General features: G+C 47.0%; 4 protein-coding genes across 10 annotated transcripts; all 4 read left to right on the top strand.

The window, feature by feature from the left end:
- Window positions 1–15,286: 15,286 nt before the first annotated feature.
- clk2.L (CDC like kinase 2 L homeolog) lies at window positions 15,287–27,265 on the top strand. Of its 3 annotated transcripts, none has more exons than XM_018229220.2 (13): window positions 15,287–15,441; window positions 18,566–18,735; window positions 21,149–21,377; window positions 23,721–23,814; window positions 24,224–24,290; window positions 24,668–24,784; window positions 25,071–25,237; window positions 25,409–25,503; window positions 25,610–25,736; window positions 25,877–25,959; window positions 26,172–26,251; window positions 26,359–26,449; window positions 26,533–27,265. In XM_018229220.2, exons 1-13 carry the CDS (start codon window positions 15,334–15,336, stop codon window positions 26,713–26,715), a joined length of 1,611 nt encoding a protein of 536 aa, XP_018084709.1. In that variant the 5' UTR covers window positions 15,287–15,333; the 3' UTR covers window positions 26,716–27,265.
- Window positions 27,266–28,049: 784 nt separating this feature from the next.
- Window positions 28,050–35,054, top strand: LOC397693 (complexin-3). 3 transcript variants are annotated; one of them, XM_041573859.1, is made up of 4 exons: window positions 28,050–28,272; window positions 33,933–34,148; window positions 34,245–34,332; window positions 34,427–35,054. In XM_041573859.1, the coding sequence occupies exons 1-4, from the start codon at window positions 28,118–28,120 to the stop codon at window positions 34,634–34,636; spliced, it is 669 nt and encodes a 222-aa protein (XP_041429793.1). In that variant the 5' UTR covers window positions 28,050–28,117; the 3' UTR covers window positions 34,637–35,054. The 3 variants fall into 3 exon arrangements, with proteins under 3 accessions (XP_041429793.1, XP_041429794.1, XP_041429795.1); XM_041573860.1 differs by lacking the exon at window positions 28,050–28,272 and adding an exon at window positions 33,545–33,549; XM_041573861.1 differs by lacking the exon at window positions 28,050–28,272 and adding an exon at window positions 33,563–33,585.
- A 7,966-nt stretch (window positions 35,055–43,020) lies between these two features.
- Window positions 43,021–49,829, top strand: scamp3.L (secretory carrier membrane protein 3 L homeolog). The gene is given in 9 exon segments (NM_001093419.1): window positions 43,021–43,111; window positions 43,972–44,049; window positions 44,129–44,263; window positions 45,214–45,337; window positions 45,442–45,570; window positions 45,734–45,893; window positions 46,038–46,139; window positions 48,789–48,909; window positions 48,987–49,829. Coding segments are annotated over 9 exon segments (1,047 nt in total). The 5' UTR covers window positions 43,021–43,057; the 3' UTR covers window positions 49,131–49,829.
- A 3,408-nt stretch (window positions 49,830–53,237) lies between these two features.
- fam189b.L (family with sequence similarity 189 member B L homeolog) lies at window positions 53,238–65,278 on the top strand. Of its 3 annotated transcripts, none has more exons than XM_041573857.1 (12): window positions 53,238–55,564; window positions 56,268–56,324; window positions 56,899–57,009; window positions 57,463–57,591; window positions 57,982–58,089; window positions 58,204–58,364; window positions 58,459–58,558; window positions 58,642–58,726; window positions 59,621–60,166; window positions 60,444–60,509; window positions 62,287–62,540; window positions 62,847–65,278. In XM_041573857.1, exons 1-12 carry the CDS (start codon window positions 55,289–55,291, stop codon window positions 63,009–63,011), a joined length of 2,058 nt encoding a protein of 685 aa, XP_041429791.1. In that variant the 5' UTR covers window positions 53,238–55,288; the 3' UTR covers window positions 63,012–65,278. The 3 variants fall into 3 exon arrangements, with proteins under 3 accessions (XP_041429791.1, XP_018087071.1, XP_041429792.1); XM_018231582.2 differs by having other exon boundaries at window positions 53,247–55,564; window positions 59,618–60,166; window positions 62,847–64,884; XM_041573858.1 differs by lacking the exon at window positions 56,268–56,324 and having other exon boundaries at window positions 53,250–55,564; window positions 59,618–60,166; window positions 62,847–64,884.
- The last annotated feature ends 5,658 nt before the right edge of the window (window positions 65,279–70,936 follow it).

The raw sequence follows: 70,936 nt of genomic DNA, 5'->3' as shown, positions 1-70,936 counted from the left end.
GCCCAATGTCTAATTGAGAGGGACACAGAGCGCCCAATGTCTAATTGAGAGGGACACAGAGCGCCCAATGTCTAATTGAGAGGGACACAGAGCGCCCAATGTCTAATTGAGAGGGACACAGAGCGCCCAATGTCTAATTGAGAGGGACACAGAGCGCCCAATGTCTAATTGAGAGGCACACAGAGCGCCCAATGTCTAATTGAGAGGGACACAGAGCGCCCAATGTCTAATTGAGAGGCACACAGAGCGCCCAATGTCTAATTGAGAGGACACAGAGCGCCCAATGTCTAATTGAGAGGCACACAGAGCGCCCAATGTCTAATTGAGACGGCACACAGAGCGCCCAATGTCTAATTGAGAGGGACACAGAGCGCCCAATGTCTAATTGAGAGGCACACAGAGCGCCCAATGTCTAATTGAGAGGCACACAGAGCGCCCAATGTCTAATTGAGAGGGACACAGAGCGCCCAATGTCTAATTGAGAGGCACACAGAGCGCCCAATGTCTAATTGAGAGGGACACAGAGCGCCCAATGTCTAATTGAGAGGCACACAGAGCGCCCAATGTCTAATTGAGAGGGCACACAGAGCGCCCAATGTCTAATTGAGAGGGACACAGAGCGCCCAATGTCTAATTGAGAGGCACACAGAGCGCCCAATGTCTAATTGAGAGGGACACAGAGCGCCCAATGTCTAATTGAGAGGGACACAGAGCGCCCAATGTCTAATTGAGAGGGACACAGAGCGCCCAATGTCTAATTGAGAGGGACACAGAGCGCCCCAATGTCTAATTGAGAGGGCACACAGAGCGCCAATGTCTAATTGAGAGGGACACAGAGCGCCCAATGTCTAATTGAGAGGCACACAGAGCGCCCAATGTCTAATTGAGAGGCACACAGAGCGCCCAATGTCTAATTGAGAGGGACACAGAGCGCCCAATGTCTAATTGAGAGGACACAGAGCGCCCAATGTCTAATTGAGAGGGACACAGAGCGCCCAATGTCTAATTGAGAGGGACACAGAGCGCCCAATGTCTAATTGAGAGGGACACAGAGCGCCCAATGTCTAATTGAGAGGGACACAGAGCGCCCAATGTCTAATTGAGAGGCACACAGAGCGCCCAATGTCTAATTGAGAGGCACACAGAGCGCCCAATGTCTAATTGAGAGGGACACAGAGCGCCCAATGTCTAATTGAGAGGGACACAGAGCGCCCAATGTCTAATTGAGAGGGACACAGAGCGCCCAATGTCTAATTGAGAGGGACACAGAGTGCCCAATGTCTAATTGAGAGGGACACAGAGCGCCCAATGTCTAATTGAGAGGGACACAGAGCGCCCAATGTCTAATTGAGAGGCACACAGAGCGCCCAATGTCTAATTGAGAGGCACACAGAGCGCCCAATGTCTAATTGAGAGGGACACAGAGCGCCCAATGTCTAATTGAGAGGGACACAGAGCGCCCAATGTCTAATTGAGAGGCACACAGAGCGCCCAATGTCTAATTGAGAGGGACACAGAGCTGAAGATAAAGAAGCAGGGCTGACCGGCACTCAAACGGATCCACAAGACCAGAGATATTCAGTTAAAAAAATAAATTTATTGGTAGAAAAATTAAAATTATAGCTTCATCTCCATCCCCCCTACGCGTTTCACACCCTTCAGGGTGCTTAGTCATGGCTACGCAGAGCTGCCATTGGGGACAGAGAACCACTCTACTCCCCAGAGCGAGAGAAACTAGTGGTGCCCACGGGGACTATGTGGACCAGACACAGGAGCAGCGAGTATCGCAGAAGTCTCCCATAGACGTGCATTACAGCAAACCGCTAGGCAACGTGCGGAAAAAAAAATCACCGCTCTAAATTTGTCGCAAGTAGGCGTTGACGTTTTTTATTAGCAAAATAAAAAATTGGAAGTCCACGTGGCCTTGCAGGAGAGCAGAAGAACACCAGTAGAGTTATCCAACAGTAATGGTTGTACAAGTACCACTGTTATTATCCAGAATACGTACGGCTATTGCCTGCACAGCTGATCTTAATATGTTGCACCCAATCTGACCCTGCACCTACACTCTTTATCGGGGGGCCCCTGAAAGTCCCTCTGCAGGGGGGCCCCACAAACTCTAGTTACGCCACTGCTGGAGAGGTAAAATCCCATTACTTGATGATGAATAGCCAAAGATTAAGCAGGAGATGTCTATTCCATGAGTGATCCAACCATCCACAATTTCAACTTCACAAATCTTTATCCTCCAAATGACCATGTAGGTCTCCTCCACTGTAATTCTGCACTCAATGTATCAAGATGCTACTATATGTCATGTATAGCCGAATCTTCCTGTACTACAGTGTATACAGCTATATACTAACACTGGGATGTCACAATTACTGCCCATTCATTACATTTGTTTTCAATGTCAAGTTTTCTGATTTCTGGCCAATGAATTGATATAAGTGAGCTGATCCAGCTGATTTAGTAGCATATTGGATTGGATTCTTTTATGGTGACAAGTATTATCCCATGGGAGTGTTCCTTTCTTGCTTCTTCTCATTTGAAAGCTAATCAGGTAGATTTGATATGGGCTCCTTGTTCTACTGATCTTAGAGTATGACCATAGTTTATTGTCTAAAGCTCCCCGTAGACGTGACCATTCTTCTTGCCCAACGACCGAAGTCCAACCAATCCTTCGAAATTAGCGGTTAGTGGGATTGGAACGATCGTACATCTTACGGTTTTTCGGTCGACATCTGTGAGGAAATTGATGGTCAGGTTAATGTCTGTGGGTCCCAGTACAATGGATCAATGTCTGGAGGACAAGCAGCTCCCCTTTGTTTTACTGACAAATTGGTCTTTTTAGTTGATAGTAAATTCGTACGATCGTTCTGAGAAGATCGTGGTCTCACGATGAGGATCTGATCTTTTATTAATCTCAACATCTATGGGGCGACTTTACCCTGTGCTGTGTCAGCTGTGAAAGGCCCTTGTGGATCTCGGCTTTCCATATCTCACCCTAACGACACAAGTTTATGGGAATGCTGAACCCCAAGGCTCACCCACACATTTGTAATGTTCAGAGTTCCGTAGCGATCCGTTTCAACATCATGTTGACGTTTTTTTAAAAAAATGACAGTGGAAATAAAGTGGAAAGTCTGAACAATAGTCCCACATTAGTTCATATATAGAAAGAGGTGAAACAATGGGTTTTCTGTGAATGCAATAACATCATATTTCTTTCTTTATTGCATCCCATGTAGTCACATGGCTCAAAATATAATGGGGCTGATGCGTAAACTACATGGAAGATTTGCCATCATGGTTGCTAGGGTAATTTGGTGCATGGCAACCAGACTGCTGAAAATGCTGCCGCGTCTTTATCCGACAAGATGAAAAATCGGAATTAATTTGATCAAAATCTCCCATGTAGTTAAAGGGGTTGATCACCTTTAAATTAAGTTAGTATGATGTACAGAGGGATATTCTGAGATCATTTTTGTTATTTTTAGCTTTTTATTCAGCAGCTCTCCAGTTTGCAATTTCAGCAGTCTGGTTGCCATGTACCAAATTCCCCTAGCAACCACGCGTTGATTTGAGTAAGAGTCTGGAATATGAATAGGAGAGGACTAAATAGAAAGAGGAGTGATAATAGTTAACAATAACAAGACATTTGTAGCCTTACAGAGCATTTGTTTTTAGATGGGGTCAGTGACCCCCATTTGACGACAGAAGAAAATAATTTAAAAACTATAAAAAAAACCAAGACCAATAGAAAAGTTGACACTTGATAAAGAGCACAGCTCGAAACATGTGGTGTTAAATAAAAGCAGTGTTTTTGCAGCAACCCACTGCGTTTGACTGGAATTCATCACTCGTTTTCCCATGAGAAAAGTGGAGATATTCAGGTAGAAATATTTTTTGGACGGCGAACATAATTATTTCTACAGAGGGAGTCACCATAAAGAACATGTGACCCAGTTGGGCTTTTGGCCCATAGCTCAATAAAAGCCCTTTATGTATAGGAGTGGGATGAGACAGGGACTTGGTGGGACTCCTACTTTATACAGTAATCTGTACATGGGACCAGTTACACCTTATTGTAACATTGAGTAGCCACAGGGCATGCTGGGAAATGCAGTACAATATGTGCCACAGAAGACTGGAGTCAGACCATGTATTTCACTGCACAGTCTCACTATAACACTACACTTCTCCCATGTATATTCCACCACTAGTGATATAAAGCTGAACCAACTCACCTTCCTATAGATTTCTCTTTATTCCCTATTAATAACATTGGGATCACTGACCTTCCTATATATTTATCTTTATTCCCTATTAATAACATTGGGATCACTGACCTTCCTATATATTTATCTTTATTCCCTATTAATAACATTGGGATCACTGACCTTCCTATATATTTATCTTTATTCCCTATTAATAACATTGGGATCACTGACCTTCCTATATATTTATCTTTATTCCCTATTAATAACATTGGGATCACTGACCTTCCTATATATTTATCTTTATTCCCTATTAATAACATTGGGATCACTGACCTTCCTATATATTTATCTTTATTCCCTATTAATAACATTGGGATCACTGACCTTTCCTATATATTTATCTTTATTCCCTATTAATAACATTGGGATCACTGACCTTCCTATATATTTATCTTTATTCCCTATTAATAACATTGGGATCACTGACCTTCCTATATATTTATCTTTATTCCCTATTAATAACATTGGGATCACTGACCTTCCTATATATTTATCTTTATTCCCTATTAATAACATTGGGATCACTGACCTTCCTATATATTTATCTTTATTCCCTATTAATAACATTGGGATCACTGACCTTCCTATATATTTATCTTTATTCCCTATTAATAACATTGGGATCACTGACCTTCCTATATATTTATCTTTATTCCCTATTAATAACATTGGGATCACTGACCTTCCTATATATTTATCTTTATTCCCTATTAATAACATTGGGATCACTGACCTTCCTATATATTTATCTTTATTCCCTATTAATAACATTGGGATCACTGACCTTCCTATATATTTATCTTTATTCCCTATTAATAACATTGGGATCACTGACCTTCCTATATATTTATCTTTATTCCCTATTAATAACATTGGGATCACTGACCTTCCTATATATTTATCTTTATTCCCTATTAATAACATTGGGATCACTGACCTTCCTATATATTTATCTTTATTCCCTATTAATAACATTGGGATCATAGTGGGCCAATTCCTTCTCTGCCCTCATTGCACATTACCTAGAGCAGCTCTTATCCAGACAAACATTCTAAAGGATCCATGACCCGCGAGGCACATCCCTCGGTCCGTTCAACCCAAATAAGTAATAAGAAATAAGAAAGAGGAGCAGTCGGCTATCAGGGGTCTGGTGGAAGCCAGTCAATGTGGGGGGAGTGTGAGTCTCCAGGTCTATTGGAGTAGGAGTTGTTATGTAAAATCCACAGCGACCAGGTGTTAGTAAATTTAGTTGGGCATCCCCTGGCTGCATAAATTTGTTCCAGAATGGGCAGGGTTTGTTCCACCAGACTGATCCAAAAGGGTATTGTAGGCGGTTGCTCCTCTTTCCACTTAATAGCAATGGCCTTTTTAGCCTGAAAAAGCAAAAAAAGAAGGAGATTCCTTTCTGATCGTGAGATCACAGTGTCCGCGAGATAGTTGAGAAGGAGGACCGTTGGATGATGTTCTATAGGCAAGACCATGAGCTGTGTGAGATAAGTAACAATATCAGTCCAGAACCGATGTATCTGTGGGCAAGACCAAACCATATGGAAAAAGTCAGCTTGTGAACTCTTACATCTGTTGCATTGATCAGGTATAGCAGGGTTAATTTTGTGGAGCAGGGAGGGCGTATAATATGCCCTATGAAGATATTTGAACTGAATGAGTCTGTCACGAGACCTAATAAGGGGAGAGAGGGTATCCTGCAAGATTGAAGTCCATTGCTCAATGGTGAGGTCAGGGATATTAACAATCCATTTCTCGTAGAGACCTTGGGCGGATGAGGGCTTGGCTCGACCAATCAGGCCATATAAAGTCGAGAGAGGTTTGCAGAGATGCTGCTTGCGAAGTAGGTCTTCAATTGGGGAAGTTTTGATCTGTAGGGTTTTGGAGTGAAATTGTTGGGTGAGGGCATGCCTCAATTGCAAAAAACGGAAAAGCATTCTGTTGGGAAGGTGAAATTTGTCCTTGAGCTGATCAAAAGTGAGTAACACATTATCTGCATAAACATCATTGACATATTTAACATTGAACTGTGCCCAAATAGCGGGGTCAGGTATAGTGAGCAGTTGGTCAAGATACGGATTACACCATAGCGGAGTGAACGGTGAAAGAGCTACATCAGAGTTAGAACACCCCGGGTGCACCTGTTTCCAGGCCCTAGCCACATTTCTCATCATAGATGTGCATGAAGTCAGAGGGAGCTTATCCCTGTAAATAAAGTTCCTAAGCCCTTCCAGAGAGCCAACTATTTGGGCCTCAAGGAGAGTAACCGGGTCCTCTGGGGTAGACTCAAGCCACCTTTTTATAGGTAATAATTGGGAGGCAATAAAATAACCCAGCATGTCAGGGGCTGCTAGTCCACCTGCAGTGAGGGGGGGGAGCAGTGCCGAGTATTTGACCCTCACCGGCCCGGGGGACCAGTAAAGTTTGATGAGCAAGGAGCGCAGATGCTTAAAAAAAACAGGGGGCAGCCAAATGGGTGATTGTCGAAACAAATAAAGAAATTTAGGGAGAAACTTCATCTTAAAAAGGTTAATCCTGCCAATTATGGAAAGTGGGAGCCTAAGCCATCTATCAACTGCTTTATGTAGGGAGGCCATAAGCGGGTCTATATTGAGTTCCATGAATCTCCCTATTTGGGGGTGGATGTGGATACCTAAGTATTTCAGAACAGGAACCTGCTGCAACGGGAGGTCTGGGTCAAGGAGGGCCACCGCGTCCGGGTCAAGAAGGAGAATGGTGGATTTGGCCCAGTTGATTTTGAGGCCCGAGAAGGCGGTATGGGAATTAATTAGCTGAAGGGCTGTTCTTAGGGAGGGACCAGGATCATGGAGGTAGAGGAGGGTGTCATCAGCAAAGAGGGATATTTTCTCCCTGAGTTGGCCAAACTCAAATCCCCGAACCTCTGGGCAGGACCGGATCAAGCACGCCAGGGGCTCCATAGCCAGTGCAAAAAGACCAGGGGAGAGAGGACACCCCTGACGGGTCCCCCTAGCCAAGGATATAGGGGGGGAGATATCCAGATTCGACATGACTCTGGCCATGGGATTAGTATAGATAGCCCGAAGCCATATTAAGAAATTTTCTCTAAAGCCAAATTTTTTAAGGGTTTCCCAAAGGTAGACCCATTCAACAGAATCAAAAGCCTTCTCATTGTCGAGTGAGGCTATAATCCTGGAGCCCATATTGTCATGGGGAATAGTTAAATTGGTATAAAGGCGTCTGATGTTAAGTTCCGCAGCTTTATGGGGTATGAACCCAACCTGATCTGGGGCCACTATGGAAGTGATAACATGGTTAAGTCTTCTGGCGAGAACCTTGGTCAAAATCTTATAGTCAGAGTTGATAAGCGAGATAGGTCTATAGGAGGCACTTAAATGCGAGGGTTTCCCAGGCTTCAATATAAGCACTATGATGGCGTCCTTAAAGGAAGGTGGGAGTTGGGCCGTGGCGAGGGTGTGGTTGAACACAGCAGTGAGGTGCGGGGCTAACAGAGGGGCATAGGTGGTATACCAGAGATTGGGGATACCGTCTGGGCCCGGGGTTTTCCCTGTAGGTAAAGTTGATATGGCCTCTAATACTTCCTGTTCCTGAATAGGGGTATCTAACATAGCCCTGTATTCCAGAGGGAGAGTAGGGAGATCAAGGGTCTCTAAGTATTCCGCAATCTCGATGGGTGATTTTTGAAGTTTGGAGGAGTACAACTCCGTGTAGAAATCAGCTAGACACTTATTGATTGCAAACGGGCAGGTGATGAGCTCCTTATCAGTATTCTCTAGGGCATGAATGGCTGGCCTAGTGTATTCATCCCTAGCCAAGAGAGCTAGCATCCTACCATTTTTGTCGCCTTTCTCATACAGTGCAAATTTGTGATAGAGTTGTCCCTTGTGGGCCACCTTCCATTGCGCCTGGGCAAATTTCCGCTGCGCTACTACATGTTCAAGCTTAGTTTGTTCATTGGGGCATTGGATGTACCGCGCCTCCGCCTCTCTCTGACCATCCTCCAGCTCAGACATCGATCGTCTCGCCAGTTTCTTGGCATAAGCTATTTTGGCAATATAAGATCCTCTAAGCACAGCCTTCATGGCGTCCCAGACAAAGGGGAGAGGGGCACTGTCCAAATTAACCTGAAAATATGATTCAATTGTCTGGTGAATCTCTTTCTGAATGTCAGGATGAGTAATCCAGTAAGGATTAAGTCTCCACAATCTGTGGACGGAATTAGAGTGCATACGCCAAGATATTACTAAAGGGGCATGGTCAGATATGCCTCTGGAGAGAAACTCAGATTTGAGGATTTTGGGAGACAGATCGAGCGAGGCAAAGGCGAGGTCAATCCTAGACATAGAACCCCGTGCATAGCAAGAAAACATTCGTTTGTTAGGATTGCGAGCCCTCCACACATCAACAAACCCCGAAGTATCCGCCCACGATTTTAGTGCAGATGGACCCAATCTCGGTGTAGAAGACAGCGAGAGACGGTCCATCTCGGGGTCCATGACCGCATTAAAGTCGCCCATAATCAGTACTGGGTCGGGATTCAGAGCAGCAAGAAGCTGTAACAGGTGATAGAGAATATCATCTTGAAAGGGCGGAGGTATATATACATTTACTATAATATGAGGGGTTCCTGCAAGGGATGCATGTAGGATTGTAAACCTCCCATCAGGGTCATTCTGTATACTAAGAAGTTGGAATGGAAGCGCCTTGCTGATTAAAATGGAAGTGCCCCTGGCATAATTCGAGTAAACAGCGTGATAGGCATGCGCTATCCAGGACTTTTTGAGTAGTTGCGGGCTAGAGGTTTTGGAAAGGTGGGTCTCCTGGAGACAAATAACATGGGGGGAATATTTTCGCAAGAAGTTTAATACCAGGGACCTCTTCATGGAGGAGTTCAGCCCTCTAACATTCCACGTTATAGCTGTGATTTCTGACATAAAACAAAGTGAAATAATACCTGTCGATGTCCCCCCCCCCATAGCAAGGGTAGGTAGAGAAAAGAGTAAAGAGAGAGAACAGAGGGAGAAGAGAGAGAAAGAAAAGAAGGAGAGAAGCAATCCCAAAATTTCCCACCCTACTTGCTCCCATAGTGGAGAAGCTTGGAGCCCGAAACATAACAATTTCTCGAGGGGTGCGCCGAAACAATGAGCACACGCAACAATAAGTACAAAGTAAATAACAACTGAACAAACAAATAAAGGATATGTGTAGTGATCACTGGGAGCAAATGATCAATAGTGTTCCGCCAGGAAAGTGGAAACAGATGCCAAAGCGTAATTCCCTGAAACCGCTATGGCGGATTAAGCCCCCAGCAAAGTCACCGTGACTAAACTGATACAGAGGGAGCAAGGGTGGCTCAAAGGTAGGGTACGTGCCCAAGGAGACACTTGGGTGGCACATAAACCAATGGATCCTCAAGCCATTAGTAACAAAGGCAAAGTGGGCCATTCCTGCCCGGTGTAGAGTACCCTCCATAACTCTCTCAAGGACGTCGATCAAGCCATTGAGATGCCTCGGTAGGAGAACTGAAGAAGAGGGATTTGCCATCCAGGGAAACCCGCAGCTTCGCAGGGTACATCATAGCATACTGTATGCCAGCATCTCGAAAGCGCCGCTTCACACCCATGAACTGTTGGCGTTGTTTCCGAAGATCATTCGAAAAGTCCGGGTATAGGGAGATAACTGCATTTTCGTAGCGTAGCTCACCCTTTTTCCGTGCTGCGGCCAGAGCCGCATCCCTATCTCTAAAGTTCAGGAGACGGGCTATCAAAGGCCTAGGAGGTGCGCCCGGTGGCAGCGGCCGAGCAGGGATGCGATGCGCCCGCTCAATAACAAAGGCAGAGGAGAATGTATCGTCGCCAAATTCCGCCTTCAACCAATTTTCCAAGAACTTAGCAGGGTCAGGTCCCTCCGATCGCTCAGGAAACCCGACAAACCGGACATTATTTCGCCTGAGGCGATTTTCCAAATCGTCGGATTTGGCCTCCACCGACTCAAGCCTCCGGTGCAATAAATCAATGCGTTCAGGCAGAGGATTGCAGGTGTCCTCAAGGTCACTCACCCTACGCTCCACCTCAGTGGTCCGATCCCGGACCCGCTGGAGGTCCTGTCGCAGGATCGCAAAGTCCACACGGAGCTCGTCCACTTTAGCCATCGTCGCCACGTGACAGGATTGGATAGTGGAGCGGAGGGTCGCGACTACCTCCGCCAGGGTAAGGTCTTCCTCGCCAGTAAGGCCCGAGGGCTGTCCACAAGCGTGAGGTGAAGAAGCAGGGGCACTCACCGCTGAGGACGCATCGTTGGTCTCTAACGCCTCAGAGTGTGGAGTCGAGGCAGGAGGTGAGTGCACAGGCCGCACACGCTGTTCCTTAGGAGACTCAGGGCGCGGCTCGTCCGCCATTTTGGAAGGCCTCACAGAGTCTCGCAAATGTCTCCGAATATCAGGGGATTGTGCCACCGGGTGCTTCTTTTTCCCCATAAGCGTAGAGGAAACAAGGTAAAGTAACTGTTGAGTCACAGAGAGGCTGGGTAAGTCAGGATAAATACCGGAGATAGCGGTAAATCAGCGGAGCTCCGACGGCGTGCGACTGCTCACATCAGTAGTTGGCCACGCCCCCCGCAGCTCTTATCCAGTCCATGTGATTGTAGAGCAGCTGCTAGAGACAAGGATGGGGTCTGTGCAATGTATGAGTTGGAGTAGCCCCGATGCATGAGGCTCTAGCTGTGCTCTACATACACTCCTCATACAGTCTGGCTGTACTTCTTACACACAATGCCCCATACAATATGGCGTCCGCCCATTCAGCCATAGCACTTACCCAACCCCCATATCCACCCCTTCCCTGGGTACCAGGACAGTCCATGTGACAGGAGAACCAGATCTCACAAACAATTGCTTTTATTTGCCCCAATGAGAGTTCCATTAGCGAGTGCAGCACCTCCTTTACTGCTTCACAGCACCTCGTCATGTTGCCTGGCAACCACAGGATCTGCCCCAGAAGTGTCCCACATGGAGGCAGGTCAGTGGTACAAAACCATCCAGATTGTGCAAGTGTCAGTCCTTGACCTGCGCCGGCAGTTTCCTCCTGTGTTTGGCCAGGGCCTCAATGTTGCCCATCCACGAGCACTAGAGAGAGACACATATATATGAACATACACACTTACTCATGAACATATACACACTCATCAACACACACACTAACACACACAGACTAACACACACAGACTAACACACACAGACTAACACACACAGACTAACACACACACACTAACACACACACACTAACACACACACACTAACACACACACACTAACACACACACACTAACACATAGCCGCTGCAGTGGATCATCATTTAGCTCGTATCTCATATTGTCATTGCTCAAGCTGAGCTATAGGAAAGCCTGAGAGATAGACAACTCCACACTATGGCTCTATAATGTTCTACAACACCGGGCTGCTCATTATAATGGAGTCATATTGGGGACAGGATTGAGAGGCCACTTACCAGTACTTTGGTGACCTGGAGGACGGAGGACTGATATTCAGTGATTGCTTCTATGTTCTGAGTAAGTTTTACCAGCTCGGTGCCCAGCTCACTCACGGCTTCTTCTAGATCTGGAGAGACAGAGGGACCAGCCTGTGACTTTCCTGTTACTTCTGAACACAAATAATTCCTTGTTATATCCATTCTCCTTCTCCTAATGATACCAGGATCCGCATTGCCTACATGTTCCCAACTCCTCCAGAACATTCTCACTCCTCAACTCCTCCAGAACATTCTCACTCCTCAACTCCTCCAGAGCATTCTCACTCCTCAACTCCTCCAGAACATTCTCACTCCTCAGCTCTTCCAGAACATTCTCACTCCTCAGCTCCTCCAGAACATTCTCACTCCTCAACTCCTCCAGAACCTTCTCACTCCTCCACTCCTCCCGAACATTCTCACTCCTCAATTCTTCTAGAACACTTACTCCTTAACTACTCCAGAACATTCTCACTCCTCAACTCCTCCAGAACATTCTCACTCCTCCAGAACATTCTTAATCCTCAACTCCTCAAGAACACTCATTCCTCATATCCTCCAGAACATTCTCACTCCTCCAAAACATCCTAACCCCTCCAGAACACTCACTCCTCCAGAACATTCTCACTCCTCAACTCCTCCAGAACATTCTCACTCCTCAACTCCTCCAGAACATTCTCACTCCTCAACTCCTCCAGAACATTCTCACTCCTCAACTCCTCCAGAGCATTCTCACTCCTCAACTCCTCCAGAGCATTCCCCCTCCTCAACTCCTCCAGAGCATTCCCCCTCCTCAACTCCTCCAGAGCATTCTCACTCCTCAACTCCTCCAGAGCATTGTCCCTCCTCAACTCCTCCAGATCATTCTCACTCCTCAACTCCTCCAGATCATTCTCACTTGTCAACTCCTCCAGAAAATTCTCACTCCTCAACTCCTCCAGAACATTCTCACTCCTCCAGAGCATTCTCACTCCTCAAATCCTCCAGAACATTCTCACTCCTCAACTCCTCTAGAACATTCTCACTCTTTCAGAACATTCTCACTCCTCCAGAGCATTCTCACTCCTCCAGAGCATTCTCCCTCAACTCCTCCAGAGCATTCTCACTCCTCAACTCCTCCAGAACATTCTCACTCCTCCAGAACATTCTCACTCCTCAACTCCTCCAGAAAATTCTCACTCCTCCAGAACATTCTCACTCCTCCAGAACATTCTCACTCCTCTAGAACATTCTCACTCCTCTAGAACATTCTCACTCTTTCAGAACATTCTCACTCCTCCAGAGCATTCTCACTCCTCCAGAGCATTCTCACTCCTCAACTCCTCCAGAGCATTCTCCCTCAACTCCTCCAGAGCATTCTCACTCCTCAACTCCTCCAGAACATTCTCACTCCTCCAGAACATTCTCACTCCTCAACTCCTCCAGAAAATTCTCACTCCTCCAGAACATTCTCACTCCTCAACTCCTCCAGAACATTCTCACTCCTCAACTCCTCCAGAACATTCTCACTCCTCAACTCCTCCAAAACATTCTCACTCCTCCAGAGCATTCTCACTCCTCCAGAGCATTCTCACTCCTCAACTCCTCCAGAGCATTCTCCCTCAACTCCTCCAGAGCATTCTCACTCCTCAACTCCTCCAGAACATTCTCACTCCTCCAGAACATTCTCACTACTCCAGAACATTCTCACTCCTCCAGAACATTCTCACTCCTCCAGAACATTCTCACTCCTCCAGAACATTCTCACTCCTCAACTCCTCCAGAACATTCTCAATCCTCAACTCCTCCAAAACATCCTCAACTCCTCAAGAACACTCATTCCTCAAATCCTCCAGAACATTCACACTCCTCAAAATATCCTCACTCCTCCAAAACATCCTAACTCCTCCAGAACATTCTCAATCCTCAACTCCTCAAGAACATTCTCACTCCTGAACTCCTCCAGAAAATTGTCACTTCTCAACTCCCCCAAAACATCCTCATTGCTCCAGAACATTCTCACTCCTGAACTGCTCCAGAACATTCTCAAACGTACTCCTGCCTTAAAATGGCAGCATCGGTATCTGCTGCCGCCTGTCAGACACAAACACCTGATAGTCCAGAAAAGACTTTTCTCATGCTAAGGCCTGAGTGGAGGCTGACGGTGCAAATGAGAGCTAAAAGCTGGAGTGGAGGCATCTGTGAGTGTGAGTGTGTGGGGGAGGGGCGAGGCTAATGAAAGAGGCTGCAGAGACAGATGTGCCGGGAATGCTGGTAGTGAATGTCAGCTCTTTGGAGACAACCAATGACATTGACAGAGATTGCCCCTGTGTGCCCCTGTACAATTCCACCATAAAAAGCACCTGCTGAATCTCCTCCCCCGCTATTAACCATTACTGGCCCTCTCCTGTCACCTCTCCCATGTTCTGGGCACAGTGACTAGTGGCCACTAATAGAGCCACAGGCCCAACTGCTGCCACAGTCACTATTTCACTCTATACACCAGGGCCTATTTGGAATCTCAGTCCAGACACAGCCACGTCTCCAGCATTTCAGCAGCAATGGGGTTGCTAGGGTCCTATTTCTCCTAGCAACAGGCAGCGGGTTGAAAGAGGGACTGGAATAAGAGAGGAGGAGAATAGGAAGATAATAATATAAATTAAGAATAGGCTTTTTGGGATAACTGGGTCAGTGAGGCAAATGCCTATAATAAAAAGAACATAATCAATAAAATAATTAAAACCAAAAACATGTAACATGAAGCAGCCATTTCTATTCAGACTGGCCACGCCTCCTCTGCAGACACGCCCACTGCCTCTCTGAGACCCCGCCCAGTACTAGTATCTCACAGCCCCGCCCACTCTAGTGACACAATGTCTCTGTCTCACTGCAGCCTCCTCCTCCTCTCCTCACTCGGGACACTTTGCCTCACTCAGGACCCACTCGCCCCTTTCATTGTTCTTCAGCCAAAGGTTCCCACACACAGACCCGCCAAAGCTTCTGCTGCCGGACCCGCCTCCATCCTGCCGCTTGTCTCCTGCTTAACATTCCCGCCACAGTCAGACCAATCAGCACCCGAGCTCGATCCGCCCACAATAGAGCGGAACCGGATGAGCGAATTGTGTCAGTGAAGGCGTGTCTCAAACTGTGTGTAATTAGTGATAAACAGGAAGTGAGGCGCCTTCCCGGAATATCTCGGTGGCCATTTTTACTTTGGGCAGGAAGCGTCACAACTCTCTCTTTCTCAGTATTTCTTTCTCTGAGGTACTTGAGCTTAAGGGAACCTTGAACCGCCAACCCAATGTATTTCCACCCACAACCAACCACTTCTCTCCCCAATATCTGCCATGAACCCCCAAATATCATTATATCCCCAATATTCAATATTATCCCTGCGACCAGTCTGGTGGGATAGCCTGGCAATATGCCCTTCCGTACAATGGCTGCCGCCCGCATAATCACGTGACAAATGAGAAGCGGCGCTTCCTTGAGAGGGGCGGGGCCAAGGGGAGTATCAGCTGAGTGTTGGGAGGAGCCGTGTGGATGCGCGAGCACAGCGGTGAGAGAGAAAGAGACGGAAGGATCCCGGTTACACGCACCGCAATCACGGACTTTCTGTGGGACAAGAGAACCGGCCTGGCTGCGAGAGCGGTGAGAGGAAAGAGGCTCACGAGTGTCGGGAATGGGGGGAACCTTGAGGGGAGCGGGGAGTTGTGAGAGGAAAAGATCAACGTTAGCGGCGCAAGATGGCGGCTGCCCCGACTACTTTGTGACAAAATGGCGGCGGGAATGGACCTCGGGCCTGAGCATTTCATTGTGCGCCTTGTTATCCCTCTGTCTCTCTCTGAGGCACAATTGTCTCTTATTGGCCTGAGCTGTGTGTATTGTCACCCCTGTGTATTGTTACCCCTGTGTATTGTTACCCCTGTGTATTGTTACCCCTGTGTATTGTTACTCCTGTGTATTGTCACCCCTGTGTATTGTTACCCCTGTGTATTGTTACTCCTGTGTATTGTTACCCCTGTGTATTGTTACTCCTGTGTATTGTCACCCCTGTGTATTGTTACCCCTGTGTATTGTCACCCCTGTGTATTGTTACCCCTGTGTATTGTTACCCCTGTGTATTGTTACCCCTGTGTATTGTTACCCCTGTGTATTGTTACCCCTGTGTATTGTTACCCCTGTGTATTGTTACCCCTGTGTATTGTTACCCCTGTGTATTGTTACCCCTGTGTATTGTTACCCCTGTGTATTGTTACCCCTGTGTATTGTTACCCCTGTGTATTGTTACCCCTGTGTATTGTTACCCCTGTGTATTGTTACCCCTGTGTATTGTTACCCCTGTGTATTGTTACCCCTGTGTATTGTTACCCCTGTGTATTGTTACCCCTGTGTATTGTTACCCCTGTGTATTGTTACCCCTGTGTATTGTTACCCCTGTGTATTGTTACCCCTGTGTATTGTTACCCCTGTGTATTGTCACCCCTGTGTATTGTCACCCCTGTGTATTGTTACTCCTCTGTCTCTCACACAATTGGCTCTTATTGGCCCCAACTATTTCTACTCCTCACCCTGCCCCCAACTATGTCTATAGGCCCCCATGTTATGTTACCCCTCATTATTTCTTCTTATTGGCCCCCAATAGAACTCCACATGCCCCATGTGATCTGACAGCTACAGGAGGCTGTTTTTTTTGTGTGCCCAGAACATTCCTTCTCTGTATATTTGTATTTATACATATGGGAGGAGGAGGTGCCATATTGATTCCCTTAGACAGTACAGTATGAGGGTATAGCTTATTGTGTGCCCAGAACATTCCTTCTCTGTATATTTGTATTTATACATATGGGAGGAGGTGCCATATTGATTCCCTTAGACAGTACAGTATGAGGGTATAGCTTATTGTGTGCCCAGAACATTCCTTCTCTGTATATTTGTATTTATACATATGGGAGGAGGAGGTGCCCATATTGATTCCCTTAGACAGTACAGTATGAGGGTATAGCTTATTGTGTGCCCAGAACATTCCTTCTCTGTATATTTGTATTTATACATATGGGAGGAGGAGGTGCCATATTGATTCCCTTAGACAGTACAATATGAGGGTATAGCTTATTGTGTGCCCAGAACATTCCTTCTCTGTATATTTGTATTTATACATATGGGAGGAGGAGGTGCCATATTGCTTTCCTTAGACAGTACAGTATGAGGGTATAGCTTATTGTGTGGCCCAGAACATTCCTTCTCTGTATATTTGTATTTTATACATATGGGAGGAGGAGGTGCCATATTGATTCCCTTAGACAGTACAGTATGAGGGTATAGCTTATTGTGTGCCCAGAACATTCCTTCTCTGTATATTTGTATTTATACATATGGGAGGAGGAGGTGCCATATTGATTCCCTTAGACAGTACAGTACGAGGGTATAGCTTATTGTGTGCCCAGAACATTCCTTCTCTGTATATTTGTATTTATACATATGGGAGGAGGAGGTGCCATATTGATTCCCTTAGCAGTACAGTATGAGGGTATAGCTTATTGTGTGCCCAGAACATTCCTTCTCTGTATATTTGTATTTATACATATGGGAGGAGGAGGTGCCATATTGATTCCCTTAGACAGTACAGTATGAGGGTATAGCTTATTGTGTGCCCAGAACATTCCTTCTCTGTATATTTGTATTTATACATATGGGAGGAGGAGGTGCCATATTGATTCCCTTAGACAGTACAGTACGAGGGTATAGCTTATTGTGTGCCCAGAACATTCCTTCTCTGTATATTTGTATTTATACATATGGGAGGAGGAGGTGCCATACTTGATTCCCTTAGACAGTACAGTATGAGGGTATAGCTTATTGTGTGCCCAGAACATTCCTTCTCTATATATTTGTATTTATACATATGGGAGGAGGAGGTGCCATATTGATTCCCTTAGACAGTACAGTGTGAGGGTATAGCTTTATTGTGTGCCCCAGAACATTCCTTCTCTGTATATTTGTATTTATACATATGGGAGGAGGAGGTGCCATATTGATTCCCTTAGCAGTTACAGTATGAGGGTATAGCTTATTGTGTGCCCAGAACATTCCTTCTCTGTATATTTGTATTTATACATATGGGAGGAGGAGGTGCCATAATTGATTCCCTTAGACAGTACAGTATGAGGGTATAGCTTATTGTGTGCCCAGAACATTCCTTCTCTGTATATTTGTATTTATACATATGGGAGGAGGAGGTGCCATATTGATTCCTTAGACAGTACAGTATGAGGGTATAGCTTATTGTGTGCCCAGAACATTCCTTCTCTGTATATTTGTATTTATACATATGGGAGGAGGAGGTGCCATATTGATTCCCTTAGACAGTAAAGTATGAGGGTATAGCTTATTGTGTGCCCAGAACATTCCTTCTCTGTATATTGTATTTATAACATATGGGAGGAGGGAGGTGCCATATTGATTCCCTTAGACAGTACAGTAGGAGGGTATAGCTTATTGTGTGCCCAGAACATTCCTTCTCTGTATATTTATATTTATACATATGGGAGGAGGGAGGTACCATATTGATTCCCTTAGACAGTACAGTATGAGGGTATAGCTTATTGTGTGCCCAGAACATTCCTTCTCTGTATATTTGTATTTATACATATGGGAGGAGGAGGTGCCATATTGATTCCCTTAGACAGTACAGTATGAGGGTATAGCTTATTGTGTGCCCAGAACATTCCTTGTGTGTATATATGTTGGAATAACATTTGTGTGTTTGCTGTAGATGCCGCGCTCCAGACGGTACGGTTGTTCAGAGAGGGGCAGTTCCCATGAACGTTACAGAAGTCGCAAGCACAGGAGGAGAAGGAGCAGATCACGGAGCAGTAGTAGTAGTGACAGAGGCCGTGAGCGCAGACACAAGCAGGGTGACAGTTACCATGAGAGGTCTCGCAGGTAATGCTGCTGCCATGTCTATTTCTCTTACTCTCCCCACTCCTCTGCATGTGACTAATGGAGCTGAATGGGCCAAAAGGTTTTGTTGTGGCAGAACCAGATTTATTTCCCTGATACCCACGTCCCACCCACTGCTGGTTATATAAGGTGCTCACACAACTGTGTGTTCTGGGGGGATACAGGCCCACTAAATGTTCTGTTAGTATGACCCACATGCCGTGACACCCTTATATGCCAACCCTTTGAGCAACATTCTATTTTATAGCTAAATATGCGGATACTCTTCTTCTGTCGCTATAGCGATGATCATCATTTGGTGAGGCACAGAAGAACAGTGGTTTGATATTTACTTATGAAATACAAACAGAGAAACTACATTCTTTACATGTTGAATTGCAGACAAACAATGATCACACTGAATATTCACTTCTCCATAAAATCACGTATAAAAATGTCCTCCTGCATTGTATTAAGTATAAGAAGAATCCATCACTGCCCAGTTCTTAGAAATAATTCAAACTTAGAGCTGGCTGAGTAATAGTTACAGGGTATTTGGGCCCAAGTTTAGAGATCGGTTCTGGAACAGGCATTAGAAGTAGCAAGAGTAGTGTTATCCCCACAGGTTCAGATCAATAAACACCCTCATTTTGTTTATACTCTAATAAACAAGGGGCTTCTGATGTTCCACTGGACTATCATTTCAGCTGATATACGTTTCAATTGGCTGATTCCAGAGAACCCATCACTTTATACTCGTGCCTCTCTTAGGCAATGTTCACCTTCCAAACACTTTTTCAGTTCTTTTCAGATTGCTCTCCAGAAATAAAGACTTTTTCCAACTACTTGTGTTTGAGTCTGGCAGCTCAGTAATTTAGGTGCAGATTCTGTTACAATTTTACAACATTTCTCAGCAGCATCTGGAATATAAGTGCCACTATTGTATCCATTAACGGCTGCCTGTAATGAAACAAAGATAACAAATGAATCAACTAAATGGATCAATTTAGAACAGTTTACAGGGTCGAGCTGCTTTAGGAGGTGAAAAATGACACTTTACACTTCAATATTAGAAAAACAATTTGCAAATAGAAAGCAGAAAGTAATTGGAAAATGTCTTTATTTCTGGTGAACAATCTCAAACCAACTGAACTGAAAGAAGTGTTGGAAGGTGAACAACCCCTTTAAAGGAGAATTCAACCCTTTAAGAAATAAACCCGTACCTCCCACCCCATGTGGACTCTCCTCCCCCCAGCCTAAATGCCCCATACTTTATACTTACCCCTCAGCTCAGTTTCTGGCATCCGAGTTCCAAGCAGCCATCTTCCGGGTCTTCATCTCCTTCCGGCGATTCGGCGAAGGCTGGGGGTAGGAGGGAGGGGGTCAACATGAGGTGGGGTTACAGGTTATTAAAGGATTGAATTCCCCTTTAAGGGACCTCTTAGTGAAAAGTGATCCAGTTGGATATTAGCAGAAGTGACACATGGTTTTGGAATGTGTCCAAATTACACTTTATGCGGATTCATGAGTTTTTTTTACATCCACAAGATGTGAAGAGTTTTTTCACATCCACGAAATGGGAAATGTTTTTTGATTAGACATCACATTAAATGCACAACCACACATATATTTATATTATAATTTATTTATCTGATAAGCTGCCCCTGTGGGTTGTCGTATGTGGGTTAAACTAAGCAGAGGTTGTCTGTGTATGAACGCACATCGCTCTGCCATTAGCACTGCATTACAAGATGGATATACAAACAAACCAGTGGCTAATAGCCCATAGGCTACACACATTTTCATATATTGCTGTAGACCAAATCCTCTCACTTAGGAGACGGGGTGATCAAAAATATTGCTTCAAAGAGAAGTGTTCTGGATCATTAAGTTGAACCCTTTAGTGCCAGCAGGGTTAAATGAACACTGTTTTTTGAATCAATGTTATCCTAATAGAGAGTTATTTTGTCTAGTTACAGTGGATACATTTCTGTTATATCATAATTATAGATACATATTTATTTGTGTGCTTTGTTTTGTGTTGAGTGGTGCTGATCTATCTAATCTTTTAAAGAGGGGTAGATTTTCCGGTCACATGTTCTGCAGGGCAGCACATGATTGGGTGAGTGCTTTAGGGTTTTATCTATACGGGAAATGAATTAAAATCTTCATAGTCATATTTAGGGTTTTATCTATTTTTTTTTTTCTTGCATAACATTTTATTGGGTGTTTATGGTCTTGAGAAAGGACTTAGGTCAGCATTTCAGTCTGCTCCTGTTTTTTTTTTTTAATATGTGTGAAATAAAGAACATGGGATTTTCATTTAATGTTGTGCTGAACCTTTTTGGGACTGAGTATGTATGACCCACAGTCCACATGTAGTACTCAGGAGTTTGTGCCTTGTCTTTCACCCCAGTTATGACCAGCGCTCATCAGACAGAAGAGCTTACGATCGTCGTTACTGTGACAGCTACAGAAGGAATGACTACAGCAGGGACAGAGGGGACGTGTACTATGAGACAGACTACCGGCACTCCTATGACTACAAGCACTCTCGGGACGACAGCTACAGGAGCTGCAAGAGCACTCGCCGGAAACAGAAGCGGAGGAAGCGCAGAACCAGGTCTTATAGCCAGTCCTCATCGGTGAGTAGCCCACCCGTCCTTACTACAATACCCGCCCCCTCCTTTGTTTTTAGGGTGATCTAGAAGATCCGGTAAGTAGTCATTCCCCTGCTGTGCATTTTCTTGTGTTTTATAGATCCGTCTGGGTAGCTGGGCCATAGGTAGCAGGTTAATGCTGTCTGTCAGGGGGTGATGTGCTAATGACCCAGCCATTATGTCACTCTCCCTCCCTGGATGTGTGTGAGTCCCAGAGCATTTGAGGGGGAACACGTTTGATGAATGTGTGCTTATAGGGCCTGTATATTGTTACAAGTGGGACTAGCTGTCGGCCATGTGTCACACTTGTGTAAATAGACTTGTCTCTGTAGGGACACCAGCCAGCAGTCTAGTTGCTGCGTTTAACCCATACCATGCTGAGAGGGGGGGTTGTTCAGCCCTACACACTCCTTTTCCACAGAACCCTTATACCAGTGGTTTTATACTGGGTTTGGGAGCAATACCCACCTCATCTAAATACCTATGAGCAGCATTTCAACTCATAAATGTTATCTTTCTACTTCGGATCCTGAGGGCTGCGTTTGTTACAGGAAAACCTCCCAGAACTTGGTAATTGCTCCAATTCCTAACCCAAACCCAGCATTCTCTGGCCCATTTCAGCACAGAACAATCTGCAGTCGATCTGGTGGGGGCCACTGGGACCCCCAACCACATAGAGGGAAGCCATCTTTTCTCAGTCTCGTGACTTCTGCGCTGTGATGGGAACCTGGAGCCTTTGGGAGGTTGCTTTATTATAAAGTGATTAATTGAGCACCCACCCAGCTATGGGGTCACTGACTCCCTCGTACTGAAAGCAGCCACAATACAATTTGCTCCTGTGCTTCCAATTGGCTGCATGGAGGTCCCCACGGCACTGCTCCTGTGTTCTATTCCCATTTAGAGTTGCTGCTGATTATGCACCGCTGCATGTAATTGTGGGAGCTCAGCTGGCAGTTTACCTTTATATTATATTTATCCTTGTGGCAGCATCGGTTTCTTTTTACCTCGTCCTATTCCATGCTTGGTTGGGACAGCACAGGGGTAAAGCAGGCTGGAGAGCACACACTTTTCTGTGCAGCACTCCCCTTAGGACTCCAATTTAAATGGACTAATTTGTACAGTCTGGAGGGGCAGCCCAGCATGAGCGTTTCTTTCATTACATAGATCATTAGAAATCTATACTGTGCCTGTGACTTACTATGTCCTTTGTACTGGCAGGGTGTATATATAGCAGGGTTTGTACTCTGTACTGGGAAACACACACACACACTATTATTATTATTAGAGATAGAGAGAGATATAGATGCATAGATCGATATAGCGGTGGCACTTAAGATTTGTACACAAAAGGCAATGAGGATAAAAGGAAAACACACAGAAAACTTTATCAAGGAAACTGTTCCTGTGTGGGACCGAAACGTTGGATAAATAAACTTATTTTTTTTCTTTTTATCCTCAATGCCTTTTGTGTACAAATCCTGTGAGTGGCTTCATTATTTACTTTCTATTGACTATTCATGCGCCAGCACCCAGGTCTCGACTAAACTCATCAGCAGCCTTTGTCCTCTGTACTGGGAATATGTAATGGGTTTTGTACACTGTGCTGGGAATATAGGGTTGGGTTACCCTAATACACTGGGAATGTATACAGTGGGCTGTATGAGGAATGCTGGAGATGGGTATACAAAGCAGGCTATGAGCTCAGTGCTGAGTATATAAAGGAGAGCTATAGGGCCGTACCTATGGTAGGAATATGCAGCCGGGAGCTCAGTGCTGAGTATATGAAAGGAGGTGGGATGGGAACATACAGAAGGCTATGAACTTAGTGCTTGGATTGTAACTGGTGGGTTTGGGGTATCTGGGGATGTGGGGGGCAGTGCGGAGAGTGTGACTAGCTTTGGGTGTGTGCTGGGAATATATATATATTTGGGTCTTTCTCAATGACTGTATATAACCCCGATAGCATGAAGACTTGTATATTTTCTGGCATTTGGGGGGTACCCCACAGTGTTCTTTCTGTCCCTTTTTTTTCCCCTTCTTTTGCACCGATGAAACAAAGCAGAATGTTTTGTTTTTTTTTTTCTTTTTCCTTTATTTTTCTTTTTTGATTTCTGAGTTAGTGTATTTGTATCTTGACCTGTTCCCTTGCAATATCCCTATCGTTATATATTCCTATGTGCCGTATGAATTGGCTGGGAATCTACTGCTCACCCTTCTACCTCAAAACAACCATGTGAATTTCCAAACCAACCTACCAATGTGCCGCTGGTTTGAAAATCTGATTGGCTGGCGAATGGTGATGTGTGGCTGGGGATGACGGGCTAACAGAGGAGTCGCCAGAGCAGCAGGCGGGCAAAGAGTGTTGAAGACGACGTGGAGGGCCACCTGATCTATCACAGCGGCGACTGGCTACAAGAAAGATGTACAGCCAAATCGTAACATAATTTAGCTCTCTAGTTCTAAGACCCCCCCCTTCCCCAGAGACGCTGCAGACCTGTCTGTCTTTTGTGTTTATTTTTATTTGTTTTTTTACTTAATTTAAAGACAAACAAAAACGCCCCTTTCCTCCTCCTCCTCCTTAACTCTTTTTAATTAATCTGCCACATACATTGTACAATATGTTTATGGCTAGGAAGCTAGCATAGACTTCTCTATTTAGACTTAAGCAACATGTTGCTGGCTCACGCCTCAGCCTGACATTGTTACACTCAATACAGTGAATTGTTGTGAGCTTTCCCAGCACTGGCAAGTGCACCCGTAGGCACATTCACTGGCACTACTAGCGCTGCACCTTCCTCCATTAACCCACTCCCTTCTGCTTGCCCATGCAGATGAAATTGTGAGCACACTCGGGGAAGGAACGTTTGGCCGAGTCGTTCAGTGCGTAGATCACAGGAGGTAAGTGTCTGTGTCTTGTGCTTCCACAGCTCCCTTCATTTGATCGTAGCACCCTAAATTCTAGGCACATTTTGCCTGAATGTTTGATCATTTTGTGCAAACTGGGTCCCTCACACGGATAGAATGGGCCCAGACCGAGTATGTTGCAGCCAGTTCGTAACAGAGTTGGGGGGCCACAAACTGACTTTTGTGCTTAGGAGACTGCTCCTGTAACCCATACATGTGGTCCGGTTACACTGCAGGGACTGACCATGTTTGGCACCTTTAGGAAGGAAAGAGTGGCACGTGAGAGCGTTTTGTTCAATGACATAGGGCCTTCAGACAACCGTTTTGGCATTCCTTCAACGTCTCTATTTCTCCTGCTTGTTTGGCTTTAGGGGAAATTCCAGAGTGGCATTAAAAATCATTAAAAACGTGGAGAAATACAAAGAGGCAGCTCGTCTGGAGATCAACGTTTTGGAAAAAATCAACGAGAAGGATCCGGAGAACACACAGTAAGTCCTTGTTCTGAGATGAGGGGTAACCGAACCTAGTGTGAGACTTGTATCCACTGTGTGATAGGTAGTAATACAAGTAGTAGGTCATCTCATTGGTCAACAAAACCATCAGATTCAGCCAAAATAAAAACAAAAAAAAATAGCCATAACAATAGCACAGCAGTAACTCAGTGCTCCATGGTCCCTGAGCTTCTCTCTCTCCTAATGTTTCAGCTTAGGGTTAATGTGAATGAGGGAGATCTGATCCTTTTTGTGCGCTGACTTGCCCCCCATTTCTCCCCAGCCTATGCGTGCAGATGTTTGATTGGTTCGACTATCACGGACACATGTGCATCTCCTTTGAGCTGCTGGGCCTCAGCACGTTTGATTTCCTGAAAGAGAACAACTACTACCCGTACCACATCCACCAAGTCCGACACATGGCCTTCCAGGTGTGCCAAGCAGTAAAATGTAAGTCACTCCTGGGGCAGGAGAATGGGGGAAGCAATTGATGGAGAAGATGGTGCAGCACTGGCCCTGGTGGCTTGTGTTGATATATAGTAGTGGCAAGCACACACTGGGCCTGGGTGGGGGGCATTAGGTGCAAGCTGTATTATTTGTGACCCTGATCTTCCTTTCCAGTTCTTCATGACAACAAACTGACTCACACTGACCTCAAGCCAGAAAATATTTTATTTGTCAATTCCGACTATGAGCTGACGTACAACATGGAGAAGGTCAGTAACATACTCCCCCCTGTGTACCCGGGCATTGGTACCTGCTGCCCTTGTTTAACCAGCCTTCCCTATTACTCTTCCTCCCCAACCCAATTGCATCAAGAAGAGGGACGAGCGGTGCGTCAAGAGCACAGACATCAGAGTTGTGGACTTTGGCAGCGCCACGTTCGATAACGAGCATCACAGCACCATTGTTTCCACACGCCATTACCGGGCACCAGAGGTTCTACTGGGTAAGATTTGCCAGAGTACAAGGAATGTCTGCTGCAGCCATCGGGCTAGTACTACACGTGCAGAGTGGGGACAGATACTACTACTCATTTGCTGCACTGTAATGACACCATGATCAACACAACCTGCCTTTCTCTTGCAGAGCTGGGCTGGAACCAACCGTGTGATGTGTGGAGCATCGGCTGCATTATCTTTGAGTACTACGTGGGGTTCACCCTCTTCCAGGTAAAGTCACAGCCCAGCTGTTGCATTATTGCATGGCATGATTTTCTTGGGGTACCACAGCCTGCTAGCATGTATATTTTGAAGGGGTGTGTGCATTACTAGGCACAATGGGGGATGAGCAGGGTGCTGTGGAGTTACTGGGAGCCATGGCATTGCAGACCTGGTGTCTAATGATGACTGCTTGCTCTCACCCCTCGTTCTTTCCCCTGCAGACCCACGATAACCGAGAGCATTTAGCCATGATGGAGAGAATTCTGGGCCCCGTCCCCTCACGGATGGTTAGAAAAACCAGGTGAGCAAAATCTCCTTCCTCCCAACTCCTCGGGTCAGAGCTTGGGGATTGTACCCCAGGGAGGGCGTTTCTCTGCTTAAGCTTTTCTCAATTCTCTGCCCCAACAGGAAGCAGAAGTATTTCTACCATGGACGCCTAGACTGGGATGATAACACTTCAGCAGGTCGATATGTCAGAGAGAATTGCAAGCCCCTAAGGGTGAGGCATCCCCCCCCGTGTTGTGTTGTGTGATGCCTGTGGTTTATGTGGGCATAGGTGTGTAACGCTTCCCTGTATTGCAGAGGTACATGATGATGGAGACTGAGGAGCACCACCAGCTCTTCAATATGATTGAGGGCATGCTGGCTTATGAACCCTCCAAACGCATGACACTGGCAGCGGCTCTCAAGCACCCCTTTTTCAGCCCGTTTAAGGGAGACCCTACACTTAAGCACTGGGACACCGGCCGGGACATAAGCCGATGATTGGAGTGCATTACCTGCACACTGAGACACTGCCTGCACTGGGAGACGGATCATAAGCTGAGAGAGCACTACCACCTGCGCTCACACACCTTCCCAAGCTTGTCATAATAAATTGACAGCCGGAACCTACAGTGCTCTTTCCTTTTATACCTGAATGGACTGAACCTTTCTTACATGTAAAGCTGTGTTAATATGTAAGATACTCTAATTATATGCCTATATAAATATATATATATTCTGTACATGCAACTGCAGCAACTTGCACACAGGCTGTCCTGTAAATAATTCCTGCCTGTAACTGCCCCTTCTGGGGTCACTGCGGGTGCTTTGCTGCCCACTTAATTTATGTCAGTGTTAGGGAGGAGGGCAGCAAGCTTCTCACGTGATGCCAGGGAGCATCATCCTGTTTTTATAAGCTTTTGTACAGTCTTTGTGAGAAATAAACTCAACATGTTTGTATGTGGGATGCCCAAGGTGTGCCACCCTTTCTTTCAACTGCCAATGTACTCGCTGTGTACAGAAATAGCTGAAGTAAAGCATAAAAACCCGCTCTGCAGCTTGTCAGTCCCTTGTTCATGGTAACACAACCAGATCTGTCTGGATTTCTCAAAAGAGCAAACAGATTTTTTTATATTCAATTTTGAAATCTGACATGGGGCTAGACATATTGTCAATTCCCCAACTGCACCTGGTCATGTGACTTGTGCCTGCACTTTAGGAGAGAAATGCTTTCTGGCAGCCTGTTTCCCCTACTCAATGTAACTGAATGTGTCTCAGTGGGACCTGGATTTTACTATTGAGTGCTGTTCTTAGATCTACCAGGCAGCTGTTATCTTGTGTTATTGAGCTGTTATCTGGTTACCTTCCCATTGTTCTGTTGTTTGGCTGCTGGGGGGATATCACTCCAACTTGCAGTAAAGAGTGACTGAAGTTTATCAGAGCACAAGTCACATGACCAGGGGCAGCTGGGAAATTGACAATATGTCTAGCCCCATGTCAGATTTCAAAATTGAATATAAAAAAAAATCAGTTTGCTCTTTTGAGAAATGGATTTCAGTGCAGAATTCTGCTGAAGCAGCACTATTAACTGATGTGTTTTGAAAAAAATGTTTTTTTTCCCATGACAGTATCCCTTTAAGGCAGGTGGCACCTGTATATTTGGGTAAAAAGATCAGAAGCATTACAGACGGGTTATCTGACATCCACATTACACAGTGACCACTTCTACTGAACCCCCATACTTAATCTGCACCCATATACTGTACTAAGGGGTGTTGTACCCAAGGAAACACTACAGGGGGGTTTGTGGGTCACCAGGTGTTGGGGGCGGGGCTGGAGCCGGTCACATGGCTCAGTGAGTAGGGACTTTATCCCACAGGCTATTTCAGTGAAGGAACAATACATGCGGATTGTGACACAGGCTTATCCCAACTTAACGGATTGTTCTGCACCTTTATCTGCCCAGCTGCTTCCTCCTGCAACACTGCCAGCTCACACGGGACGGACCCTACATATTCCCCAGGTGAGACAGAGAGGGGCAAAACAGATATTCCTCAGGTGAGACAGAGAGGGGCTGTACTGATATTCCTCAGGTGAGACAGAGAGGAGCTGTACTGATATTCCTCAGGTGAGACAGAGAGGGGCAAAACAGATATTCCTCAGGTGAGACAGAGAGGGGCTGTACTGATATTCCCCAGGTGAGACAGAGAGGGGCTGTACTGATATTCCTCAGGTGAGACAGAGAGGAGCTGTACTGATATTCCTCAGGTGAGACAGAGAGGGGGCTGTACTGATATTCCCCAGGTGAGACAGAGAGGGGCTGTACTGATATTCCTCAGGTGAGACAGAGAGGAGCTGTACTGATATTCCCCAGGTGAGACAGAGAGGGGCAAAAAAGATATTCCTCAGGTGAGACAGAGAGGGGCTGTACTGATATTCCTCAGGTGAGACAGAGAGGAGCTGTACTGATATTCCTCAAGTGAGACAGAGAGGGGCTGTACTGATATTCCTCAGGTGAGACAGAGAGGAGCTGTACTGATATTCCCCAGGTGAGACAGAGAGGGGCAAAACAGATATTCCTCAGGTGAGACAGAGAGGGGCTGTACTGATATTCCCCAGGTGAGACAGAGAGGGGCTGTACTGATATTCCCCAGGTGAGACAGAGAGGGGCTGTACTGATATTCCTCAGGTGAGACAGAGAGGGGGCTGTACTGATATTCCCCAGGTGAGAGAGAGAGGGGGCTGTACTGATATTCCTCAGGTGAGACAGAGAGGAGCTGTACTGATATTCCCCAGGTGAGACAGAGAGGGGGCTATACTGATATTCCTCAGGTGAGACGGAGAGGGGGCTGTACTGATATTCCCCAGGTGAGACAGAGAGGGGGCTGTACTGATATTCCCCAGGTGAGACAGAGAGGGGTTGTACAGATATTCCCCAGGTGAGACAGAGAGGGGTTATACAGATATTCCTCAGGTGAGACAGATAGGGGGCTGTACAGATATTTCCCAGGTGAGACAGAGAGGGGCTGTACTGATATTCCCCAGGTGAGACAGAGAGGGGGCTGTATCTGATATTCCCAGGTGAGACAGAGAGGGGCTATACTGGATATTCCCAGGTGAGACAGAGAGGGGGCTATACTGATATTCCCCAGGAGGGGCTATACAGATATTCCTCAGGTGAGACAGAGAGGAGCTGTACTGATATTCCTCAGGTGAGACAGAGAGGGGGCTGTACTGATATTCCCCAGGTGAGACAGAGAGGGGCTATACAGATATTCCTCAGGTGAGACAGAGAGGGGCTATACAGATATTCCTCAGGTGAGACAGAGAGGGGCTGTACTGATATTCCCCAGGTGAGACAGAGAGGGGGCTGTACTGATATTCCCCAGGTGAGACAGAGAGGGGCTGTACTGATATTCCCCAGGTGAGACAGAGAGGGGCTGTACTGATATTCCCCAGGTGAGACAGAGAGGGGGCTGTACTGATATTCCCCAGGTGAGACAGAGAGGGGCTATACTGATATTCCCCAGGTGAGACAGAGAGGGGGCTATACTGATATTCCCCAGGTGAGACAGAGAGGGGCTATACAGATATTCCTCAGGTGAGACAGAGAGGAGCTGTACTGATATTCCTCAGGTGAAGACAGGAGGGGGGCTGTACTGATATTCCCCACGGTTGAGACAGAGAGGGGCTATACAGATATTCCTCAGGTGAGACAGAGAGGGGCTGTACTGATATTCCTCAGGTGAGACAGAGAGGAGCTGTACTGATATTCCCCAGGTGAGACAGAGAGGGGCAAAAAAGATATTCCTCAGGTGAGACAGAGAGGGGCTGTACTGATATTCCTCAGGTGAGACAGAGAGGAGCTGTACTGATATTCCTCAGGTGAGACAGAGAGGGGCTGTACTGATATTCCTCAGGTGAGACAGAGAGGAGCTGTACTGATATTCCCCAGGTGAGACAGAGAGGGGCAAAACAGATATTCCTCAGGTGAGACAGAGAGGGGCTGTACTGATATTCCCCAGGTGAGACAGAGAGGGGCTGTACTGATATTCCCCAGGTGAGACAGAGAGGGGTTGTACAGATATTCCCCAGGTGAGACAGAGAGGGGTTATACAGATATTCCTCAGGTGAGACAGATAGGGGGCTGTACTGATATTCCCCAGGTGAGACAGAGAGGGGGCTGTACTGATATTCCCCAGGTGAGACAGAGAGGGGCTATACTGATATTCCCCAGGTGAGACAGAGAGGGGGCTATACTGATATTCCCCAGGTGAGACAGAGAGGGGCTATACAGATATTCCTCAGGTGAGACAGAGAGGAGCTGTACTGATATTCCCCAGGTGAGACAGAGAGGGGGCTGTACTGATATTCCCCAGGTGAGACAGAGAGGGGCTATACAGATATTCCTCAGGTGAGACAGAGAGGGGCTATACAGATATTCCTCAGGTGAGACAGAGAGGGGCTGTACTGATATTCCCCAGGTGAGACAGAGAGGGGGCTGTACTGATATTCCCCAGGTGAGACAGAGAGGGGCTATACTGATATTCCCCAGGTGAGACAGAGAGGGGCTGTACTGATATTCCCCCAGGTGAGTACGAGAGGGGGCTGTACTGATATCCCCAGGTGAGAAGAGAGGGGGCTATACTGATATTCCCCAGGTGAGACAGAGAGGGGCTTATTACTGATATTCCCCAGGTGAGACAGAGAAGGGGCTTATACTTGATTATTCCCCAGGTGAGCAGTAGATATTCCTCAGGTTGAGTGAGACAGAGAGGAGCTGTACTGATATTCCTCAGGTGAGACAGATGAGGGGGCTGTACTGATATTCCCCAGGTTGAGACAGAGAGGGGCTAGTACAGATATTCCTCAGGTGAGACAGCAGAGGGGCTGTACTTGATATTCCAGGTGAGGACAGAGAGGGGGGCTGTACTGATATTCCCCAGGTTGAGACAGAGAGGAGCTGTACTGATATTCCCCAGGTGTGAGACAGAGAGGGGCTGTACTGATACTTTCCCCAGGTGAGACACGAGAGGAGCGCTGCATAACTGGAATTCCCCAGGTTGAGACAGAGAGGGGGCTGTACTTGGATATTCCCCAGGTGAGACAGAGAGAGGGGCTGTACTGATATTCCCCAGGTGAGACAGAGAGGGGGCTATACTGATATTCCCAGGTGAGACAGAGAGGGGCTATACAGATATTCCCCAGGTGAGACAGACGCAGGCGGCTGTACTGATATTCCCCAGTGAGACACGAGAGGGGGCCGTACTGATATTCCCCAGGTGAGACAGAGAGAGGGCTGTACAATATTCCTCAGGTGAGGACAGAGAGGGCTTTACTGATATTCCCACGTGAGACAGAGAGGGGCTATTACAGATATTCCCAGGTGAGACAGAGAGGGCTGTACTGATATTCCTCAGGTGAGACAGAGAGGGGGCTGTACTGATATCCCCAGTGAGACAGAGAGGCGGCTGTACTGATTATTCCCCAGGTGAGACAGAGAGGGGGCTATACTGATATTCCCAGGTGAGACAGAGAGGAGAGGACTGTACTGATATTACCCCAGAGGGGCTGTACTGACAGAGACAGAGAGGGGCTGTACTGATATTCCCCAGGTGAGACAGAGAGGGGCTGTACTGATATTTCCTCAGGTGATGTACTGATATTCCCCAGGTGTAGATATTCCCCAGGTGAGACAGAGAGGTGTACTGATATTCCTCAGGTTGTACTTTATTCCCCAGTGAACAGAGATGAGACAGAGAGGAGGGCTGTACTGATATTCCAGGTAGACAGAGAGGGCTGTACAGAGAGGATGCCTCAGGTGAGACAGAGAGGGCTGTACTATTCCCCAGGTGACTGTGACAGGAGAGGGGGCTGTACTGATATTCCCCAGGTTGAGACAGAGAGGGCTGGGATGATATTCCCCAGGTTGAGGACAGAGAGGGGCCTGATACTGATATTCCCCAGGTGAGACAGGAGGTATACAGTATTCCTCAGGGTGAGACAGAGAGGGCTGTACTGGATATTCCCAGGTGAGACAGAGAGGGGCTTGTACTGATATTCCTCAGGTTCACACAGAGAAGGTGCTATACGAATATTCTCCAGGTTGAGACAGAGAGGAGCTGTACTGATCTTCCTCAGGTGAGACCAGAGAGGGGGCTGTACTGAATTCCCCAGTGAACAGAGAGGGCTTAATACTGATTATTCCCCAGGTGAGACACGAGGAGGAGGCTGTACTGAATTCCCCAGGTGAGACAGAGAGGGGCTCATTACAGATATTCCCCAGGTGAACAGAGAGGGGCTATACTGATATTCCTCCAGGTGTGAGACAGGTAGGGGCTATTACAGATATTCCTCAGAGTGAGACAGAGAGGGGGCTGTACTGATATTCCCCAGGCCTGAGACAGCGAGAGGGCTATACTGATATTTCCCCAGGTGAGACAGAGAGGGGGCTGTGACTGATATTCCCAGGTGAGACAGAGACTGCGTGACTGATATTCCTCAGGATGAGACAGAGAGGGGGCGTATCTGATATATCCCCAGGTGTAGGACAGAGAGGGGCTATACTGATATTCCCCAGGTGAGACAGAGAGGGCTGTACTGATATTCCCCAGGGTGAGACAGAGAGGGGCTATACAAGATATTCCTCAGGTGAACAGAGAGGCGGCATTATGATATTCCCCAGCGTGATACAGAGAGGGGCTTATTAGCTGACCCCGTGAGACAGAGAGGAGGCTTGTACTGATATTCCCCAGGTGAGACAGAGAGGGGGCTTACGATATTCCCCCAGTGTGAGACAGAGAGGGGCTATACTGATATTCCCCAGGTGAGACAGAGAGGAGCGTGTACATGATAATCGCTGGTGGAGAACAGAGAGGGGGCTTGTACAGATATTCCCCAGGTGAGACAGAGAGGGCTTACAATATTCCCTCAGGTGAAGACAGAGAGGGGCCTGTACTGATATTCCTCAGGTGAGACAGAGAGGGGCTGTCTTGATATTCCCCCAGGTGAGACAGAGAGGGGGCTGTACTGATATTCCCCACAGTGAGAACAGAAGGGGCTATACTGATATTCCCCAGGTGAGACAGAGAGGGGGCTGTACAGATATTCCTCCAGGGTGAGACCAAGAGGACTGTACTGGATGTATTTTCCTCAGGTGAGGACAGAGAGGGGCTGTACAGATATTCCCTCAGGTGAGACAGAGAGGGGCTGTACTGATATTCCTCAGGTGAGCAGAGAGGGGGCTGTACGGATATTCCTCAGTGAGACAGAGAGGGGGCCTGTACTGATATTCCCCAGGTGAGACAGAGGGGCTCTAACTGGAATATTCCCCAGGTGAGGACAGAGAGGGGCTGTACTGATATTCCCCAGGTGAGACAGAGAGGGGCTGTACTTGATTTCCAAGTTGAGACAGAGGGGGGCTGTACTGATATTCCAGGTGAGACAGAGAGGGGCTATAAGATATTCCCCAGTAGACAGAGAGGGGGCTGTACTGATATTTCCGTGCAGGGGAGAAGAGAGAGGCGTACTGATCTATGGCCCCAGGTGAGACAGAGAGGGGCTGTACAGATAATCCTCAAGTGAGCTGGGGGGTGAGCTCCTTATTCCATTTCAGTCACCTGCTGTTCTGTGCCCCTTGGCATGGTCGGAGAGGGGTAGGTGGGTAATCACTGGGCGGAGTCCAGTTTCTGATAAGCCAATGCTTCTCTTACTTCCAGCACCACCAATGAACTCTATCTCCCCACCCTAATGACCCTACAAATGGCATCCTCTGCCAAGTCCTTATTTGGGGGTCCTACAAAGAGTAAGTCGTGCTTCAGCAATGTGGGGTTCACCCAGGAACACAACCCCCGCAAGGAAGAGAGTCCATTGTGGAACCTCAAGAGAAGACTGAGCTCAGAGGAGCAACATGAAAGGAGACTCCAGGCCGACATGTAAGAGCTCAGGAGACTATTCTCTTCCGGTGACTAGTCAATATGGCAGCTCCCGGCCGCAGGTAATGCTCACACTTGGTGCCCTTCATCCCACAGGGAGACAAGGGATTCCCTATACGCCCAGAGGAAGGCGGAGAGAGCGATGATGAGGGAACAGATGCGGAGCAAATATCACCTGCCCAAGGTAAGTGCACCCACCCTCACCTGAGTATTAACCAACCTGCCCGGGGTAGGGCCCACCTGATTGGCTGCTCTTTATTCTGTGCTTTCCTCCCCAGAGCGCCCAAGACCAACAGCAGATGAAGGCTGCAGGGAGTCCCGTACAGTTGCCCAAGGAACTACGCAACATGGCACTGCCAGGGGAGAGTCGCCCACACAAATCCTCATTGTGGGGGTTCCTGCACCCTCCCAGTCTTGCACCCCAGAGGAAAAGTGCTCATCCCAAAATGGCTTCCCTGGTGCCAGGAACAAACTGCCAGCTCATGTGACTTGTCTGACTGTCACCCTTGGGGTCAAATAGAGTCAATGACACCCTGTTAGTGAGGCCCCCCCAAATAGTAGAGTGTCAGCTCCAGGGGTGTCACATGGCACAGAATTCTGGGAATTTCCCTATGGATAGTGCCAGCCTGTGCCTCATGCCCCCAAGGGCCCCTCTCTAGAGCATCAGATACAAAACACTGGCACCCCCTACCCTGAAACCCAACCTACCCCCGGCTCATTAGTTGCCCTGCCAGATATTTGCCTCCTACAGATCATGTGGCACAGTCAATCCGGCACCGGCCTGGGGCACAGGAGTTGTACAACGTGTGTGGGGCCCAAGTGTGGCATGCTGGGAAAAACATGGCGGGACCATATGTTGTGAGACCTTCAGCCTCTGTATGTGAAATAAACTACTGCTTCTCTTCAGAGTCTCTCATTATGCTCCATTCCCACCTACCTACCCAACTACTCACCTACCTACCCAACTACTCACCTACCTACCCAACTACTCACCTACCCAACTACTCACCTACCCAACTACTCACCTACCTACCCATATACACACCTAGCTACTCAACTACTCACCTACCTACCCAAACACTCACCTAGCTATTGAACTACTCACCTACCTACTCAACTACTGACCTACCCAACTACTCACCTACCCAAATACTTACCTACCTACCCAAATACTGACCTACCTACCACTAACTCACCTACCTACCCAACTACCTACTCATACTACTCATACTCCTATTACTGACCTACCTACCCATATACTCACCTACCTACCCAAACATTCACCTAGCTACCCAACTACTTACCTATCTACACAACTACTCATCTACCTACCCAAATACTCACCTACCTACCCAACTACTGACCTACTTACCCATATACTCACTTACCTACCCAACTACTGACCTACTTACACATATACTCACCAAGCTACCCAACTACTCACCTATCTTCCCAAATACTCACCTACCTACCCATATACTCACCTACCTACCCAACAACTAACCTACTTACCCATATACTCACCTACCCAACTACTCACCTACCTACCCATATACTCCCCTACCTACCCAAATACTCACCTACTTACTCAACTACTCGCCTATCTACCCAAATACTCACCTACTTACCCATATGCCACCTACCTACCCAACTACTCACCTATCTACCCAAATACTCACCTACTTACCCATATACTCACCTACCTACCCAACTATTGACCTACTTATCTATATATTCACCTACCCAACTACTCACCTTCCTACCCAAATACTCACCTACCTACCTAAATACTCACCTACCTACCCAAATACTCACCTACTTACCCAACTACTCACCAATCTACCCATATACTGACCTACTTACCCACTCACTCACCTAGCTACCCAACTACTCACCTACCTACTCAACTACTGACCTACCTACCCAGTTACTCACCTATCTACCCAAACACTCACCTATCTACTCAACTACTCATCTACCTACCCTAATACTCATCTACCTACCCAACTACTGACCTACTTACCATATACTCACCTACCTACCCAACTACTGACCTGCTTACCCATTTACTCACCTACCTACCCAACTACTCACCTATCTTCCTAAATTCTCACCTACCTACCCAACTACTCGCCTACCTACCCAACTAATGACTTACTTACCCATTTACTCACCTACCTACTCAATTACTCACCTACCTACCCAAATACTTACCTACTTACCCAAATACTCACCTACTTACCCAAGTACACACCTACCTACCCAACTACTCACCTACCTACACAACTACTCACCTACCTACCTAAAAACTACCCTATCTACTCAACTACTCACCTACCTACCCAACTACTCACCTACCTACTCAACTACTGACCTACCTACCCAACTACTCACCTACCTATCCAAATACTAATCTAACTACCCAAATACTCCCTTTCCCTCCCAACTACTCACCTACCTACTCAAATATTCACCTACGTATTCAACTACTCACCTTCCTACCCAACTACTCACCTACCTTCCCAAAAACTCCTCTACCTACTCAACTACTCATGTACCTACCCAACTACTCGCCTACCTACCCAAATACTCATCCACCTACCCAACTACTCACCTACCTACCCAACTACTGACCTACTTACCCATATACTCACCTACCTACTCAACTACTGACCTACCTACTTACTAAACCCCACCTGGCTACATACCAATCCCCCCACTCACCTGGCAGCAGAAGGAGGAGGGAGAAGCCTGAAATAAAGTGGGCACCTCCCTCTGCTCTGCCCCCACTGATCTGAATGGGAAGACTTGGAGTAAGAGAAGCCCCTGGAGCTGTGTCAGTAATAAGATCCAGTCACAGTTATTCTTTATACCAGGGGTCCCCAACCTTTTTTACCCGTGAGCCACATTTAAATGTAAAGAGAGTTGGGGAGCAACACAAGCATGAAACAAGTTCTGGGATGAGAAATAAGAGCTGTGATTGGCTGTTTTGTAGCCTCTATGATGACTGGCAGCTACAGGAGACTCTACTGGTTTTTATACAACTAAAACTTGCCTCCAAGTCTGGAATTCAAAAATAATCACCTGCTTTGAGGCCACTGGGAGCAACATCCAAGGGGTTGGGGGGGAGCAACATGTTCCTCACGAGCTACTGGTTGGGGATCACTGATTGATACAGTAACAGTAGTGATTGGTCCCTGCAGGTCTCCCAGTAATGTGGGGTTCACACAGGGGTGATCTGCTGTTGCCTGAGGCAGAAACCCCAATGTCGCCCCCTCTCCTGCTCATCACTTAAATGTTTAGTGTCCGAGAGAGTCAAAAGAGACTTAGTCACTGGTGTAAAGAGCGAGACATCACTTTCTGCCCTAGCCCAGCGGCTCCTATAGTTACATGAGGGGGCTTTTTACTGTCCCTACAACTGGCCACTCACTGGCCCTGAGGCCTCTCACCTTATCTCATGGCAGGTCCTGGCTTTAGACTATTTCTTGGGTCTATAGGGGGGGACCTTGGAAGTAGAAGAAATGGCGAGTGTAGCGGCCGAACCCCTGCGTCTTTAATTCACGTTAATGATGTCATGTTTTGGGGGACCCCGTCGTCAGTCATAGAGATGAGTGAATCAGTGGTACAGGCTGATACATTAGATAGGTACAAGGAAGGGTCGGATGCTTTATTCACCAGTAGCTCCTCCCAGCAGACAGGAGGGAGCCAATGAGATTAGAGGAGGGAAAGGGGTGTTACAGGGAGAGCTGGGAAGTGAATCAGGGGTACAGGCTGATACATTAGATAGGTAAAGGAAGGGTCGGATGCTTTATTCACCAGTAGCTCCTCCCAGCAGACAGGAGGGAGCCAATGAGATTAGAGGAGGGAAAAGGGGTGTTACAGGGAGAGCTGGGAAGTGAATCAGTGGTACAGGCTGATACATTAGATAGGTACAAGGAAGGGTCGGATGCTTTATTCACCAGTAGCTCCTCCCAGCAGACAGGAGGGAGCCAATGAGATTAGAGGAGGGAAAGGGGTGTTACAGGGAGAGCTGGGAAGTGAATCAGGGGTACAGCCTGATACATTAGATAGGTACAAGGAAGGGTCGGATGCTTTATTCACCAGTAGCTCCTCCCAGTAGACAGGAGGGAGCCAATGAGATTAGAGGAGGGAAAGGGGTGTTACAGGGAGAGCTGGGAAGTGAATCAGGGGTACAGGCTGATTAGGGATGTCGCGGACTGTTCGCCCGCGAACTAATTCGCGCGAACATCGACTGTTCGCGTCCGCCGAATGTTCGCGAACGTCGTGCGACGTTCGCCAATTTGGGTTCGCCTTAGCTGGCGCTTATTTTTGCCCTCTCACCCCAGAGCAGCAGATACATGGCAGCCAATCAGGAAGCTCTCCTCCTGGACCACCCCCACACCCCCTGGACCACTCCCCTTCCATATATAAACTGAAGCCCTGCAGCGTTTTTTTCATTCTGCCTGTGTGTGCTTGGAAGAGCTAGTGTAGGGAGAGAGCTGTTAGTGATTTGAGGGACAGTTGATAGTAAGTTTGCTGGCTAGTAATCTACTTGATACTGCTCTGTATTGTAGGGACAGAACTCTGCAGGGATTTGAGGGACAGTGAGTTTAGGTTAGGTAGCTTTGCTGGCTAGTAATCTACCTTCTACTGCAGTGCTCTGTATGTAGCTGCTGTGGGCACTGCTTCTGATCTCATCTGCTGACTGCTGCCTGTAACCCATAGTCCTTGTAAGGACTGCTTTTTATTTTCTTTTTTGTTTTTTTACTTTGCTACTATAACGAGCCCAGTGCTATTAGTCTAGCTGTGTTGGGGAGTGGGAACTGGTGTGCTGCTCCTCCTAGTAGTTCACCACTACCAGCACCAACCAGAGTCAAAATTGTTACAAAGTATCTTATTTGCACCTGTTAGCTGTTCTGAGCTCTCTGCCAAAGCTAATTAAGTTAGAAACTTGTTTTTTTTCTGGCTGTTCAGTGCAGAGAAAAAGAGGGACTTTCCAGTACAAAAGAGGGACAGTTGGGAGGTATGCAAGTGCCACCTAGCTGTGTGAGCTTTTTCACATTCTGTCTAAATAACAATAATAATTCCGTGTCCGTAAACATCACCTGAGTGATGTTTTTACAGCAGCAATAATATATTCCGTATCCACTACTGTATACGTTGGCCACTTGCAGGCATTGTTTGCCCAGTCTTTAACAAGTGCCACCTAGCTGTGTGAACTTTTTCACATTCCGTGTCCAGAAACATCACCTGAGTGACGTAGTGTGATTTCTGCCCTTTACAGCACAAAATGCAGCGCTGTGTCAACAATGGATTTTTCAGATACATTTTTGCCCTTGATCCCCCTCTGGCATGCCACTGTCCAGGTCGTTGCACCCTTTAAACAACTTTAAAATCATTTTTCTGGCCAGAGAAATGTCTTTTCTAGCTTTTAAAAATTCGCGCTTCCCTTTGAAGTCTATGGGCAGTTTCGACGTTCGCGAACCACGTTCGCATTTTTGACGCAAGTTCGCGAATAGTTCGCGAACATTTTTTCGACGTTCGCTACATCCCTAAGGCTGATACATTAATAGGTACAAGAAGGGTCGGATCTTTATTCACCCAGTCAGACTCCTCCCGACAGACAGGAGGGATGCAATTGAGATTAAGAGGAAAGGGAAATGGGGTCGTTTACAGGGAGAGCTGGGGAAGTGAATCAGGAGGTACAAAGGCGTAGATACATTAGATACGGTACACAGGAAGGGGTCGGCATTGCTTTATTCCCCCAGTAGCTGCCTCCCAGCAGACAGGACGAGAGCCATGAGGATTAGAGGAAAGGGGTGGTTACAGGGAGAGCGGGAAGTGAATCAGGGGTACAGGCTGATGACATAGATAGGTACAAAGGAAGGGTCGGATGCTTATTCACCAGTAGCTACCTCCACAGCAGACAGGAGGGAGCCAATGAGATTAGAGGAGGGAAAGGGGGTGTTACAGGGAGAGCTGGGAAGTGAATCAGTGGTACAGGCTGATACATTAGATAGGTACAAGGAAGGGTCGGATGCTTTTATTCACCAGTAGCTCCTCCCAGCAGACAGGAGGAGCCCAATGAGATTAGAGGAGGGAAAGGGGAGTTACAGGGGAGAGCTGGGAAGTGAATCAGGGGTAGCAGGCTGATACATTAGATAGGTACAAGGAAGGGTCGGATGCTTTATTCACCAGTAGCTCCTCCCAGCAGACAGGAGGGAGCCAATTGAGATTAGAGGAGGAAAGCGGTGTTACAGGCGAGAGCTGGAAGTGAATCAGGGGTAAGGCTGATACATTAGATAGGTACAAGGAAGGCTCGGATGCTTTATTCACCAGTAGCTCCTCCCAGCAGACAGGAGGGAGCCAATGGAATTAGAGAGGGGAAAGGGGTGTTACAGGGAGAGCTGGAAGTGAATCAGGGGTACAGGCTGATACATTAGATAGGTACAAGGAAGGTCGGATGCTTTAATCACCAGTAGCTCCTCCAGCAGACAGAGGGAGCCAATGAGATTAGAGGAGGGAAAGGGGTGTTACAGGAGAGTGGGAAGTGAATCAGGGGTACAGGCTGATACATTAGATAGGATAAGGAAGGGCTCGGATGCTTTAATCACCAGTAGCTCCTCCCAGCAGACAGGAGGGAGCCAATGAGATTAGAGGAGGGAAAGGGGTGTTACAGGGGAGAGCTGGGAACGTGAATCAGGGGGTACAGGCTGATCACATTAGATAGGTACAAGGAAGGGTCGGATGCTGTTAATCACCAGTAGCTCCTCCAGCAGACAGGAGGGAGCCAATGAGATTAGAGGAGGGAAGGGGTTGTTACAGGGAGAGCTGGAGAGTGAATCAGGGGTACAGGCTGATACATTGATAGGTACAAGGAAGGGTCGGATGCTTTGTTCACCAGTAGCTCCTCCCAGCAGACAGGAGGGAGCCAATGAGATTAGAGGAGGGAAAGGGGTGTTACAGGGAGAGCTGGGGAAGTGAATCCAGGGTAGCAGGCGTGACTATATTAGATAGGTACAAGAAGGGTCGGTATGCTTTATTCACCAGTAGCTCCTCCCAGCAGAGCAGGAGGGAGCCAATGAGACTTAGAGGAGGGAAAGGGGTGTTATCAGGGAGAGCTGGGAAGTGAATCAGGGGTACAGAGCTGATACATTAGATACGGCCTACAATGGAAGGGCTCGGGATGCTTTATTCACCAGTAGCTCCTCCAGCAGACCGGAGGGAGCCAATGAGATTAGGAGGAGGGAAAGGCGGTGTTACAGGGAGAGCTGGGAAGTTGAATCAGGGGTACAGGCTGATACATTAGATAGGTACAAGGAAGGGTCGGTATGCTTTATTCACCAAGTAGCTCCTCCCAGCAGACAGGAGGGAGCCAATGAGATTAGAGGAGGGAAAGGCGGTTGTTACAGGGAGAGCTGGAAGTGAATCAGGGTACAGGCTGATACATTAGATAGGTATAAGGAAGGGTCGGATGCTTTATTCACCAGTAGCTCCTCCCAGCAGACAGGAGGGAGCCAATTGAGATTAGAGGAGGGAAAGGGGGTGTTACAGGGAGAGCTGGGAAGTGAATCAGGGTACAGGCTGATACATTAGATAGGTACAAGGAAGGGTCGGATGCTTTATTCACCAGTAGCTCCTCCCAGCAGACAGGAGGGAGCCAATGAGATTAGAGGAGGGAAAAGGGGTGTTAACAGGGAGAGCTGGGAAGTGAATCAGGCGGTACAGGCTGATACATTAGATAGGTACACAGGAAGGGTCGGATGCTGTATTCACCAGTAGCTCCTCCCAGCAGGACAGGAGGGAGCCAATGAGATTAGAGGAGGGAAAGGGGTGTTACAGGGAGAGCTGGGAAGTGAATCAGGGGTACAGGCTGATACATTAGATAGGTACAAGGAAGGGTCGGATGCTTTATTCACCAGTAGCTCCTCCCAGGCAGACGGAGGGAGCCAATGAGATTAGAGGAGGGAAAGGGTGTTACAGGGAGAGCTGGGAAGTGAATCAGGGGTACAGGCTGACTACATTAGATAGGTACAAAGGAAGGGTCGGATGCTTTATTCACCAGTAGCTCCTCCCAGCAGACAGGAAGGGAGCCAATGAAATTAGAGGAGGGAAAGGGGGTGTTACAGGGAGAGCTGGGAAGTGAATCAGTGGTACAGGCTGATACATTAGATAGGTACAAGGAAGGGTCGGATGCTTTATTCACCAGTAGCTCCTCCCAGCAGACAGGAGGGAGCCAATGAAATTAGAGGAGGGAAAGGGGTGTTACAGGGAGAGCTGGGAAGTGAATCAGTGGTACAGGCTGATACATTAGATAGGTACAAGGAAGGGTCGGATGCTTTATTCACCAGTAGCTCCTCCCAGCAGACAGGAGGGAGCCAATGAGATTAGAGGAGGGAAAGGGGTGTTACAGGGAGAGCTGGGAAGTGAATCAGGGGTACAGGCTGATACATTAGATAGGTATAAGAAGGGGTTGGATGGTGTTTAGCAAGTGAGGGAATACAGGGATATGGGAGATAGCTCATAGTACAAGTTGATCCAGGGACTGGTCCATTTTGGAGTCAGGAAGGAATGTTTCTCCTCTGAGGCAATTTGGAGAGACTTCAGATGGTTTTTCCTCTGGATAAACTGACAGGCAGGTTAAAAGAAAAACTAAAAGGTTGAACTTAATGGACGTGTGTCTTTTTCCAACGTTCCTTACTACTATGGAGTCCCCGCACCCCCACATTACACACTTCTACAGGTGGTTCAGCCCGGTCACTGCTCCCCTATCCTTTAACTTGGGACCTTCCGGCTGTCTCTCAGGGAGGTCACATGATGATAAGCCCCGTCACGTGCCCGTCCCTTCTGCAGTTTCCGGGTGCCGGTAGGAGCCAATCAGAGGCGTCAGGATCTTGGACAGCGGAGAGATGGCGCAGCCGGAGCGGGACAATCCGTTCGGAGAGCTGGACAATCCCTTCCAGGTGAGGCCTAGTCCCGTGTCATTATCTCCCCCGCTGAGCTTACACTCTACTCCCTCCCCCCGGGGCTCCGTCTCGCCGGTATTTGCTGCTGCCGCCGCGGGTGTGTGAGGAGAGTCCGGGGAGGAATTGTCTGTCTGACACTCCCGGGGCTGCGCGAGGCATTGTGGGAAGTGGAGGGGTCGCTACATGAGTGAGAAGCAGCGGTGCAGCAATGAGTGTGGCCCCTCAATGACTCCTCCAACAGGGGGCAGGGACTCGCAGGGATTTGCGGGGAGTCGCACGGAGTTGCAGGGAGTTACAGGGGGCAGGGAGTAACAGGATGCAGGGAGTTACAGGGGGCAGGGAGTTACAGGGGGCAGGGAGTTGCAGGGGGGTAGGGAGTAACAGGATGCAGGGAGTTACAGGGGGAGAAGCTCCAGTACAGGGGGGCAGGGAGTTCTTGGGGGGCATTTAAGGGTCAGTTAGTGAGAGTTTAGGGGGGTCAGTACGTGGGGCACCAGTAGTAACACGAGGTTTAGTTCCCCTTTACTGACACTTTGGGCTTTGGCTCATTATATCTGGGCTACAATTTGCACCCGACGACTCTCACTTTGCACAGCGACCAACTGCAACTCCCAGCATTGGTGCCACTTGGGTACAGGGAGTTGTAAGTGGCTTGGACTCCCTGCTGAACTGGGTCGTTGAGCTTCTCATGTCCATTTAAAGGAACAGTAACCCCACAGATATGACTGTGTTTGGAAGTGAATGAATTGTTGAGTTGTTTCTATAATTAGCACTGGCTCAGTACAAAACAATGGGGTGGGGCCAGTGGGTGGCAAATGTGTGGGTGCTGAGGGGGTAACAGTCTGTATTTGCCCCAGGACCCGTCAGTGACTGAGCACCGGCCCAGCTCCCAGTATGCCACCCTCGATGTGTACAACCCCTTCGACAACAGAGGGGTAAGTCCCTGGGCTCCAGGTTATGGGGGTTACTGTCTATATGTTGGGGGGCTCATTCCATGCTGCTCTCATTCTGCAGATGCCCCCTCCGTACGAAGAGAAGCCCATCGGGCAAACTGCCCCGGCAGCACCCCCAGCCCAGATCCCTCCTCCCCCAACAGCAAAGAAACCGAGCCCCACTGAGCCCAAAAACTATGGCTCCTACGGATCTCAGGTACTGTACCCCCACTCTTCTACCCCCTTATTCTGTACCCCAGTAATCTCCCCTGCACCCCAACTCCCTGCCCATAACTAGTCTTTATTCTGTAACCCCACTCTTCTACCCCTCGCCCAACTCCCTGCACCTGACTAGTCTTTATTCTGTACCCCCACTCTTCTACCCCTCGCCCAACTCCCTGCACCTAACTAGTCTTTATTCTGTACCCCCACTCTTCTACCCCTGCACCCCAACTCCCTGCACCTAACTTTATTTTGTACCACAGGAATCCCCCCTGCGCCCAACTCCCTGCACCTAACTAGTCTTTATTCTGTACCCCAGGAATCCCCCCTGTGCCCCAACTCCCTGCCCATAACTAGTCTTTATTCTTTACCCCCACTCTTCTACCCCTCGCCCAACTCCCTGCACCTAACTAGTCTTTATTCTGTACCCCCACTCTTCTACCCCTGCACCCCAACTCCCTGCACCTAACTTTATTTTGTACCACAGGAATCCCCCCTGCGCCCAACTCCCTGCACCTAACTAGTCTTTATTCTGTACCCCAGGAATCCCCCCTGTGCCCCAACTCCCTGCCCATAACTAGTCTTTATTCTTTACCCCCACTCTTCTACCCCTCGCCCAACTCCCTGCACCTAACTAGTCTTCATTCTGTACCCCCACTCTTTTACCCCTGCGCCCCAACTCCCTGCAACTAACTAGTCTTTATTCTGTACCCCCACTCTTCTACCACTTCACCCCCAACTCCCTGCTCACAACTTTATTCTGTACCCCAGGAATACCCCTGCACCCCTGCTCCCTGCCCATAACTAGTCTTTATTCTGTACCCCCACTCTTCTACCCCTGCGTCCCAACTCCCTGCACATAACTAGTCTTTATTCTGTACCCCCACTCTTCTACCCCTGCGCCTCAACTCCCTGCACCTAACTAGTCTTTATTCTGTACCCCAGGAAACTGTCGCTGCGGCTGCAACTGCGGATTTGCTGAAGCGCCAGGAGGAGCTGAACCGTAAAGCGGAGGAGTTGGACCGCAGGGAGCGGGAGCTGCAGAGCGCGGCACTGGGGGGCACTGCCAGTAAGGGGAATGTACATATGTTCGGGGGGGCTGGAAATTGCAGAGTGGGAGAGGGAGGAGCTCCCCAGCCAATCAAATGACCCATGTGCCCCCCTCTCTTGCAGCTCGACAGAATAATTGGCCCCCTTTGCCCTCTTTCTGCCCCGTCAAGCCCTGTTTCTTCCAGGACGTTTCCGTGGAGATCCCCCAGGACTTCCAGAAGACTGTGTCCATTATGTACTACCTGTGGATGTGTGAGTACCCCCCCCATTATGTTGTGTTTGGTTCCTCCCCAGCGCTATGTGTGTCCCCCCCCCTTTCAACAAATGTTTGGTTCCTCCCTATCACTGTGACCCCTCCCCTGTATTCTAATTCCGCCTGGGTGCCCCGCCCAGTAACGCTGCGTTTGTCCTGCAGGTAGTACAGGGACACTGCTGCTGAATTTCCTGGCCTGTCTCACGTGGTTCTGTGTGGACGGCTCGCAGGGTTCAAGCTTTGGCCTGGCCATCCTCTGGCTCCTCCTCTTCACCCCCTGCTCCTTCCTGTGTTGGTACCGCCCTCTGTACAAGGCCTTCAGGTTGGTGCTTGGGATGGGGGGTAATAGCCTGACAGTGGGATTTACCAATTATTTTCCAGTTGGAGGGTCTCCCCTCCCCCCGGTGCTATTTAAATGAAGTTTATGTCACTGACTCCGCCCCATGCTCATTTACTCCTCCCACAGGAGTGACAGTTCCTTCAACTTCTTCGTCTTCTTCTTCATCTACTTCGTGCAGGACATCTTCTACGTACTGCAAGCCATCGGCATCCCCGGCTGGGGCTTCAGGTAATGGGTGGGGCTTCTGTCAATGGGTGGGGCTTCATTGTAGTGGGTGTGGCTGCATAGGTGGGTTTTCAGGATGGTGTTTGTTCTGGGGATCAGGACCAAGAGATAAAACAGCTGCTCGTCCTCCTCCTGATTGGCCGGTATATGAGGGTTGTTTCACACTTACATCTCAAGTCATTGTGGATTGGGGGATTTGGAAGGGGTTATTGGCAGTTCCATAGAGCTTATCATGTAGCTGTTGGCTGAAACTGAAGGGGCGAGGCAGTTGTTATGGTAACATGAGCAGTTGATACTTTCACACCTCTGTGAGTTTCAGGTAGGGATGAACTGAACCCCCAAATCCTTTGTGAAAGATTTAGCCAAATACTGAACCGAATCCGAATCCTAATTTTTTACTTCCATGTTTTGTGACAAAAACTCGCACGGTTTCCCTCCCTGCCCCTATTTTGCATATGCAAATTTGGATTCGATCTGACTGGGCAGAAGGATTTGGCCAAACCCATATCCTGCTGAAAAAGTCCAAATTCTGAACCAAGTCCTGGAATCAGTGTATCCCTAGTGCTCCATGGGACCATCGTGATTGGATATTTCATTAAAGGGTTAAACATGTTGTCTCCTCAGCTGCCCAGCAAGTAAATATGTGTTGCCTTCATTTCTATCACAGTCTTCATTGTATTTCCCCAATCCTCTGCCTCACACACATCAGTCACTTACACATTTTGTGTTGATAATTAAATGCAAGATTATACCAATCTCATCTATTATATTGTATTAGTTTAAATTGCAGTAACTCATCAGCTACTGTTTCTTGCAAATAATATCTGCATTATACTTGTTTATATAAACTATAGTAGTACTTATCTGTTATCTACTGTGTATCCTGTGCTTGAATGGCTGCCCCCATGGCTACACAGCAGCTTGTTTATATAAACTATAGTAGTACTTATCTGTTATCTACTGTGTATCCTGTGCTTGAATGGCTGCCCCCATGGCTACACAACAGCTTGTTTATATAAACTATAGTAGTACTTATCTGTTATCTACTGTGTATCCTGTGCTTTGAATGGCTGCCCCCATTGGCCTACACAGCGGCTTGTTTATATAAACTATAGTAGTACTTATCTGTTATCTACTGTGTATCCTGTGCTTGAATGGCTGCCCCCATGGCTACACAGCGGCTTGTTTATATAAACTATAGTAGTACTTATCTCTTATCTACTGTGTATCCTGTGCTTGAATGGCTGCCCCCATGGCTACACAGCAGCCTTGTTATATATAAACTATAGTAGTAGCTTATCTGTTATCTACTGTGTATCCTGTGCTTGAATGGCTGGCCCCCATGGGCTACACAGCAGCTTGTTTATATAAACTATAGTAGTAACTTATCTGTTATCTACTGTGTATCCTGTGCTTGAATGGCTGCCCCCATGGCTACACAGCAGCTTGTTTATATAAACTATAGTAGTACTTATCTGTTATCTACTGTGTATCCTGTGCTTCAATGGCTGCCCCCATGGCTACACGGCAGCTTGTTTATATAAACTAAACAAACAAAACGAAACAATTACCCTCCATCTATGTGCGGCTGTACTGATTTGGGGTACGGGGCCTGTGGGTGTTGCACTGGACATTCACATACCCCAGTCTTGGGGCGCTGCTCTTGACCACCCCCCTTAAACCTCAGTTTCTGGAATGTAAAATCATAATTGTGCCTCTCAGTTTGCTGCTTGTGATTGGCTGCGCTACTTACGTGACAGATCAATCCACCACAATAGCCAATCACAGTGCCACGTGGCTGTATATAGGGACCGCCCACTTTATACAGTAAATCCCTGTGGGGAAAGTCCATTGTGTGTTTTCATTGGTTCCACTCAGGACTTGTCACTCCCACTGCCCCCGTTATATTTACATATTGGACTTTGAACCTGGAGAATTGGTTCTGAGGGGCCCCCAGATACCCGTGTGACCCGGCCCTAGTCTGAGAGAGGGGAGCCCCAATGTGAATGAATGGGAGGAGACTTTCTGTAGCGCCGCATTGAGCTTTATGGAGTTAATTGTAACATTAAGCAAAGAGGCAAGTCAAACGGTGCTATTGAGAAATTTGAAACATTGAATGGAAGGGTTAAATGGAGAGAAACACAATCACGTGAGAAACATAAAATTGCTCCCCTTAATAAGATGCACTGTTGCTTTAAATCAGATGCACCAATCAGATGCAGGGGGTGGAGCAGAGCAGATGCAATGAAAGACGAGAAGGAGCTTTGTACATTTGCACCTGAGCAGTAACCCATGGCAACCAATCGGATGTTTCTTTGGTCTCCTTGCAGCTGCCTGAATAATATCTGACTGGTTGCTATGGTTACTGCCCCATGTGTATAAATGAGCCCCTGTAGGGATGGGAGATGTGTGGAGCCCAACACAGTTTCGGGGTGTCAGTGTGGGGAATTTCCACTGTGGAGCAGAAATACTCTATTCAATTGGTGGGAGGTGGGGCTAATGGAGGGGGCGGGTCCAAGAATAATAGATTATAGACAGATGTGCAGATACAGCTCCAGGAATTGGCCAATCACACGAGTGTTAGAGAATGAAACTAATAGCGGGTTCCATCTCTCATGACTCTCTCCATCCCTTTTGCCCCTCCCATTTCAGCGGCTGGATCGCGGCTCTGACGGTTCTGAAGTTGGGGTACGTGGGGGTGTCGGTGTTTATGATGCTGGTGGCCGTGTTGCTGACGGGCTGTGCTACTTTGGGGATCATTATGCTGAAGAGGGTAAGACCCCCTCCCCCCCAGTTGTTACTCTGTGCCCCAGTCCCTGTTCTCCATTAACTCTTTCCTTCCCGCCCCAGATCCACTCCATTTACAGGAGGACCGGCGCCAGTTTCCAGAAGGCGCAGGAGGAGTTTGCGGCCGGCGTTTTCTCCAATCAGGCCGTGCGTACGGCAGCGGGTAACGTGGCAGCGGGCGCAGCTCAGAATGCCTTCAAGCCCTAATGGGGCACAACACGGGCACATATTCTGCCCCCAGTCATGCAGGGGAGCCCACCGCAGCACATGACTCTGCCCATGAGCCGGAGGAAGGAGCAGGGGGGGTCCTACTGTTCACTAATACCCGCTTGTGTATGTGTGTGTGTGCCTTTAAATACGCTGCCCTGGGGCTGACATGGGCGTGGCCTGTGTATGTCGTCTCCTCCCCCTTTGTATCAGGGGCCACACTCACCCGGGATCCCTAAACACCATCTGATCTGCCCCAACTGGTGGAGGAGACGAGTGATCCTATTGGTTAATATCCGACGCCCATGGGAAGGAGGGCCCCCAGAAGGTGCAGGGGTGTCTTTGTTCATGTTGGGGTGGGCCCTCGTGTCTCAGCTCAGGGTTTTAGCGTCCGTGTGTCTGTTCCCTAAAACTGCTGTTCACACTTTTGTTTTCTGTAATAATGTGTCTTGTCCCCTTCTCTGCCTGTGGGGGGGCTGTTTGTTGTCACTCACTGAGGGGAATCATATGGGGGGGTATGAAAAGCCGACATTTCATTGGGTGGGGGTCTGGGGGTGACTCACGTCTGCCTTGATATGACTCCTCTATCGAAGCATGTTCCTGAGCTCTCGCTCTTTCCTGGGCTCTCGTGCCCCCCATCTGCTGCTTATTGGGGGGCTAAGCCCCAGCGAATGCCAAATTAAACATGTTTATGAGGAACCGATGTCAAGTTCATTTTTTTAACCCTCCCCTCGTGTTTTAGGGGGCAATTTGCAAGTAGAACATCCATGACGTGGCCCCGAGTGTGAGTAAGAGTGTGAGTAGGAGTGTGAGTGCCTCATGTTCTCATTGGTTGTCACTGAGTGGGGCCTGGACGTTGCTCCTTCTCCGTCAATGGTATTTATTATTGAAACAAATTTGGCTAAAGGGAATTAAAGTTACTTGCAGCTCGGTACTTACCCCCAGAACTGTCACACTCTGCACCTTAAGGGCTAGTCCACACGGGGAGATAGCGACGCGTTTGCGGTCGCGGCGACAAAGCGCCGCGACAGGCGCAGGCGACAGTTTTGTATGGGCGCCTATGTAAAAACGCCTGTGCTAACCACACGAGGCGATGCGCTTTTCAACAGTCGCCTGAAAATGCCTCGCCAGGCTTTTTCAGGCGACTGTTGAAAAGCGCATCGCCTCGTGTGGTTAGCACAGGCGTTTTTACATAGGCGCCCATACAAAACTGTCGCCTGCGCCTGTCGCGGCGCTTTGTCGCCGCGACCGCAAACGCGTCGCTATCTCCCCGTGTGGACTAGCCCTAATAGGACGTGGGGCAGACGAGTGCAACTCTGACAAATAGAGTGTGCGAGGGAGTGTATTGGGGGTACAGAGGGGTGTGCGAGGGAGAGTTTGGGGGTACGTTTGCAAGTGCTGGGATTGTTGTGTAGGACAAGGAATAGGCACATGTGGGTGATGGGGGGGGTAGACATGGGAATAACAGGAGATCACGGTGTTACATTTGCATGAGGAGGGGAAGGGGCCACTCGTAGTCTCTCTGTCCTGTGGGTGAGGGGTGTGCTCTCGTGTTTACACCTGGGTGTGTGTGGAGCCTACAGCGAGTCAATATTTGGTTACAATTTGCAAAGCAGAAAATTGAGTTCCTCACTGGAAGGAGTTTCAGGATGTGGAGGAACAGTAGCACCACAGAAACGCCCCTTGTGTATTTGCACCCACTGACCAGTTTAGTCTCAGAAACCTCCTGTGTAACCCCCAAATCTGTGTCCCTTTCCTTATGTACGACCTCTGCCCCAAGTCATGAATTGGGAGTTTGTGTGGCACATAAGTGATGGCTGCAGGTGCCAGAACTATAAAAGTACATGATTTCATGTGTCCTAGGATGGAGGGGATGAGGGATGGAGATATAAAGATAGAGAGGATGAGGGATGGAGATAATAAAGATGGAGATAAAAGGATGGAGAGGATGAGGGATGGATATTTTAGCCTAAAGAGAATAAGGGAAGAAGATATAAACATGGAGATATTAGGATGGAGGGGATGATGGATGGAGATATTAGGATAGAGAAGATAATAGATGGAGATATAAAGATGGAGAGGATGAGGGCTGGAGATATTAGGATGGAAAGCATGAGGGATGGTGATTTAAGGATAGAGAGGATGAGGGGGAAGAGGGATGGAGTTTTGAGGATAGACAGGATAAGTGATGGAGATATAATGGGGAGGAAGAAGGATGGTGATATTAGGATGGAGAGGATGAGGGATGGAGATATAAATATGGAGAGGATGAGGGATGGAGATTTAAGGATAGAGAGGATGAGGGATGGAGATTTAAGGATAGAGAGGATGAGGGATGGAGATTTAAGGATAGAGAGGATGAGGGATGGAGATTTAAGGATAGAGAGGATGAGGGATGGAGATTTAAGGATAGAGAGGATGAGGGATGGAGATTTAAGGATAGAGAGGATGAGGGATGGAGATTTAAGGATGGAGAGGATGAGGGATGGAGATTTAAGGATGGAGAGGATGAGGGATGGAGATTTAAGGATGGAGAGGATGAGGGATGGAGATTTAAGGATAGAGAGGATGAGGGATGGAGATTTAAGGATAGAGAGGATGAGGGATGGAGATTTAAGGATAGAGAGGATGAGGGATGGAGATTTAAGGATAGAGAGGATGAGGGATGGAGATTTAAGGATAGAGAGGATGAGGGATGGAGATTTAAGGATAGAGAGGATGAGGGATGGAGATTTAAGGATAGAGGATGAGGGATGAGATTTAAGGATAGAGAGGATGAGGGATGGAGATTTAAGGATAGAGAGGATGAGGGATGGAGATTTAAGGATGGAGAGGATGAGGGATGGAGATTTAAGGATGGAGAGGATGAGGGATGGAGATTTAAGGATGGAGAGGATGAGGGATGGAGATTTAAGGATGGAGAGGATGAGGGATGGAGATTTAAGGATAGAGAGGATGAGGGATGGAGATTTAAGGATAGAGAGGATGAGGGATGGAGATTTAAGGATAGAGAGGATGAGGGATGGAGATTTAAGGATAGAGAGGATGAGGGATGGAGATTTAAGGATGGAGAGGATGAGGGATGGAGATATTAGGATGGAGAGGATGAGGGATGGAGATATTAGGATGGAGAAGATGAGGGATGGAGATATTAGGATGGAGAAGATGAGGGATGGAGATATTAGGATGGAGAGGGTAAGGGATGGAGATATAAAAAGATGGAGAGGATGAGGGATGGACATATTAGGATGGAGAGGATGAGGGGTGGCGATTTAAAGATAGAGAGGATGAGGGATGGAGATTTAAGGATAGAGAGGATGAGGGATGGAGATTTAAGGATAGAGAGGATGAGGGATGGAGATTTAAGGATAGAGAGGATGAGGGATGGAGATTTAAGCATAGAGAGGATGAGGGATGGAAATTTAAGGATAGAGAGAATGAGGGATGGAGATATAAAGATAGAGAGGATGAATGATGGAGATATAAGGATGGAGAGGATGAGGGATGGAAATTTAAGGATAGAGAGTACGAGGGATAGAGATATAAAGATGGAGAGGATGAGGGATGGAGATATTAGGATTGAGACGATGAGGGATGGAGAGTACGAGGGATGGAGATATAAAGATGGAGAGGATGAATGATGAAGATATAACGATGAAGAGGATGAGGGATGGAGATTTAAGGATAGAGAGTACCAGGGATGGAGATATAAATATGGAGAGGATGAGGAGCTGCACGGGTGGAGAGGGTTAGGGACGAATGTGTGAATATGTCATTTAACAGTGGGTCTATGTGTGTATTTTGTGGAATGGGGTATTATTGTGAGCTGCACTAATTGTGAAATTGTCCCATGGGAAGAATGTGAATGTGCCCCACAAGCTGCAGAGATCTGACACCCGCAGGGGATTGTGGGAGCAGAAATGCAGGGACAGAAGGGGATGAAATATTGATGAGGCTGGAAGTTCCGCTGCCGAGTGAAACATGAGAAGAGCGAGCGGATTTGGCCTAAATGTTCCATTAGAGGCGTCAGTCCTGGGGGAGGAGGGGGCGGGGGAGGCACTTTCTGCTGCTGAGCCATTAATTGCATCCTACACCCTGTATGAGAGCCTTGAACTGCAAGCTCTTGGGCTGAGCTTTCTTTCCACCTGCCCCTGATTGACTTGTGGTTTCTGTGAAAATACAAATGTCCTAAATTCAGGGGGCCCCGTCCAGTGTGGGGGCCACTAACCCAGAGTCCCTGGACGAACCATTTATTTTCATCACCCCCCCCAGGGAGACAGAGAAATAGATTTGCCGAGGGTGGGGGGAGCAGAAATGGGAAATAAGTACAGGAGGCTTTCAGCCCAGACTGTAACTGTCCCTTTAAATGTGCTGATGTGCCCTTCTCCTCCTCTCTCCACATCCACCTTACGAGACTACATTTCCCAGCATGCCCTTAATGAGGAGGAAGGGCTTAGCCTGTGTCCTGCTGCAGCTGTGAGGGGGATGCAGAGATGCTGCTGAGGGCGGAGGAAAAGAGACAGAAATATTGTCTCTGCTTTTATTGAGTGAGAAGGCAAAATACCCCGGCCCTGGAAAATACCCCAGCCCTGCAGAATACCCCAGATCTGCAAAATACCCCAGCCCTGCAGAATAGCCCAGTGATGCGCATGTGCTGTGAGCCCCTGTCTGACTGCTGAGACCAACAATCGTGCATTTTATACTGGAGCCAGGGAGGCTGCGAGTGGATTGGACTGACCGCTGACACTGGATTATACTGGGGTGACTGGCATCTGATATTGGATTATACTGGGGTGCTTGTGATCTGATATTGGATTATACTGGGGTGCCCAGGGGTTGATGTTGGATTATACTGGGCTGATTGGGTGTTGACACTGGACTATACTGGGGTGATTTGAAGTTGACATTAGATAATACTGGGGTGGCTGGGAGCTGATATTCTATTATACTGGGGTGCTTGGGAGCTGATATTGAATTATATTGGGGTGGCTGGGATCTGATATTGGATTATACTGGGGTGGTCGAGAGCTGCTGAATCTGAAGGGCCGACTGTTGGATGATCATATCCCTCCCTACACAGTACTGGAGATACATTGGTACACAGACTGGGATGACCGTGCAACAGATATTGGGAAAGTCTCTAATGGATGGAATGGATTTTCCCTTGAGTAAGAGCTAATGTGGGCTGATTGCACATCACCAGCATCTCCAGTCTTCCAGTTGTTACCCAGGAAACAACTGACTGGCCCAAGACCTTCTCGTAGCTCGGAAGACCCAGAAAAGGGACCTCATGCTGAGCACCATCATATAAAATTTCCCAAACACCCAGCACTTTCCAGGGGTTTAGTCAGTTTGATACCACTGACCCAAACTCAATGCCTACACTGTAGATATAGGGCCCTGTTGCTATGCAACCATACAACTGACACCAAACCCAATGCCAGTCTCACTAACCTTCAGATAATTCTAAGAAGTCCAAGGTTCTAAGTTTTCCAGGCCTCTGGTGTATCGGGTTCTACCCAAGCACTGTAAAGTCCACAGAACAACAACCATCTCCCCTCCCAGTAATGGAGCCAGAGAGATAACACTCACACTAAGTCATAGTTAATTGTACTGGATGCATTTGGACCAGGCTCTTTGTTCCAATAATACTGACTGGACTGAGTTCTGAGCGCCCTTCCTTGGATGCATATTCTTCTTTTGTCCTTTTTTCCTCAGCATTTTCCACCAGCCCAAGGGAAATGGACCCATGTTGTATGGAGAACTCTACTGAGAGAATCTAAGTGCTGTTGGAAGTTCTTTGGTTCTTCAATAGATTTTCCTGCTCATGGTGACAAGAACATATTGACTAGTATCTTTGTCCAAATTGGACCTGAGCTTTCCCTCAGCAGTTCTGCCAGAGGCCTCTAAATGTTTGATATGGTGTCAGAGTGCAGTGAGTGACTGGGCACAGGGCATTATTATCAGGGCAGCACGTGGCTGGGCATGGGGCATTATGGAAGATGCTAGAGTTTGGTTTCATATTCCCATGCAGAGATCTTAAAGCCAATGACATACAATTGGTTGCCAGGACCCACGTCTGTGAGGTGGAAAGTTGTTGATATCTGAAGAACTTCTCAGAGGAACCCTTATTCTCCCAGACTGGGGTCTCCTTTCTGATGAGTACTGTCATTAATCTGATGCTTCTGAACCCGGTGTTCTCCTCTTGTGCAGTCATGCCCTCTCCTACGGACTCCAGCTTCTCCCTTACTGGCCGGACCTCACGCAGCCTGTCTCAGATAAGGCTCCACAGAACCTGGTCTCATGTTTTGTTGGCCCTGGGATTTGTGCAGCTCATTCTGGGGGTCTTAATTGTTACTTTTAGCCTGGTGGCTGCAACTATTACACCATCTATGAAGATCAAGCACTCATGTCCTTCCTGGGCTGGATTCTCTGTAAGTCTCATGAGCCTGAGTGGGTAACTGCATTGGAGGCTGTTTAAAGGGGTAGCAGGTGTGGGGATTCATGGTGCCACTGGTATGGTGGACAGGTCAGATGGTTAATACAGGGGTGTGTGTTAGTGATGTGTGTGTTCGGGTTTGGGTTGACATTTAGCCAAACATTGCAGGATAAGTTTGGGTGTGAGTCAGACTCCTTTGCTCCTAAAAATTCCCTTTTAACCAGAGGTGGGCACAGAAGTAGAGTACAGAGTGAGATAACGTGGGTGCAGGTTGGGTGCGGATCCTACAATGGGAATATTTTTTGGGTTAGGTTGGATGCAGGTTGAGTTTTTCCTCACTAGTGATTGGGGTAGTTCAGCAAGAAGAGAACATTGTGGTTGGAGCAGGGGTCGAAATGTGGATATTTTTCTAATCTGTCCTACTCTATTCTCTCCTATGATGCATTCTGCCTTTTTATTACCCAACTACCTCTTTCTTGCCCACTTCATGATGTTCCTGGCCTGCTATTGGCCTATTTTTCCATCCAATAAATCCCTTCCTTATGAATCATCCTTTTCCCTTAATATTGTAATATTTTTTATTTGCTCCTTGCGAATCCCAAACCCAACACCCCACAATACCTTTCCTCCTTACCCGCCTCCTTACCCCCCTCCCCCACAAAATGCATGCTGAACCCCGTTCCTTTGTCACTGCCCAGTTGGCTGTATCAGGACTGATTGGCTGCATTTCCTGGAGAAGGCCCCTAACATTGATGGTGAGTCCAACTTGCCCTTTCATATTCCTCTGAAATAATGGTGGATCCATAAATCAGCTTCCCAGCACAGGTTGTAGGTAATAAACCCAACACTAAAGCTCAAGAGAACCAACCTGCCATGGCCTAGTAGAACCCGTGGGTTCCCATGAAATGAGCAGCTCTAGGGGAACATCTGCTGATGGTTTCTGGCACCATGTGTGGTGGGGCAAGGCCCAATATAAAGAAGCCCAGTAAGGTTCAAGCTATTTGTGAGACAATTAAAGGGAGGATTATTAGTGACTGGGAGCCCGGCAAGAGAATATATAAGCAAGAAATGTAGAGTCTCATCCACAGCAAGGAATTATGGGTAGACCTATGTGCATTTCCCTTTTTGACCCAATGAGGCCTCATGAAAACTTTAGTGGGATCCAATTTTTCGGGCTGCTCGGAGTTGGAGTGATTGGACTTTCCTACTCTATATAAAGTAAAGGGGCCTGGGCAAGTCATGAGATGCCCCTGATTAGGGAATGATCAGAGCTGCACTATATTTATCTCTTGTGCCCCATAACTCCAGCCCCGCCCCTTCCTGTTTCAGATCACGTTATTCACCCTGCTGACGGCGCTGTGTGTTATGCTGAATCTGGCGGGATCCATCTTGTCCTGTCAGAATGCTCAGTTGGTGAAGTCCTTGGACAACTGCCATAAAGTGAGTACATATGGATGTTTCCCATCAGGATAGGGTCCATAAGAATAATAGGGCCCAGTTTCCTGAGCAGCAATTTATTTTGCTAAACAGGAAGTGGAACTGAAATTCTATACCCCCCCCAAATCATGAATAGAGGCACATTAACAGCCGGGCATTGATGTCCCAGTAGAGCGTCAGCTTGGCTCTTGTGCTGTGTGACGGGGGAAGAAGCCGTTTGGCTCGGCAGGTTTATGATTTGTGGAGTCTACATTATTTCCCGTTTGACTTTGTCTCTTTCTCAAGTGGTTTTGTTTGGTCTAAATGTACTTCAGTTTCACCAGCCTTCAGTTCCCCTTTAAATCAGAAATCCCAGAAAAACAAAGCTGACTTAGGAAAGTGTGTTGGAGGGTCAGTATCTATAGCAGTGCCGGTCCTGCTCTGTTTCTTTCCCCTTTCTTCCCTTTTACCCCCAAGGAGAATTACTGGTGTGTTTGTTGCCACCCGTTATCCAAGGAGCAGATGCCCTCGTCCTGCCGGAGAGACGTGGAGATTCTGACCATGTATCCGAACTCCGAGTGTAACGGCATCCGCAACGCCCTGAAGGTAACCCAGGAGGGGAAGTTGGGGACATTTGGGGGTTCCCTTCATTTGTAACTACAACCAAATATTGGGGAAGAGTCGGTGCCAGTGTGTAAACGTGCCCCTTACAGCTGATACAATGTAACGTTAGGGTCACTTTAAGTGGAATCTAATTAGATCACTTGGATGGGCAAAAACTTGCCCCTAGGGTTCCAGCGAGGCAGGTGTAGTAGCTGTGCTAGTAGTATCTACTCCTCACTGATTTCTTTTCTTCTTACTAAATCTCCATATCTTGTCTCCTCGGGTCTCTTCCTGTGGTCCCTCGGTGTAGCCTCCTTCCCTAAACTGCAGTGGTGTCTCCTGATCCCAGGGGTATGTGTTCCTATGTGACATTTTGCTCTCTGTGTGTCGTAGGACCTGTTGTTCAGTGTCTGTGGCCTCACCATCCTATCCACCATCATCTGCACATTGTCCGCTGTCATCTGCTGCATTCAGGTCTTCTCATTGGATGTGATCCATGTAGTAAGTGCTGGGCCGCGTGTTCAGACCACCAGCTGTGTGTGTGGAGATTCATCTCAATCATTGGTCACATCTCTTAAGCACACAAATAATTACACCTCTGTTTCAATCCTTCAGCTCGCACCTCGAAGTGCCACCTTGGCCAACTTGGAGTGTATTTCACCCCAGGACACCATCTTGCAAAGTATGATAGAGTGTGAGGAGTTTGTCCCACCTGTGCCTCCGCCTCCCTATTACCCTCCAGAATACACCTGCAGCTCTGAGACAGATGCACAGAGGTAACAAGGCATCAGAAAAATGGAGGAAGGACGATGCCATAGAGACGTGATCTTTCCATTGATTTGACCCAGAACCTCTTTCTGTCTTTAACAGCATCACTTATAATGGCTCCATGGACAGCCCAATCCCTCTGTACCCAACTGACTTCCCACCCTCATATGAGAGCGTGATGGGAATCCGGGAGGACAGTCAGGTAGGTTGTTAAAGGGAGTTAATGAAAACAATCCATCTCTGTGCAATTGCACCGTATCCTTAGCTCATGTCCACTTGTTCCAGGCAACCTTGTTTGATGCCCAGGTCAACGAGGTCTCCTGTCTAAGTGTGTCTGACAGAATCGATTCCACCGGACACAGTGGCAATGGTGAGTAGAACATCTAATGAACCAGACGTGTGTATAAATGCCGCTCCATTGTTGTATAGAGAAGGGCAGTACATGCCAGTGCAAATGAGGTGCGGGAGTGTGTGCGATGGTCTCTATAGAGTGAAGGAAACAGAATCTGAAAAAGGTCTCTGATGAATCTTCTTGACTTGAAGGTGTTTCTGTGCTTTTGACAGCTGATAGTATGGCTGAAACTCTTCCACCGACTACCAGAATGACGGAAACTCTTAAGAATGAGATACAACCATTCTAGCAATTGGTGGAAGAGTTTCAGTCATTCCAGCAGTTAATGGAAGAGTTTCAATGATTCTGTCAGTTGAGGGAAGATTTTATACCATTCTAACAGTTGGTGAAATGGTTTCAGACATTCTAGCAGTTAGTGGACGAGTTTCAATGATTGTGACAGTTGAGGGGAGATTTTAAACCATTCTAGCAGTTGGCGTAATGGTTTAAGTCATTCTAGTAAATGGTGGAAGAGTGTCTACAATTCTTGTAGTTACCAGAGGAGTTTCAACCATTCTAGCAGTTGGTGGAATGGTTTTAGTCATTCTAGCAGTTAGTGGAAGCGTTTCAATGATTCTGGCAGTTGAGGGAAGATTTTTCAGTCATTATAGCAGTTAGTTGAAGATTTTCAATGATTGTGACAGTTGAGGGATAGCATTCTAGCAGTTGGTGAAATAATTTCTACCATTCTAGAAACTAAGGGCTGAGCTTCTATCATTCTAGCAGTTGGTGGAATCGTTTCTGTTATTCTGGCCATGGAGAAAGGAGCTTTTATTCTGGCAGTTTGTGAAATAATGAATATACATTTCTATCTATAGTTTCTGTACTTTGTTTGCACCATTGGTGTCAGTGGATCCTTCTGTGTTTCAGAAGACAGCAGTCCCTCTGAAGACTCAGTTCTCCTGGAGATGCAGGGTTCCATCCACTCTGTGGACTATGTTCTGTACCGGTCTATCCAACGCAGCCGTGCAGATTACTGTCTCAGTGTGGACTGTGGTCAGTGTGGACACCACCAGCAGAGTCCAACTCTTAGCCACCAGGGTCCATTCGAGGAGATCCCATTGCCTCATGCCAAGGGAGGCAGATCCTTCTCATGCTCCACACCAAGTGCTGGTGATGAAGTTCTGCCACATGTAGTTGGTGCTGTGACCCGCAGCTGTAACCGTCTGGAGACCATTGGCCGGTCTGGTGGTCCTTGTTTTCCAGAGGTGCGACTGAAAGCAAAGATTTCTGGGAGAGCTCTACAAAGCAGGGGGTCAGGGTGTTCCTTGCACCACAGTTCACACTGCCAGACCCCAGACTGTCCCCACCGCAGATACAGCGAGAATACGAGGCCTGCAGCCCTTTCCACTTATGTGCCACCACGGCTTCTCATCCGCTCCCACAGTGACCCTGGAATTAGCTCCTCCCTAATCACAGGTGCGTGAATGAATAGAAAATACCCCGGTTAGACCAGATATAATATATAACTTATAAATATGGAATAAAACTGCCCCTATCCCATACGTTGGAGGTATCTTTTCCTGATCAGCATTCGGTCGCCCTTATTATTGCTTCATATGATGCCAACGTATGATAGAAGGTAATGTGACCCCATTTTGCATCTGTTGGGCATTGATACCCCCTCGTCCCTAAGTGCCCTGATCCCCAAGTCTGTAGGTTCCACCCCCAGTGACCCAACTCCTGCCTCTTCCAGATCTCAGTGATGTCGGATACAGTAAAGTGTTAGAGGACAATATGTCGCTGTCGTCCATGGATACAGGTCTGCTCCCTATTATATTACTGGATGTCAGGGTTCACTTGCCCTTTTTCTGTCCCTCTCTGTCTGTATTAATGTCTGTCCCTGTTATACTGTCAGCCTTTCTGCTCTTTGTCTTACTTACTGTCAGGGCCGCCATCAGGGGGGGACAGGGGGGACTGTTGTCCCGGGCCCGGATGTTTTGGGGAGTTAAGGAGCTCCGATGACTTCTTCTTGTGTTCTGATTCGCCAGTGAAATGTAAGTCCCGGTAAAGCCACATTCTGATTGGTTGGGAGAAGTTTGAACCTCCCTTCTATTTTATCCAATCACCATGCGCCTTTACCGGGACTTACATTTCACTGGCGAATCAGAGCACAAGAAACTGAAGATACCGGCATCTGAACTCCCTGGCTAAGGTACGTGCAGTTTTTTTTTTCTTTTAACTTGTGAGAGCCCTGACCAATTGTTTTTTTTAAATGTGTGGGGGCCCTTTGCTAGTTTTTTTTTTTTTTAAGATGTGTGGGGGCCCTGGCTAATAGTTTTTTTTTTTAAATGTGTGGGGGCCCTTTGCTATTTTTTTTTTTAAGATGTGTGGGGGCCCTGGCTAATAGTTTTTTTTTTTTTAAATGTGTGGGGGCCCTTTGCTATTTTTTTTTTTTAAGATGTGTGGGGGCCCTGGCTAATAGTTTTTTTTTTTTAAATGTGTGGGGGCCCTTTGCTATTTTTTTTTTTTAAGATGTGTGGGGGCCCTGGCTAATAGTTTTTTTTTTTTTAAATGTGTGGGGGCCCTTTGCTATTTTTTTTTTTTAAGATGTGTGGGGGCCCTGGCTAATAGTTTTTTTTTAAAAAATGTGTGGGGGCCCTGGCTAATAGTTTTTTTTTTTTAAATGTGTGGGGGCCCTTTGCTATTTTTTTTTTTTTAAGATGTGTGGGGCCCTGGCTAATTGTTTTTTTTTTAAATGTGTGGGGGCCCTTTGCTATTTTTTTTTTTTTAAAATGTGTGGGGGCCCTGGCTAAAAGTTTTTAAAAAAAAAATATGTGGGGGCCCTGGCTAATTGTTTTTTTTTTTTAAATGTGTGGGGCCCTTTGCTATTTTTTTTTTAAGATGTGTGGGGGCCCTGGCTAATTGTTTTTTTTTTGTAAAAAATGTGTGGGGGCCCTGGCTAATTGTTTGTTTTTTTTTTGTAAAAAATGTGTGGGGGCCCTGGCTAATTGTTTTTTTTTGTAAAAAATGTGTGGGGGCCCTGGCTAATTGTTTTTTTTTTGTAAAAAATGTGTGGGGGCCCTGGCTAATTGTTTTTTTTTTTTTTTTTTATGTGTGGGGCCCTGGCCACCATGTTTTTTTTCTTTAACCACCACCTGACCACCAAAACTTGTAGGAGGGGTCTAGGCACCAAAGTAATTTTTTTAACTTGTAGGGGGGCACTTCATCTTTTAATGCCTGTGTGGCCTTCATACTGAGGGAGAGGTGGCGAGGGGGGGCCCCAGAAAATTTTGTTGTACGGGGCCCCGTGATTTCTGATGGCAGCCCTGCTTACTGTCCTCATGTCTGTCTGTCTGTCTGCTCCACTCTCTGTCTCTTTGTCCATATGATCCAGTAAAAATGACACAATTAATTCATGAACCCCCTGTTATAAGGGTAACCCCTGGGCAAGTACTGGGGGACACTGGAACCACTTACCCAGGGAGGTCCTTGTCTATTACTGGACAATATGTCAGTAAATCCTTATAGAGACACTTGGCACTTACTGAGGTTGGAGATGAGGGTAATAACCTGTTTTATCTCCCCCTTGCCCCCAGCAATCTCCTCCCAGGCCTATTTGTACCAGCACAGCCCCACCGACCCATTCCCGCTGCTCCGTACAAACTCGGCAGGGAAGAGTCGGAGCCAGGCAAGCCGGAAGCTAGTCCCTCGACTCTCCAAAAGTGGTACCTTGTCCCTCGGGGACCTGAAGGGCGGGCGCAGTACCCGAGTCCTAGTGGCCAGATTCCTGCAGCGTTCTAGGAGGAGTCTCAAGGAAGGAACGGAAAGCGCCAGTCAGAGCCACAAACAGGTACCCAGTATAATGCCAACCTTAAATTCTACACATGTACCCAGTATCATGCCAACCTTAAATTCTACACATGTACTCAGTATAATGCCAACCTTAAATTCTACATATGTACCCAGTATCATGCCAACCTTAAATTCTACACATGTACCCAGTATCATGGCAGCCTTTTCTATCAATTTCTGTATCTTTGTACCCACTATCTCTGTGCCCATGTACCCAGTGCCCTGCCATCCTTGCCCAGTGTCAGCCCCTCTGCCTATGTTGCCATTAGGGTTCTCACTGAGTCTCCTCTGGATCTGTTTGTAGATACCCAGGAGCCCTTTGGCATCAGACTATCAGGAGGGGATATTTTTGCAGAGTTGTGGGGATCTCAGTTCCTCTTCGTCCTTTCGGCGTCTCCTCTCAACCAGACGCAGGGGCCCCTCTCGTCCTCACAGCCTGACCACGGAGTACAAGGAGAGCACAGTGTGAGGAGAGGTCCTACTGATGCACCAACCAGGGGGTGCCAAGAACTTTAGCCAACATGAAAGCAAGACATTATATCTGGAGAGCGTTGTCTGGGACCTGGGAACTTCGCATGCCGATGTGTAGGAAGGGCCAAAGTGAGCCGGACAATCTGGCCTGTCCCACCCCTGGACTGTAAAATTGGGAACCACAATATTCCACTTACCTTACAGACATTTATTCCCAGACGTCCCACTCATAGTAACAATGGTTCCTACATGGAATTATTCCCTAGTTGGTGCTGGTGCCATGGACTGACTGGACTAAAGTCACTTGCTCAGTATTATTTTATAAGTCATGTCTCATGTAAGGCTTTTATGGGCAAGGGGGCCTAGTGGGATACAGGTCACCATGTTTTACCCACAATGCAGCATTGGGCTCATTTACATATAGTGCATCAGTAATGGCCCTAGTACCCAATGCGTTGGTGTGTCCATGAACATAATCTGCTGGGAGAGCCCTGTATCACTGCCAGGTCCAGGCTGCTGCTAATTTCAATCAAAATAGGATGGAAGTACCTTTGGGAATGGCACCAGTATGTGCCCAAGTGTGTGTCTATACGAGCACATGGCACTTGAGTCTCTGACACTTTACTTTGCATGTTCATTTATTGCTTTGCTTTCACTCTGAGCACAAAAAGGGTTAATCACAGCACAGACTTGGCCCTCAAGGGGTGTGTGTGGCCCCAGGATTGTTACCTCTTGCACAATGTTACTCTCAGTATGTTTAATAATAATAATAATAACAATAATAATAATTACTACAACAATGTTTGGTCCCAGATATCATCCTGGAGTGTGGGCAGAAGGGTTACTGGATGGGATGTGTCTGGAATTGGGAATGTGTAACTGGGGGGCAATCTGTTCTGCTGGACACAGGGGGGAGTGTAATCCTGCAAGATGGAGTCGAGTGCGGGCGAATGTGCTGGAGGGCTGAGTTCCAACAAGAAGAGCGAGGGGTGCAGGAGGGTTGGGGGCTGGTTTGCGTCTGCAGGAGGGAAGTTTATCACTGGAGGGGTGTGTGTATGTGAAGAAGGGAATGGAGAGCTGGAGGGACGTTCATCTGAAGGATTGAATGGAATGTGTAGGTGAGTAACACTTGCTTAAATCCAATAACACTTGGGCTTGTCTGCGTCACAGGTGTGGATGAGTAACAATTGGGTAAATACAATAAGACTTGGGTAATGGGTGTGACCAATTAAAACATGGGTGTGAATGAGTCACATTTGCGATCAGGTAAGTTACACTTGGGTAAATAAAATAATACTTGGGTTTTTGTGGAGTAATGGGTGTCTGTGAGTGACACTTTTGAGTGTGAGTAACACTTGGGTTTAGATCATCTGTATATACAGTATAAAGTGTTTATTTGTTGCTGCAAAGCTTTGCTTGTTTGAGTTTCTAGTGGAATTGCCATGAGCTGTACTACTCCCTGGCCACTAGGGGGAGCCACTGACCTATAAATCCCAGTTCCCAGCATCTCTCACAAGCAAAGAGGGTCAGCTCCACTGGACTGCAAACAGTTAATACACCAGGTAAAGTGAGTGTCATCTGATTGTACAGGTGTGAAAGGGTTACACCTAGAACAGAAGCAACTATAGAATTCTCAATTGTAATATTCTATAACAGAGTTGTTCCTGAAGTTATGAGCCATGTAGCATGGAAAGAGTTAACAATGATTCTGGACTCGGGGTTGTGTAATAAATAAACACACATGGACCAGTGCAACAACTGACCAAAACAATGACTGTCTTGTATAAAATGTTGTTACTTTCAAGTCTATCTCCAAACTCTGTTGTGTGATTGAGACAGACCTGTGATGGGCAAGAGAGACTATGAATAACAATTTACTGACACCGGTTGTTAGAACAGGTTTCAGACCCTGGAAATAAAGGTCAGACATTGGAGTCACACAAGTTTGTACAACAGTGACACCTACAGGACACCTTTAGTATAATTATTGCTCTACAGTGACACCTACAGGACACCTTTAGTATAATTATTTGCTCTACAGTGACACCTACAGGACACTTCTTACTTAGACATTTCTATTCATCATCAAGTGACTTCAGCTTGATAGGCTGGGACTTTCTCTAGGGTGTGACTATCCTTTGGCTTTGGTGGAGTTGGGGATGTGAATGAGTTTCAATTTGTCTGATTTTGCTCACAGAGAGGCCAAGATACCTATCCTCTACACACAGCCTCTATAAAGTCTTCAATTACAAGAGGAAACTAGATATACCTAAAGCTCTGTTATTTTCTCATTATTTTATTTCATTTTAATTAATAAATAGTCAATTGACTTCCCAGTCTAAAGCTTCTTAATAGCAAGAAGGGATGCACTAAATCCAGGATTCGGTTCAGAATTTGGCCAGGATTTTTCAGCAGGATTCAGATTCAGCTGAATCCTTGTGCCTGGCCGAACCAAATTTGGATCCTAATTTGCATATGTAAATTAGGGGTGGGAAGAACTTTTCCTTTCCTGGAAGGATTCAGGGATTTGGCCGAATCCCAAAAAGGGGATTTGGTGCATCCCTAATAGCAACGTGGTAAGGGCACCCTAGGCAATGGGTCCAACATCAATTGATAAAGCTATTGGACAACATAAATTCCCTATCAGTTCAACTTACCTCTCCTGACAAAAAAGATTCAACATCTTCAAGAAGCTGTCTCTGGAATCCAAGATGATAAACTCTCAGCGTCCACTAGGTTTGATGATCTGGAAAAGAAAACAAAAGACTTACAATTAGAATTTATGATCTGGAGAAAACATCTACACATAATAAGCTTAGGTTTATTGGAGTTTCTGAATCCTACAAAAATGAGCCTCTGATTATCTTGGTTTAAAAAACATTACCTCTTAAACTGGATATCTTGAAAGCTTTACTGAACCACAGAGTTTGCCAATTAGGTCCTCCACAAGAAAATATGCCCTAAACCTAACCCTAAACCTAACCCTCACCCTAACCCTAGAATAGTCATAGATATGCTTTTGGATTTATGTCAATTCTTTTCCTTACATACAAAAAGAAAGATAACCTGGATATGGACTACTCAGTTCTACTATCACATTTGCTAACGTTTTCCAATCACTAGACAAAATGTAAATGTTTCACCCAATTATCCATCTCCACTGAAGATTATTCTCACTTTGGCAACATGCATTTTCCATGATCCAGGTGAAGCCCAGGATGAAGAAACAGGATGTATGTTCCATCACTAACCAACATCACTATCCAAACAAGAGAATTCACCCATGACTTTAACCCCCTCCTCCAAGGTAAAAAAAACACAAAACTTCAAAGATGATTCTTGCTTCCTAGTAAGCACCATGGAAAGGACATAAAGGTCATATAAGACACAAGTCTATGTCTCCTCCCTCTCCAGATCAACCAGAACAAGACAAAATGATCCACTGAAAGTAAAATATTTGAGTGACTTTGCTCCTATAAAAATTTTTCGGTTTCTTTATAACCTTTATTAAAATGAAGTTACATTTTATTCGGAAAGTAAATACCTATCTCACAGTCATTCGATGTGGAATTCACATAAAACCTTCCATTAACAAACCTAAACTTATTTTTAAATGTTTAAAATACAGATTCTTTAAATAAAGATTTTATTTACATTTCAGTTCCACGTGACCTAGGGTGTTCTTAATAACACTTGATAACTCACAGACTGACAAAATTAATCTTTCGGATCACATCCCTATTTCTATGGGGGCAAAACTGAGGTCTCCGCTTAGACCTTATTTACCTTAATATTTTTCCAAAAAAGATTTCAGCAAAATGTTAAATGACAGTTGGGATAAGTCTTTGAATGATAACAAGTCCCATGGATACAAATTGCCATGGCTTTGACATACTTTCAAGATAACTTTCAAGATAAGATTTCTTAAAAAGAATCATTCTGAATGAGAAACATAGAAACAAAGAGGGTAACACATAACACCTTGTGTAGTATGGGATGTACACTCTTAATAAAAATATTTTTTTTTATCAATACAGGGCCTAAATTATAACACAGTGCTTCCTAGTGGGTACTGAGGAATTGCACCTTAGGAATGTTCCACTAGGGCAATTAAAACAAACGTGCAGCAAGCAAATAGAACTTTTATAGAAATAAAAAAATGCATTATGAACATACAACAATTAACTTCTTCCCTGGGGAACCTTTGTGGTAAATTCAACCCTGGCACAGTAGGACACAGTCTCACACTCCACTCTGGGTGGATAAAGACAGTCATAGTTCAGTCACTTTCCTCAAGAGCTCTTAACGTTTCCCCAGTTAGCAAAACCTGCCCCCAAATTATTTCTCCTTTGAACAAGGCAGTAGCTCCCACATAGCAGGCACACAGACAGAGTCTGTCCTCATATAGGGGACTCACATGCCGGAGCCAAACCAATACCCTCTCTCAGGCAGAACACTCACACAAGGACTCACACAAAGCCGGTACAGGCACCCACAGTGTCTCACAGAAATCTTTAATATTAAGGCCGAGCTCCAACACTCAGCCAGGGTATGAGCACACCGAAGCCTCTTGCTCAGGGATTCATCATAAGGCATCTCCTTTACATTTCTCTGCTGTAGACTTCCCAGTATCCCTGAGTTCACAATATCAGAAGGGATAGAAAAGAACCCCCACTTGATCAGTTAAACTAAAGCAGTCACAATGTATTTTTTACACACTTATTAAATCCCAGTTAAGTTAATGGAAAAACACCACTAAATAGTACATAGAGTTGAATATATCACTTAGTAATGAGTTATAAAGTGCAGTGCAATAAGTTATAAAGTGCAGTGCAATAAGTTAATTAAATATTAAAAAAAACTCAGCAATCCAAAGGGATCTATATTGCAATAGACCATAGAATTCAGACAAGACCCCTTCACACAGATTTATACCCTACCAAATTAATCAATTGTATTGTGCCAAATTGATTAAGTGCTACCCCAAATGATGACTAAATACATTAGTTAATGATACATAAAATGATACATAAAAAATGATATACAAATTAAACCTTCTGATAAGGGTGGGAATATTGTACTATGGCCCAATGAGATGTACGTAAAGGAAGCTGAGAGACAACTATCTTCTATCAGCTATAAGGAAATCCTGGGGGATCCTACAGATAGGTAGGTATTACTGATGAAAGCACGCGCCGTCGCTTGCTAAGAGAAAGGGAACTCACGTTGGCGTCTGCCATTGATATTTGCCGAGCTGCGCAGCAAACAGACTTGCGAATGAAAGTGCTGACACAGGCCAGAGCAGATGACAGTATTAATGCTACAGCTGCCCAAAAGCCAGCACTTCTAAGCACCATAAAGCCCAGCATAGCACGATATCCTAACTACTCCAGAAGCCCTGAAAAGTGTAAGTATTGTGGCAGCACACACAACCGGGGGAGAGCGCAATGCCCAGCTTTTGGCAAGAGTTGCCGACTTTGCGGCACCCTCAACCACTTTGCAGCAGTGTGCCTTAAAGCAAAACATGACCAGCGTCCGCTACATACAGTCGACGATTAAGCGGAGCTTGAATGGGAGGTGGACAAGGAGGACAATGGACATATATACACCGCCAGTACTATGGGCCCACCCAGCTCCCGAGGAAAAAAGTGGTTTGTCAACCTTCAGCTCCATGGCATCCGACAACGTTGCCAGCTTGACTCAGGAGCAACATGCAACGTCATGAGCCTTCATGATAAACACAAGATAGCACCCAAGGTAAGACTAGTACCTAGCCAGACCAGACTCAAGCTGTATTCGGGGGAGGTGATGAAGTCATTGGGCCTTTTTCATACGGAATGCTTCATAAAGGGTCTACGCCACAGACTGGAATTCGAAATAGTCCAAGCAAGCCAGAACCCGCTCCTATCGGGCTCAACATGTGAACGTTTGGGTCTAATGCGCATTACTATTCCAGACGAACTCCACAATCTGGAAAGCCATACCACAGGGGTGCTAACTGAGCACCAGCTTACCAGCACATACCATGATGTGTACAATAGTCCGATAGAGTCTCTACCGGGGGAAGTGCACTTTGACCTAGATCGAACTGTCACACCAGTACAATGCTCACCACGCAATGTTCCAGTCGCACTGAGGGAAGCTGTAAAGGCCCAGCTGGACAAACACATACAGGATGGGAACCTAGCCCCAGTGACTGAACCCACAGACTGGATAAGCAACCTGGTTATAGTCAAAAAAGCTGACAAAATCAGAATCTGCATTGACCCAAGGGCATTGAACAAAGCGCTGAAAAGGTCCCACTATATAATGCCAACACTTGAAGATGTCCTCTATAAACTGCCCAAAGCCCGTACTTTCTCATTGGTGGATGCCCGGGATGCATTCCTACAAATCAAATTGGACACCGAGAGCAGCTTTCTTACTACCTTCTGGACACCCTGGGGGCGAATGCGCTGGCTCAAACTACCCTTCGGTGTGTCTGTAGCCCCAGAGGTGTATCAAAGAAAACAACATGAACTACTAGCCGGCTTGCGAGGTGTGGAGCCAATTGCAGATGATATACTAATAGTGGGTTGTGGAGACTCACTAGAAGAGGCCACTCGCAACCACGATGCCAACATGATTGCCCTTATGAACCGCTGCAGAGAAGTGAAACTGAGACTGAGCATCAAGAAGCCACAGTTTAAACTTAATGAGGTCCACTTCCACGGTCATATACTATCAGCAGAGGGGTTAAAGCCAGATCCTGAGAAGGTGAGGGCAATAAAAGACATGCCTGCTCCAACCGATTCAAAGGGAGTGCAAAGGTTCATCGGATTCGTCACCTACCTGTCAAAATTCATGCCCCGCCTCTCAGCGGTGTGCGAGCCCTTGCGCAGGCTCGTGGATAAAGACATGCCATGGCACTGGCTGCCAAAGCACCAGGAAGCAGTTGATGAGGTCAAGCGACTAATTACCACGGCACCGGTACTAAGATACTATGACATTAGCAAGCCCATTACAGTTCAAAGTGACTCCAGTCAGAATGGCCTCGGATGCTGCCTATTGCAAGATGGACAACCTGTAGCATTTGCTTCCAGAGCCCTCACTGCAACTGAGCAGAATTACGCTCAGATCGAGAAAGAATGCCTAAGCATTGTGTTTGCCTGCCACCGTTTCCACAGTTATTTGTACGGTCGGGGAAACATCACGGTTGAAACAGACCACAAACCGCTAGTCGCGATATTCAACAAACCTTTGCTTAGTGCCCCAAAACGACTTCAAAGCATGCTACTCTCGCTCCAAAACTATGCTCTGGAGGTGACCTATAAACCGGGCCCATATATGTATGTGAGTGATACACTGAGCAGAGCCACAGCACGCTGGCACAAAGCGCCTCATGCCCAGCATTCAGTTTGCAGCATGTACCGTGAAGAGCTCGACATAGAGGGCATAAACCAGGCCGACTATTTAAATGTCACGCATCAGCGTCTGTCGCAGATCAGGGAGTCCTCTGAGCAAGATGAACACCTCAAGATCCTCAAATCAGTTGTGCTCAACGGATGGCCTGATTCAAGGGCAGAGACACCTGTGGCTATTAGAGAGTATTGGAACTACCGGGATGAAATAAGCTTACAGGATGGGGTGTTCTTCAAGGGCCAATGCATTATCATTCCAAAGCAACTACGTGCAGAGATGCTACGTCGCATTCATTGGAGCCATATAGGTGGTGAGGCATGCTTCAGGCAGGCTAGAGAAAACACTGTTTTGGCGAATATGCATGGGGAGATTAAAGACTATGTAGAACAGTGCACTGTGTGTAACGAATATGCACATGAACAACAAAAAGAGACTATGATGTCACATCCCCTCCCTACACGGCCATGGCAGATTCTGAGTATGGACATATTCAACTACGCTGGCAAGGATTTTCTGCTTATC

Source organism: Xenopus laevis, chromosome 8L (genome assembly GCF_017654675.1).
Source record: "Xenopus laevis strain J_2021 chromosome 8L, Xenopus_laevis_v10.1, whole genome shotgun sequence".
Classification (NCBI taxonomy): domain Eukaryota; kingdom Metazoa; phylum Chordata; class Amphibia; order Anura; family Pipidae; genus Xenopus; species Xenopus laevis.
Note: the sequence above shows the minus strand (reverse complement) of the source record. Positions and strands in the feature narration are given on the sequence as shown.

Bases quoted from the DNA above. Each gene is read 5' to 3' on its own strand.
- clk2.L (XM_018229220.2), top strand. From the start codon at position 15,334: ATGCGCGAGCACAGCGGTGAGAGAGAAAGAGACGGAAGGATCCCGGTT. The intron at 21,378-23,720 runs GTGAGTAGCCCA...ACGGGCTAACAG, and splicing joins CTTATAGCCAGTCCTCATCG to AGGAGTCGCCAGAGCAGCAG. The intron at 23,815-24,223 runs GTACAGCCAAAT...TTGCCCATGCAG, and splicing joins CGACTGGCTACAAGAAAGAT to ATGAAATTGTGAGCACACTC.
- LOC397693 (XM_041573859.1), top strand. From the start codon at position 28,118: ATGCGGATTGTGACACAGGCTTATCCCAACTTAACGGATTGTTCTGCA. The intron at 28,273-33,932 runs GTGAGACAGAGA...TCTTACTTCCAG, and splicing joins GCAAAACAGATATTCCTCAG to CACCACCAATGAACTCTATC. The intron at 34,149-34,244 runs GTAAGAGCTCAG...TTCATCCCACAG, and splicing joins AGGAGACTCCAGGCCGACAT to GGAGACAAGGGATTCCCTAT.
- fam189b.L (XM_018231582.2), top strand. From the start codon at position 55,289: ATGAGTACTGTCATTAATCTGATGCTTCTGAACCCGGTGTTCTCCTCT. The intron at 55,565-56,267 runs GTAAGTCTCATG...GTCACTGCCCAG, and splicing joins CTTCCTGGGCTGGATTCTCT to TTGGCTGTATCAGGACTGAT. The intron at 62,541-62,846 runs GTACCCAGTATA...ATCTGTTTGTAG, and splicing joins CCAGTCAGAGCCACAAACAG to ATACCCAGGAGCCCTTTGGC.